Source organism: Balaenoptera acutorostrata, chromosome 6 (genome assembly GCF_949987535.1).
Source record: "Balaenoptera acutorostrata chromosome 6, mBalAcu1.1, whole genome shotgun sequence".
NCBI classification, from domain to species: Eukaryota; Metazoa; Chordata; class Mammalia; order Artiodactyla; family Balaenopteridae; genus Balaenoptera; species Balaenoptera acutorostrata.
The window spans coordinates 28440874-28512962 of record NC_080069.1 but is presented as its reverse complement, the minus strand read 5'-3'; the positions used below and the strand labels follow the sequence as shown (position 1 = coordinate 28512962).

Genomic DNA, 72089 nt, shown 5'->3' with positions numbered 1-72089 from the left:
TCCTCAGTGTTTTATGGTTACAAAATAATCCTAATTAATGGACGTATACGTTGTCCACAAATTTGCTGTTACAAACAAAATTGTGATAAGTAGCACCATATTAATATCTTTAAGATAAATTTCCAGGAGCAGGAATATTGGAAAGGGTGTTTATTTATAATTTTGATAAGTATAAACAATTGCCCTTCATAGGGATTGTACAAATGTACATTCCCTCCACCAATGTAAAAGATTTCTCATTTCCTTTCAGGGTTGCTAACAGAGGGTAATTTTATTTTATTTTTATTTATTTTATTATATTTCATTTTTGGCTGCACTGGGTCTTCGTTGCTGCTTGCGGGCTTTCTCTAGTTGCCGCGAGTGGGGGCTACTCTACGTTGTGGTGTGCGGGCTTCTCATTGCGGTGGCTTTAATGGAGGGTAATTTTGTTTCTTATTTATTTATTTTTTAAGATTTATTTGTTTATTTTATTTATTTTTGGCTGCGTCAGGTCGTAGTTGCGGCACGCAGGATCTTCATTGAGGCACGCGGTATCTTTTGTTGTGGTGCACGGGCTCTTCATTGTGGTGCACGGCTTCTCTCCAGTTGTGGTGTGCGGGTTTTCTCTTCTCTAGTTGTGGCGCACAGGCTCAAGGGCACATGGGCTCTGTAGTTGTGGCACACGGGTTTCAGAGCGCATGGGCTCTGTAGTTTGCAGCATGCGGGCTCTAGTTGAGGTGTGTGAGCTCAGTAGCTGTGGCACACAGGCTCAGTTGCCCTGCCGCATGTGGGATCTTAGTTCCCTGACCAGGGATTGAACCCACATCCCCTGCATTGTAAGGCAGATTCTTTACCACTGGACCACCAGGGAAGTCCCAACAGAGGGTAATTTTAAACTTTAGGATTTTCCCAGTCTAAATTGGTAAAAAGTGGCTTTTCAGTAAATTTATAAATTGCATCTCTTCTTATGAGTGACAGTAACTATCTTCTATTTAAGGGCCTTTTTATATTAACTTTTCCCATCTTTTGCCCTTTTTTTTTTAACTGTGTGTGTGTGTGTGTGTGTGTGTGTGTGTGTATGATTTTCTTATTGATTTTTAGGAAATTGTTTATTATGTATCAATGTTTTTTAGCCAATTTATTATCTTTTGACTTTGCTTTTGGTATGTGTGTAAAGGCTATATTTTAGCTTAAGTGAGTCACATTATTTCCATTATTTTTTTCTGATGAGCCTTTAGAAATGGGCCTTATGAGAAAATCTGGGAAACACTGTAATTTTATCAATTCTTTTGACAAATCATCTTGTGGAAAGATGTCCACAGTAGTATATCTTACAATAATAGTGTGCTGATTCCTGCTAATTTTTTTTTCACAGAAAGTACTCAATATAACTTGTTTCTTCTTTCATTGGTGTGGATAGAAGGTACAATCCTCACTCACTCACATCATACCTTTAGTATTAGAGGAGCAGTAAAGGTGAAGAAACAGAGTGACACTATTTGATGCATATGGAGTTATGATGTCCCCTTGGACTCATGGTCCCCTTGAAATGATTAGTGGCTTGGTTTCAAATAGAATGTTCCATACTTCTGAGGGTATACTCATCATTGGTATCTTAGCCCAAATCACATGTGGTAGTAGGAGAGTCCCAGGGCCTCATTTTACAACCCAGACTCTCCAACTTGGGGATTTCTGAGAGCCTAATATTTTAGCCCTTACTTGGATATCGAAGTGCTGAGTTCACAGTGATAAACTCAACCAACACTTTATTTAACTTGTACTGTCATTGCCTTCAATGTATGACACTATCTCATATGATGCTGGCACATACAATGGAAACAAAAGTTATTTTTTCTTTTAAAATTAATATTAAAGATATAGTGTTATGACATGAATATCTTCCTTCTTTCTAACTTCCCTTTTCTATTGCTTTTTTTAACCTCAACTCATCAACTTTTTCCTTAGCTTTTTTTGGATCAGTGTCTCAGTTCCTTTTTTCTTCTTCTCTAGGAAAATCTCATCCTAGAGCTAATTATGTTCATGTTTGTTACACTATTGAGAAATTTATTTTAATACATCAAAAAATATATTTTTAGAACATCCTAGGAAGAATGAGTATACTGGTCAATTTCAATTACACCCGCTGCTTGAGGAAATCTACAGAGGTGGAGATATGGACAGTGAAGTGAAGAATTTTATTCATTTATGCTTTTTGTCAAAGTTTTAAAAGTACTTAATCATGATAGTCATCATTCATTTATTGATGTTTCTATTTAACAAAGAATTGTTAAAATAAATGCATGCAAAATTATTTTCATACTCTGAGTTTTTGAAAAAGTAGATGGTTGATATAATCATTATCATCAAAGAAAACTGGTGTACATCTGAGAAGGCAAGACAAACAATAAAATGTAAATCAATTTCTGGAAAAATAGAATGGTGGAGGCAATACAGAGCCAAAGCACAATGTACCATAGCAGTATTTTTCCAGCTCCCTACTTCATATTTAGGTACTTACAGCATCTTTAAACCTTTTCTAACTAATTTTAGTGAGGAGCAGGGCAGTAAGTAAAGTCAGTGTTTGCATGTATAGTGTCTTTGCATGAATTACCCAAAGATGCCCACTTTGGTAAATAAATTACAAAAAGGCATTCACTTCTGAGTACGTAAAACATATAAAGATCCATGTCATGCATAGATTTTCCTATCTACTCCCATATGCCTGCTCAAACGGGCCATAAGTACCTTGACCCTAGCATATTACAAAATGCCTGCATGTAGTAGACGCCTAATAAAACTTGTTGATTTGAATTGACCCTATACTTTTCTTCCTCTGTCCCTCCAGCTGTTAATAATATTACTTGTCACAACCCACTGCCAATGCATTAAGTGCCAGAGATGTCAAGGTTTTCTGACTGACTGAGTCCCCAGTGAAGCCAGAGCAGCTTACAAAAACCACAAGAGACCCAATGCATTAATACAGTGCTGGGAGAATGTTGGATCAAAGCTGCCAACAGACCCCAGGCCATGGATGTTAAATCTAGCCATCCACAGATTGGTCCCTTCTCCCTAAGTCTCAGGCATTTCTCCATAGAAGCTGTGACAATAAGAAAAACAGGCACAGGGCAGAACTCAAAATTGTCTCTCTTCTCCATCCTGGCCCCTTGTACGTGGATTGTTCTTTTGTACTTAGAAGAAGATTTAGAAGAATATTTTCCTGCCAACAAATTTCTGGTGATCCATCCACAAGTGCTCCTGATATGTTCAAACAGGCTTAAAACTTAGAGGAAAAACAACAACTTTGAAGTTAGAGATGGGTTTGAATGCCCACTCTTCTACTTACTAGCTATGAGTCTTTAATTTCCAAGCTACTTAATTTCTCTGCACCTCAATTCGTTCATCAATAAAGAGAAGATAAAAATACCTTTCTTAGTGGGCTGTGGGGAGAATATAGCAAATGTAAATATAAACAAATGCCTAACACAGTGCCTGGCACAGAGTTGGTGCAGAGAAAATGACAGCTATTATTTATTAAAGCAACATCTGAGCAAATACATACTACTATTGTGCTGATGTATCCTACTGGTCATACAACAATGAAAGAAGAGGGGTTGAGGAAGGGAGTTCAGAACAGTGAATATAGTCATTAAAGGTATAGAGAAGATAGGGTGGTTATTCTAGCCAGGGAAGACCACATGAGCAAAAACGTAGAGGTCAGAGTAAAAATCTTTATTTGGGGAAAGAGTAGAGGCCATGCTGTCTGGGGCAGAGCTTCCATTTTAGATGAATGAAGAATAAATTGTTGAATTGGAGAAGTATAGGGAGTATGATGATTTATTGTTGCTCTACTTATCCCACTCCCATTGACTTGCAATTTGGATCACTAGATGACCATTAATGGGCTTAAAGGACTCTCAGTTTTGATTTAGCTCAGTCTGACACAGGAGATGGTCTTGGGATTGCATCTCCAGGCAGCCACATTCTGGTGATATGAGTCTGGACTTTGCACATAACTTTTGTTTATCTATAATGAAGTAATGATGCCAAACTCATAGAATTACTACAAGGATTAGAAAAGACGATGCATGTGAGAGCCTGGAACCACAGCCTCAATCTCAGGTGTCAACCCTCAGTGACTCATCCATGACGTAATCTCTGCTGCATAGTCGTCCCTTCTGGGAACACAAAGACTGTAAGGAAAGTTTCACCATCTTTGGCTTATGTGGCCAAATTTTGCAGATCTTATTATTGATCTTTCCCCTTTAGAAATTTCTCCTGTTGTGTCCTAAGAGTGAGTTTCATTTGGATTGTGAAATCTTTGTGTTTCACCTTTGGATAAAGAGGAATTGTCTCAGCTTAGCAATTGAGAGACTTCTAAGACTGAAAAACACTCTAGACATGTTGGGACCCTGTCAGAGGAATGAGGGAGTCAGAGCAGTAACTTAGTCTAAGTATTTCCTTAATCTCGTTTCTCAAGTAGATTTCCATTTAGGTCTGGAAGCCTGGATGAGAAGGTAAAGGATTTGAGCCAGGATAAAATAGGGAGTTCCCCTTACTAGAACTTCAGAGCAGGCTTTCTGAGTCTGTTCAGAGCCCAAATTTGCTGAAAAATCAATCATTATGAGTAACTGATCTATGAGGATCAGAGAATAGAGTTGCCAATGTGATTCAATGGAAAAACGATAGTTTTTTTGTGTGTGTGTGTGGCCGTGCCGCCGGTCATTGCGGGATAGATCCCTGACCAGGGACCCGTGCCCCCTGCAGTGGATGTGCAGAGTCTTAACCAATGGACCACCAGGGAAGTCCCAGAAAAGGGATAGTCTTTATAACAAATAGTGCTGGAACAATTTGACTATGGTAAAAAGAAGTAAACAATTATTATCACCACAACCACCACCACCATATCAACAAGAAAAAAACAGCTCTATCCCTAGCTTGCACTATATATAAAAATTAACTAGAAATGCACTAAATGCAAGACAGAGTGGATGACAACAGTGTGCATACACGTTCATATACACATCTGCACATGCACGCATATACCCCCACACACAAGCTTACATATGAAAATAGTAACTTACAGTTTTGTTGTTAGCCAGAGAGATTAAGAGAGATTAAGTTTTGAGTAGAGGAATGGGATGTTATGTTGTATTTTAGAAATTTTACCTGGCTGTTATATTATTAATAGACTAATGGGTAAAAAGGGAAATAGAGAGAGGAAGGGAAGATTATTGTAATAATCCATGTAAGACCTGATGGTGGTAGCATCAAAGAGAGTAAAAAAGTGGTCAGATTCTGCATATATTTTGAAGCAGAGCTTTTAGGATTTCTTGATTGATTGACTATGCTTGGTGGAAGAAAGAAAGGATTGAAAGATAAATTCCAGAGAAAATGGAAAAAGTTGACATCAACTGGGTGGAGAAAATTGGGGAATTAGTAGGTTTTAAGATCAATAGTTGTTTTTTACATGTTAGATTCTAAATGCCTATTAGAAAGCCAAGTGGAGATATTTATTTATTTTTTAACTTTATTGAGAAATAATTGACAAATATAATTGTATGTATTTAAAGTGTACAATATGATGATTTGATATACATATACATTGTAGAATGATTACCAAGATCAAGATAATTAACACATCCATCACCACACACAGGCAACATAGTTAACTAGTGTGTGTGTGTGCATGTGTGTGCATGTTTTGAGACTGCCTAAGATCTACTCTCAGCAACTTTCAAGTGTAAAATACCATGTTATTAAGTATGGTCAACATGTTGTATATTAGATCTTTAGAACGTTTTTTTTGTGGGAGGGCACACCAGGCGGCTTGCGGGATCTAGTTCCCTGATAAGGGATTGAGCACGGGCCCCAGAGGTGAAAGAGCCGAGTCTTAACCACTGGACCACCAGGGAATTCCCTAGAGCTTCTTTTTTTTAAACATCTCTATTGGAGTATAATTGCTTAACAATGGTGTGTTAGTTTCTGCTTTATAACAAAGTGAATCAGCTATACATAGACAAATATCCCCATATCTCTTCCCTATTGCATCTCCCTCCCATTCTCCCTATCCCACCCCTCTAGGTGGTCACAAAGCACCGAGCTGAACTCCTTCTGCTATTCAGCTGCTTCCCACTAGTTACCTATTTTACAATTGGTAGTGTATATATGTCCATGCCACTCTCTCACTTCGTCCCAGCTTACCCTTCCCACTCCCCGTGTCCTCAAGTCCATTCTCTAGGTCTGCGTCGTTATTCCTGTCCTGCCCCTAGGTTCTTCAGAACCATTTTTCTCTTTTGTTTTTAGATTCCATATATATGTGTTAACATACGGTATTTGTTTTTCTCTTTCTGACTTACTTCACTCTATATGACAGACTCTAGGTCCATCCACCTCACTAAAAATAACTCAATTTCATTTCTTTTTATGACTGAGTAATATTCCATTGTATATATGTGCCACATCTTCTTTATCCATTCAACTATCAATGGACACTTAGGTTGCTTCCATATCCTGGCTATTGTAAACAGAGCTGCAATGAACATTGTGGTACATGACTGTTTTTGATTTATGGTTTTCTCAATGTATATGTCCAGTAGTGGGATTGCTGGGTCGTATGGTAGTTCTATTTTTAGTTTTTTAAGGAACCTCCATACTGTTCTCCATAGTGGCTGTATCAATTTACATTCCCACCAGCAGTAGAAGAGGGTTCCCTTTTCTCCACACCCTCCCCAGCATTTATTGTTTGTAGATTTTTTGATGATGGCCATTCTGAATGGTGTGAGGTGATACCTCATTGTAGTTTTGGTTTGCATTTCTCTAATGATTAGTGTTGTTGAGCATCCTTTCATGTGTTTGTTGGCCATCTGTATATCTTCTTTGGAGAAATGTCTATTTAGTTCTTCGGACCATTTTTGGATTGGGTTGTGTGTTTTTTTGTTTTTGAGTTGCCTGAGCTGCTTGTAAATTTTTTAGATTAATCCTTTGTCAGTTGCTTCATTTGCAAATATTTTTTCCCATTCTGAGGGTTGTCTTTTTGTCTTGTTTACGGTTTCCTTTGCTGTGAAAAAGCTTTTAAGTTTCATTAGGTCCCATTTGTTAAATTTTGCTTTTGTTTCCATTTCTCTAGGAGGTGGGTCAAAAAGGATCTTGCTGTGAGTTATGTCATACAGTGTTCTGCCTATGTTTTCCTCTAAGAGTTTTATAGTGTCTGCCCTTGCATTTAGGTCTTTAATCCATTTTGAGTTTATTTTTGTGTATGGTGTTAAGGAGTGTCCTAATTTCATCTTTTACATGTAGCTGTCCAGTTTTCCCAGCACCATTTATTGAAGAGGCTGTCTTTTCTCCATTGTATATTCTTGCCTCCTTTATCCAAAATAAGGTGACCATAGGTGCGTGGGTTTATCTCTGGGCTTTCTATCCTGTTCCATTGATCTATATTTCTGTTTTTGTGCCAGTACCATACTATCTTGATTACTGTAGCTTTGTAGTATAGTGTGAAGTCTGGGAGCCTGATTCCTCCAGCTCCGTTTTTCTCTCTCAGGATTGCTTTGGGTATTCAGGGCCTTTTGTGTTTCCATACAAATTATGAAATTTTTTGTTCTAGTTCTGTGAAAAATGCAAGTGCTAGTTTGATAGGGATTGCATTGACTCTGTAGATTGCTTTGGGTAGTATAGTCATTTTCACAATGTTGATTCTTCCAATGCAAGAACATGGTATATCTCTCCATCTGTTTGTATCATGTTTAATTTCTTTCATCAGTGTCTTATAGTTTTCTGCAGACAGGTCTTTTGTCTCCTTAGGTAGGTATATTCCTAGGTATTTCATTCTTTTTGTTGGTAAATGGGACTGTTTCCTTAATTTCTCTTTCAGATTTTTCATCATTAGTGTATAGAAATGCAAGAGATTTCTGTGCATTAATTCTGTATCCTGCTACTTTACCAAATTCATTCATTAGCTCTAGTAGTTTTCTGGTAGCATCTTTCTATTCTCTATGTATACTATCATGTCATGTGCAAACAGTGACAGTTTCACGTCTTCTTTTCTGATTTAGATTCCTTTTATTTCTTTTTCTTCTCTGATTGCTGTGGCTAAAACTTCCAATACTAGGTTGAATAATAGTAGTGAAAGTGGGCAACCTTGTCTTATTCCTGATCTTAGAGGAAATGGTTTCAGTTTTTCACCATTGAGAACGATGTTGGCTATGGGTTTGTCATATATCGCCTTTATTATGTTGAGCTAAGTTCCCTCTATGCCTACTTTCTGGAGGATTTTTATCATAAATGGATGTTGAATTTTGTTGAAAGCTTTTTCTGCATCTATTGACATGGTCATATGGTTTTTCTCCTTCAATTTGTTAATATGGTGTATCACATTGATTGGTTTGCATATATTGAAGAATCCTTGCATTCCTGGGATTAAACCCCACTTGATCATGGTGTATGATCCTTTTAATGTGCTGTTGGATTCTGTTTGCCAGTATTTTGTTGAGGATTTTTACATCAACGTTGATCAGTGATATTAGCCTGTAGTTTTCTTTCTTTGTCACATCTTTGTGTGGTTTTGGTATCAGGGTGATGGTGGCCTCGTAGAATGATTTTGGGAACGTTCCTCCCTCTGTAATACTTTGTAAGAGTTTGAGAAGGATAGGTGTTAGCTCTTGTCTAAATGTTTGATAGAATTCACCTGTGAAGCCATCTGCTCCTGGGATTTTCTTTGTTGGAAGATTTTTAATCACAGTCTCAATTTCAGTGCTTGTGATTGGTCTGTTTATGTTTTCTATTTCTTCCTGGTTCAGCCTTGGAACGTTGTGCTTTTCTAAGAATTTGTCCATTTCTTCCAGGTTGTCCATTTTATTGGCATATAGTTGCTTGTAGTAATCTCTCATGATCCTTTGTATTTCTGCAGTGTCAGTTGTTACTTCTCCTATTTCAATTCTAATTCTATGAATTTGAGTTTTCTCCCTTTTTTACTCGAGGAGTCTGGTTAATGGTTTATCAATTTTGTTTATCTTCTCAAAGAACCTGCTTTAAGTTTTATTGATCTTTGCTATTGTTTCTTTCATTTCTTTTCCATTTATTTCTGATCGATCTTTATGCTTTCTTTCCTTCTGCTAACTTTGGGGGTTTTTTGTTCTTCTTTCTCTAATTGCTTTAGGTGTAAGTTTAGGTTATTTATTTGAGATGTTTCTTGTTTCTTGAGGTAGGATTGTATTGCTATAAACTTCCCTCTTAGAACTGCTTTTGCTGCATCCCATGGGTTTTGGGTTGTTGTGTTTTCATTGTCATTTGTTTCTAGGTATTTTTTGATTCCCTCCTTGATTTCAGTGACCTCTTGGTTATTAAGTTGTGTATTGTTTGGCCTCCATGTATTTGTATTTTTTACAGATTTTTTCCTGTAATTGATATCTAGTCTCATAGCACTGTGGTCGGAAAATATAGTTGATACGATTTCAATTTTCTTAAATTTACCAAGGCTTGATTTGTAACCCAGGATGTGATCTATCCTGGAGAATGTTTTATGAGCACTTGAGAAGAAATTGTATTCTGTTTTTTTCTGAATGGAATGTCCTATAAATATCAGTTAAGTCCATCTTGTTTAATGTATCATTTAAAGCTTGTGTTTCCTCATTTATTTTCATTTTGGATGATCTGTCCATTGATAAAAGTGGGGTGCTAAAGTCCTCTACTATGATTCTGTTACTGTTGATTTCCCCTTTATGGTTGTTAGCATTTGCCTTATATATTGAGGTGCTCCTATGTTGGGTGCATAAATATTTTCAATTGTTGTATCTTCTTCTTGGATTGATCCCTTGATCATTATGTAGTGTCCTTCTTTGTCTCTGTAATAGTCTTTATTTTAAAGTCTATTTTGTCTGATATGAAAATTGCTATTCCAGCTTTCTTTTGATTTCCATTTGCATGGAATATCTTTTTCCATCCTCTCACTTTCAGTCTGTATGTGTCCCTAGGTCTGAAGTGGGTGTCTTGTAGATAGCATATATACAGGTCTTGTTTTTGCATGCATTCCGCCAGTCTATGTCTTTTGGTTGGAGCATTTAATCCATTTACATTTAAGGTAGTTATTGATATGTATGTTCCTATTACCATTTTCTTAATTGTTTTGTGTTTGTTATTGTAGGTCTTTTCCTTCTCTTGTGTTTCCTGCCTGGAGAAGTTCCTTTAGCATTTGTGGTAAAGCTGGTTTGGTGGTGCTGAATTCTCTTAGCTTTTGCTTGTTTGTAAAGGTTTTAATTTCTCCATCAAATCTGAATGAGATCCTTGCTGGGTAGAGTAATCTTGGTTGTAGGATTTTCCCTTTCATCACTTTAAATATGTCCTGTCACTCCCTTCTGGCTTGCAGAGTTTCTGCTGAAAGATCAGCTCTTAACCTTTTGGGGATTCCCTTGTGTGTTATTTGTTGCTTTTCCCTTGCTGCTTTTGATATTTTTTCTTTGTATTTAATTTTTGATAGTTCAATTAACATGTGTCTTGACATATTTCTCCTTGGTTTTATCCTGTATGGGACTCTCTTTGTTTCCTGGACTTGATTGACTATTTCCTTTCCCATATTAGGGAAGTTTTCAACTATATTCTCTTCAAATATTTTCTCAGTCCCTTCTTTTTCTCTTCTTCTCTGGGACCCCTGTAATTCAAATGTTGGTGTGTTTAATGTTGTCCCAGAGGTCTCTGAGACTGTCCTCAATTCTTTTCATTCTTTTTTCTTTATTCTGCTCTGCAGTAGCTATTTCCACTATTTTATCTTCCGGGTCACTTATCCCTTCTTCTGCCTCTCTTTTTTTTTTTTTTTTTTAATTTTTAATTAATTAATTAATTTATTTATGGCTGTGTTGGGTCTTCGTTTCTGTGCGAGGGCTTTCTCTAGTTGCGGCAAGCGGGGGCCACTCTTCATCGCGGTGCGCGGGCCTCTCACTATCGCGGCCTCTCTTGTTGCAGAGCACAGGCTCCAGATGCGCAGGCTCAGTAATTGTGGCTCACAGGCCTAGTTGCTCCGCGGTATGTGGGATCCTCCCAGACCAGGGCCCGAACCCATGTCCCCTGCATTGGCAGGCAGATTCTCAACCACTGCGCCACCAGGGAAGCTCATTCTTCTGCCTCTCTTATTCAGCTATTGATTCCTTCTAGATAATTTTTAATTTCATTTATTCTGTTGTTCATCATTGTTTGTTTGCTCTTTAGTTTTTCTACGTCCTTATTAAACGTTTCTTGTATTTTCTCCATTTATTTCCAAAATTTTGGATCATCTTTATTATCATCACTCTGAATTCTTTTTCAGGTCGGCTGCCTATTTCCTCTTCATTTGTTTGGCCTGGTGGGATTTTGCCTTGCTCCTTCATCTGCTGTGTGTTTCTCTCTCTTCTCATTTTGCTTAACTTACTGTGTTTGGGGCCTCCTTTTCGCAGGCTGCAGGTTCATAGTTCCCATTGTTTTTGGTGTCTGCCCACAGTGGCTAAGGTTGGTTCAGTGGCTTGTGTAGGCTTCCTGGTGGAGGGCACTGGTGCCTGTGTTCTGGTGGATGAGGCTGGATCTTGTCTCTCTGGTGGGCAGGACCATGTCTGGTGGTGTGTTTTGGGGTGTCTGTGACCTTATTATGATTTTAGGCAGCCTCTCTGCTAATGGGTGAGGTTGTGTTCCTGTCTTGCTAGTTGTTTGGCATAGGGTGTCCAGCACTGTAGCTTGCTGGTCGTTGAGTGGAGCTGGGTCTTAGGGTTGAGATGGAGATCTCTGGGAGAGCTTTTGCTGTTTGATATTACATGGAACAGGGAGGACTCTGGTGGACCAATGTCCTGAACTTGTCTCTCCCCCTTCAGAGGTAAAGACCTGACACCCGGTTGGAGCACAAAGACACTGTCCGCCACACAGCTCAGAAGAAAAGGGAGAAAAAAAGAAAGAAAGAAAGAAAGAAACAAAGAAAGAAAGAAAGAAAGAGAGAGAGAGAGAGAAATAAAGAGAAAGAAAGAAAGAAAAAAAGAAATGAAAGTTATTAAAATAAAAAATAAAAGAATTATTAAAAATTTAAAAGTAATTAAGAAAAACTAAAGAAGGAAAGAAGAGAGCAGCCAAACCAAAAACTAAATCCACTAATGACAACAAGCACTAAAAACTATACTAAAAAAAAATCAAAAAACAAACAAAAAAACGGACAGACAGAGCCCTAGGACAAATGGTAAAAGCAAAGCTATACAGACAAAATCACACAAAGAAGCATACACATACAAACTTACAAAAAGAGAAAAAGGAAAAAATATATATATATCTATATATTTTAAAAAAGGAAGAGAGCCACCAAATCAATAAACAAATCTACCAATTATTATAAACTCTAAATACTAAACTAAGATAAACATAAAACCAGAAACAAATTAGATGCAGAAAGCAAACCCCAAGTGTACAGTTGTTCCCAATTTGGGGATGATTCATTGTCTATTCAGGTATTCCAGAGATGCAGGGTACTTCAAGTTGATTGTGGGGATTTAATCTGCTTCTCCTGAGGCTGCTGGAAGAAATTTCCCTTTCTCTTCTTTGTTCGCACAGCTCCTGGGGTTCAGCTTTGGATTCAGCCCCGCCTCTGGGTGTAGGTCACCTGAGGGTGTCTTTTCTTCGCTCAGACAGGATGGGGTTAAAGTAACAGCTGATTAGGGGGCTCTGGCGCACTCAGGCCAGGGGTAGGGAGGGGTACAGACTGTGGGACGATCCTGTGGTGGCAGAGGCTGGCGTGACGTTGCAACAGCCTGAGGCACAATGTGTGTTCTCCTGGGGAAGCTGTCCCTGGATCCCGGGACCCTGGCAGTGGCGGGCTACACAGGTTCCCAGGAGGGGATGTGTGGATAGTCACCTGTGCTTGCACACAGGCTTCTTAGCGGCTGCAGCAGCAGCCTTAGCGTCTCACGCCCTTCTCTGGGGTCTGTGCTAATAGCCATGGCTCACGCCCATCTCTGGAGCTTGTTTAGGTGGTGCTCTGAATCTCCTCTCCTCACACACCCTGAAACAATTGTCCCTTGCCTCTTAGGCAGTTGCAGACTTTTTCCCTGTCTCCCTCCCTAGTGCTGTGGCGCACTAGCCCCCTTCAGGCTGTGTTCATGTAGCCAACCCCAGTCCTTTCCCTGGGATCTGACCTCCAAAGCCTGAGCTTCAGCTCCCAGCCCCCACCTGCCCCAGCGGGTGAGCAGACAAGCCTCTCAGGCTGGTGAGAGCTGGTTGGCACCGATCCGCTGTGTGGGAATCTGTCCGCTTTGCCCTCTGCACCCCTATTGCTGTGCTCTCCTCCGTGGCTCTGAAGCTTCCTCCTCCACACCCCATCCCCACCAGTGAAGGGGCTTCCTAGTGTGTGGAAACTTTTCCTCCTTCACAGCTCCCTCACAGAGGTGCAGGTCCTGTCCCTATTCTTTTGTCTCTGTTTTTTCTTTTTTCTTTTGCCCTACCCAGGTACGTGGGGGAGATTCTTGCCTTTTAGGAAGTCTGAGGTCTTCTGCCAGCATTCAGTAGGTGTTCTGTAGGAGTTGTTCCACATGTAGATGTATTTCTGATGTATTTGTGGGGAGGAAGGTGATCTCCATGTCTTACTCCTCTGCCATCTTGAAGGTCTCTAGAACTTCTTTTTATAACTGAAAATTTCTGCATGAAGTTGTTTAATAGGCAATTAGATATATACAAGTCTGGAATTTAGAAGAGAGGTTCAGACTGAAGATGTAAATTTTTGATTGATTATCCGGTAAATGGGGTTTAAAGCCATGGAACTAAATAGAATCACCTTGAAGACAGGGTCAAAGACTAAGCACTGAGGCAATTAAACTTTTACAGGTCAAGAAGATGAATAGGAACTAACAAAGGAAATTGAGAAGGAATAGCTAATCAGAGGGAAGGACAGCAAATGATGGAGTTTTGGAGATCAATGAAAGTGTTATGAAGAAAGAGCAACCAGCTGGATCAAATTATGCCAGGAAGTCAAGTAAGAGGAGAAAGGAGAATTGACTATTGGGTTTAGCATCATGGTCGTTGCTAATAACCTTAACAAAAGTAAGTTTGGTAGAGTGAAAGTGACAGCTTCATTAGACTTTGAGATTGGAGAGTGAAAGTAGAAACAGTGAGTAGAGACACATAAGGCAATTTTGCTGTAAAGAACATATAAATGGAATGGTAGTTGGAAATGAATGTGGGATCAAGGGGCTTTTGCTTTGTTTTTAAGTAGAAACTATTACAGCATGCTTGCATCCTGATAGAGTGATTCAGTAGGGAAGTGTTGGGGAGTGGGAAATTTCCCCCTCTACCTCTCCTGAATTCTTGTGGCAGGACTAATTATAAAATTGACACAAGACAGATTAGCAGGAGAAAAAGAACCAAATATTAATTCATCCACATGGAGGTCTCATAGAAATAGGACCTAAGAAGTGGCCAGAGCAGACAGCTTTTATACTTTTTAGACAAAGAAACAATAAACTGGTGAAAAATTGACAGGACAAAGAAACTTACGTTTGGAGTACTCAGTTAGTGAAGTATCTAAACAGAATTTAGGCTTAGGGTAGTAAATTTAAGAAGTAAAAAGTTTATACAGGCTTCTTGGCCTGAATTTCCTACCTCTGGTGAGAAGGGTGTCCTAATACCTCCAGATGCAAGGAGAATGCCTTTTGCATGAGTGACTTATTTCCTACTTTTGAGGAGACAGAAAGGAGTGTCAGAGTGTCACTCTTCCATTGGCCATTTCTTAAGTAACTTAATTCAAAATAATCAGTATGCTACTGAGGCACATTTTGGGGTGGCCTACCCTGGCCCACAACAGAAGTAAAAATTGAGAGGCAGGAGGGAACAGAGACAACTTTAGAACAATGTCTGAGTAGGAAAGAAAGAATTTCTTCTCCTGTACAATCAATCTGTGCAGGAATTGGCCTTAGATAGGAACAGGAAAAACATTTTTTTATCTGAAGGGAAAGCATAATATATGGAGCAGGGAAATTGGTACCATTAGGAGTGGAGCACATAGACATTCTCTTTATGATTGCCTCTACATTCTCAGTAAAATCAGAAGCTAAGCCATCCTCTGAGACTGAGGAGTGATAAGGAGGTATCGGAAGTTGTAGGTGAAATAATCATCTGGGAGAGTAAAAGATGTTTATAAATGTAGGAGGATTGCTGGGCAGTTCTAAGGTACCATCTGAATGAGGTACTGACAGATTTAAAGTGAGACAGTCAGCAGGATGTGTGTGTGCATGTGTACGCATTGGTGTGTTTCCAGTCACATTCTGTTGTTCAGATGCAGTCATTGAGAAAGTGATGATTTGGATTTGTTCAAGGTTTGTGTTTTGCCCTGGAAAGTTCAATTCAGGGAGAGAGGAGCAAGGGCCTTGGGAGTTTTGGCAGTAGAGTAATAATGACCTTGGGCTTTGAAATCTAAGCTGAGTAAGGATCAAAGTGAGGATATGTAAGGAAGCAAGAGATGGATAAATCAATGAATTGGAGGTTCTAGGGCATTTGAGGAATTGTTGGATTAAATTAATTAACAGGTAGTAGTGGTAGTAGCAGTGGTCAAAGAGGAGAGAAATTGAAATGAAGTTCCTGAGTTATTTGTAATGACATAATGTAGTATATAACTCAGGAAGTCTATGTAAAAGTAGATTGAAAGACAAGATTATGGGGGGAGAGGACGTAAAGAAATTATGAGGCCATAATATTGGAAGCATCATCTGTATATGCCCCAGCTATCTATTTTTGTATAACACATCCCCTCAAAACTTAGATAAAACAATGTATTATTATTATTATTTTTTATTTTGGCTGTGCTAGGTCTTCATTGCTGAGCATGGGCTTTCTCTAGTTGCAGCGAGTGGGGGCTACTCTTTGCTGCAGTGAGCGGACTTCTCATCTGCGGTGGCTTTTATTGTGGAGCAGGGGCTCTAGGCACGCCAGCTTCAGTAGTTGCGGCATGCGGGCTCAGTAGTTGTGGCGCACGGGCTAGTAGCTCCTCAGCATGTGGGATCTTCCCGGACCAGGGCTCGAACCCCGGTCCCCTGCATTGGCAGGCAGATTCTTAACCACTGTGCCAGCAGGGAAGTCCCAACAATGTATTATTATCTCTCACAGTACTGTGGTTAGTTCTAGGTAATAGCTGGGATTACAGTCTTCTAAACACTCAACTGGGTGGCAATCCAAGATGGCTCATTCACATGGCTGACAGTTGATGCTGGCTGCTTGCCAGGAGCTCAGCTAGGCTGTTGACCAGAGTGCCAACATATGGTCTCTCCATGTAACTTGGACTTCTTACATCACATGTGTTGTGTTCCAAAGGCAAGTGTCCCAAGAGTGAGTGTTCCAAGAGGCAGGAAGCAGAAACTACAAAGCCAGTGAAGGGTTACACCCAAACTGGCACAGTGTTATTTCTACCATATTGTGTTAGTAGACACAATCTCAGGGCCCACACAGATTCAAGGGGGTGTGGGGAATAGATTCTAACTCTTGAAAGGGGTGGCAAGGTAACATTGCAGAAGAACATGTGGAATGGAAGATATTGCTGTGGCCATCTTTGGAAAATAAAATTTGCCATAGCGTGGATACTGAAATCAATAATAATAATAATAGGACTAGTGTTGGAGGGAGAGAGAGTGAGCCAGGTGTTAAAATGCTGATTAGGAAGAACAAAGAGCTATTTTGTTGTCGATATCTGCAACAAGGAGAAATAGAAGATAATGAGTTTGTTGGTATGAGCTTTAGCAAACTTGGGGTTTGAGGAAAAAGGAAGGGATAATGGTATAAAAATGGCAAGGAGGAACAAGAAGGATATCTACCTCACTCTCAGGTCAAGTGATAAAAGAGGAAAGGACTATCTACCCTTAGAGAAGGCTACAGAAAAGAGGTATTCTCAAGGGACAGCCAATCTCAGAGAAAGAAGGTAAAGATTATGTTCAGACAAGAAGCTGCATATACAATGGATTTTGCTGATGACGAATTAAGAATTCCAGAAGATGAGGAATTCCCTGGAGGTCCAGTGATTAGGATTCCATGCTTCCACTGCACAGGTTCGATCCTTGGTCAGGGAACTGGAAATTGTGGAAGGGTGTGTGGGGTTGGAGAAGGGTGGGAGACAGAGTTAGGTTAGGGAGTATACAGAGTCACAAGGGAATGAGAGTCAGGAGATGATAAATAACCTAGAAATCTTGAGATTCATTGGTGAGCAAGGAAAACAAAGTTACTGAGCATGATGGAATTAAGGCATGATGGTCTCTCTAAGACAAGTTGTTACATTAAAGTTGCAAGAATTGGGGATGGTATCCTTGGAACAAAGAGAGCATTGTGAGACCCTTTTTCAGTTAAAGACCACTTTGGCCCCAGGAGTATGGGGATCTCTATAAGAAATAAAATGACTTTTAATATGTCCATGGGTAAATATTATATAGCTTCTTTTCTCTTTTGTTTTGTTTTTGACAGAGTATTGAAGTATAATTGATGTTAATAAACTACAGTTCTAAAGTGTACAATTTAATAAGGGTTGTGGTAGTGTGACCATCACCAAAGTCAAGATAATGAACATATCCACAACCCCAAATATTTACTCAGGTCCCTTTATAATCTCTCTCTCCGGTCCTCCCTCCCTTCATTCTTCAGGCAATCACTAATCTGCTTTCTGCCATTATAGATTAATTTTAAATTACAAGAATTTTATGTAAATGAAATAATACAGTATGCACTCTTATTTTGTGTGTCCTTTCACACAGCATAATTATTTTGAGATTCATCCGTGTTGTTACGTGTATCAGTAGTCCACAATTCGTTTATATATTCACACGTTGATAGTTATGTGGGTGGTTTCCAGATTATAGTGATTACGAATATATCTGCTATGAACATTCATGTACAAGTCTGTATGGACATATGCTCTCATTTATTTTTGGTCAATACCTAGGAATGTATAGGCTGAATCATATGGTAGATGTTTGTTTAACATTTTAAGAATCTGCCAAACTGTTTTCCAAGTGAGTATACTATTTACATTCCCACTAGTAAAGTATGAGTGTTCTAGTTGCTCAGTATTGTTACTATTCTCTCTGATGATGTCTGCTTTTTACTGGGGGATGTGTTTATGACATTTACAGTTAATGTTATTATTGACATAGTTAGTTTTAAGTGTATTCTCTTGCTAATTGTTTTCTCTTTGTCCCATATGTTATTTGTATCCCTTTTCTTCTTTTTCATTAAGTTTATTACAACATTTTATCTCCCTTTTCTGATTTATTAGCTGTTTTGTAACTTTATTCCTTGCTTTACTCTTCATGGTGTAAACCTTTAATTTATGACAGTTTTTGTTCTAATGATGTTATATGATACAACTTCACTTATAGCATTATAGCCTTACAATTGAATATTTTCATTTCTCCCCTCCCAGCCTCTGGACTATTGTCATCTATTTATTTCTACATATGTGATAAACCCACAATTCTTTATTGTTACTTTTGATTTAACCAGATGATTGTATAAATAAATTTAAATAACAGGAAAAAAAATCTTATTTATTTACCCAGTTACAATTTCTAGTGGTCTTCATTATGTTGTGTAGATCCTTATTTCCATTTGGCACTATTTTCTTTCCATCTAAGGAATATTTAACATTTCTTTAACATTTCTTGTAGTGTGCACCTGCTGTTAATGAATTATTTTAACTTTCGTATGTCTGAAAAACTCTTTTTTCTCCACTTTTGTTTTTGAAAGACATTTTTACTGGGTATAGAATTCTAAGTAACAGGTTTTTTTCTTTGAGTACTTAAAGATGTTGTTCACTTGTATTCTCATGCATTTTTTTCAACAAGAAATATTCTTCCATCTTTATGTTTCTCCCTCTGTGCATATATAATCTTCTTTCTCTAGCTGCTTTAAAATTTTTCTTTCTCACTTGTTTCGAGAAACTTAACTACAATGTACTTTGGTGTAGTTTTCTTGTTTCTGGGTTTCATTAAATTTCTTGGATCTATGGATCTATAGTTTTCATCAGATTTGAAAATGCTCTACCATTTTTTCATTTTGTATTTTTTCTGTTCCTTAAGAACCCCTGCTTTCATTTAAAGTCACCAATTACATATATAATAGGACACTTCAAGTTATCCCACAACTCACTGATGCTTTGTTTAATTTTTGGTACTTTTTACTCTCTTTTTCATTTTGTACAGTGTCTTCCCATCCCTTAATCTTTTCTTCTGCAATGCTTAGGCTGTCATTAATTCCATCCAGTTTATTTTTCATCTCAAACATTATAGTTTTCATCCCTAGATGTTTGATTATTTAAAAAAAGCTTCCATGTTTCTATACTTAACATACTCAATCTTACCTGTAGCTCTTTGAACACATAAAATGTAGTCATTATAACTGTTTTAATGTCCTAAACTACTGATTCTATCATCTGGGTTGGTTTTGATTAGTTGATTTTTTTTTTTCTTTTTAGTTACGGGTCATGTTTTTCTGCCTTTTGCATTCTTGATCATTTGTGATCAGGTACATTTGCGAATTTTGCCTTGGTGGATGCTTAAAATTCTTATAAATATTCTTTAGCCTTGTTCTGGGATGCACATTCTTAGAAACAATTTTAGCCTTTGGGTCTTGCTTTTAAGCATGTTGACAGGACCAGTGAAGTGTTTATTTTAGAGCTATTTTTGTTGAACTACCAAGGCAAAGCCCTTTTGTGTATTCTACTTGATAACTCACTAATTATGAGGTTTTTCTAGTCTGCAAATTGGAGACAGGCACTATCTTATTTCTGTGTGAGCTATATAGGTACTATTTTCTCTATTCCTTTTGGATGGTTCTTTCCTGAACCTTTGGTAGTTCATTATCTCCACCCCCCCCACACACATATATATACAGTGATCAGTACTCAGCCAAAGACTCAAGGGGGACCATCAGCTGAACTCGAGTTCATTATGAAATTATTACTATGATAAGTCTAGTAATCATCTGTTCTCATACAAAGTTACTACAATATTATTGATTGTATTCCTTAATCATTTGACACTTAAAGAGTGGAAATGAGAACAATCAGGTACAGATACTGCATTTCTGAAGTTAAGTGGGCACAGTTTGAATGCTAATAAGGTAGGTTAGAGGCTTGGGTTATCCCAGAAGTAGCTGATAAGCATACCTTATTGGATGGTGTCATTCAGATATAATAATTCTGTATTCCAAAAGACTTTCCCTAATGAACAAAACAGGGGCTGTGTCTAGAACATTAGTAACTAACTAACTGTCTAAATTTCTTAAGAGGTCATTACAGATTTTATAAAACCATACTTATCTTAGTTTAAGTTAACTAGAAAAACAAAATGTATAATCCATAACACTTTAAATAAAGAACGTGTGGGCCAAGAAGTCAAACTAATCGCAAGCTATTCTGAGTCCCAGAAGGGCAATCCCTGCTCTAGAAATTGATGCAGGAGTACTAAGAAGTACTGATTGTTCTAAGAACCAATCCTTACTTAGTTACATGGATGGGCTGTACGTTGTTCTTTTTTCTTAAAATTAATTAATTTATTTATTTATTTATTTTTGGCTGTGTTGGGTCTTCATTGCTGCACACGGTCCTTCTCTAGTTGCAGCGAGAGGGGGCTACTCTTTTTTGCAGTGCGTGGGCTTCTCACTGTGGTGGCTTCTCTTGTTGAGGAGCAAGGGCTCTAGACACACGGGCTCAGTAGTTGTGGCTTGTGGGCTCTAAAGCACAGGCTCAGTAGTTGTGGTGCATGGGCTTAGTTGCTGCGCGGCATGTGGGATCTTCCCAGACCAGGGTTCGAACCAATGTCCCCTGCATTGGCAGGCAGATTCTTAAGCACTGAGCTACCAGGGAAGTCCCTTTTTTTTTAAGTCTTTACTGAATTTTGTTACAATATTGCTTCTGTTTTATGTTTTGGTTTTTTGGCCGTGAGGCATGTGGGATCTTAGCTCCCTGACCAGGGATCAAACCCGCATTCCCTGCATTGGAAGGTGAAGTCTTAACCACTGGACTACCAGGGAAGACCCTGTATGTTGTTCTTTCTCATTATCAAGACAAAGAAAAGGTCTAAAAATGCACCCTCTCATCCCAAATAATTCATTTTATTGCACGCATGCCACTGACTTTGTAGCTAATGATCAGACCTCAGAAATAGAAACACTATTCCAGAAAATGGTGAAAGATATTTTTATATTAATCTAACGTTTTACTTGTGAAAAAGTATCTGGCAGGCAAGGAAAGTCCTGTGTATTTTTTAGGAAAAATTCTGTATCATTTTTCTCTATAATTTAAAGGATATCTAAGGGTTTGTACACATGTTAATATAAAAAATATATAATATGCACTGTAATTTTTAGAAGCTATATTTTTTACTAAACATAGGATTACTCAGTAAAAATTTGCTCAATGAATCTGCCCTAAGAATAAATTTCTTTTTGGAGGGGTTTAAATGATACAAAATAATGACTTAGTATTGTAATAAAATTTCATCAATTTTATTAAAAGCAGATTCCATTTCTTCACATAGTTAAGTAAGTTTTGTGTTTTTTTAAAGCCCATTTTATTGTATTACTTCATAAGAGTAAGTTGGCTCAGTGAGACTGTCACTGATAAAGACATGTACAAAGTTAGCACCAAACAGCTATAAATGCAGATAGCCACAATGACCTTTCCAATATGTACAAACTCCCTTTACACATACACACACATATTTACAGCTAATAAATAACATTTAAAGCCAAAGCATTGCTGATATATATAGTGAAGTCTGTAGAAGCCAGAGTTCCCAGGGCCATACACTGATTTGATTCATATTTTCTTAAGTTGATGCACCCTTGCGCAAAACCCAAATCCAGAGAATTAATGAATTAACAATAAAGGGGGATGCCAACAACTTGTCGCACAACATTTTATTTTTAGAGAGAATTCATTCCAAGCTGGCTGATGTCAATCACAACATTCGTCCTATTTTGTACAGGCAAAACCATATTTCTCAGATGAAGGGCTTAAGTTCTGGCACCACTGGAACAATTTCTACTCCAATATGTTCCAATACATCTCTTGATCATTTACCTTCCAAGCCACGCTGAGGAATAATCATACATGTGGGGCTTCATACGTGAATATGTGTTCAGACACCCACACACATTCACAGTTTGGATTCCCAGCAATAACCTCTGAGATATTTGACTTCTTTATCATTTTATAATAATATATAGAAAAGCATTCTGAAAATATGAGATCTAGTTTATAAATAATTGTTCACTCACTCTTGACTAGTTGTTAAAAACAACAACAACTCTCATGATATTCCATGTGATTATAACAATGGAGGATCCTTTTAACTGCCCACGATGGTTTTAAGCACTGCCTATGAATATATCCTGTAACTCTTCTATTTCTTTACTTAGTAAAAACAATCTTTGTCTAAAATTTGTAAGAGTTTGCATGATGCAAAATTTGACCTTGAACACATATTTTCTTATCAAAATTAGGGAAGAAAGAGACATGCTCAAAGTCTGACTGAAGCATGGCTGAAATAAGCCTAAAATTAAATACTAACCATCGTATATTAAAGGACTTCAAATCAATGAATATAATTTTGAAAATCTGATAATAAAATTATGGTTTCATTTTCTTTCTCTGTAGTTAAAATTATGTGTCAGCTGATGATAACAGGCTCATTTTAAACGCCTATCCAGGGGAATTTGTTAAAATATAATCTTGAGACAAAGCAAGAAAAGGAAGGGGAAAGACTAAGCAATAAACAGTAAAGCCTATTAAGATTTAATTGATCTCAATATTATATGTCCTTTAATTTGTAACTTATTTATGATGCAACCAACCGCAGGGAGTATTTAAAGCATTAGTGCTTTATCAACTCTATTCTCCATTCCTCTCTCCAAGTCACTAGTTCCTGGTTAACTCCTGGGCTACATCCCAATGGCAAGAGGAGAATCATTCCAAGAAAGTAGGTATTTTGACTGATAAGTAAATGGGTCCAACTCATGCCACAAAAAATCACTTTCTATATTTAGACTTGGAGAAAACTTTGAAAAGGTTGTCAGTCTAGAAAATGCAGAATTCCAATTAAAATGTGAGGTTCTAATCAATTTTAGGCTATGGCTAAACTTATTACATGAGGAGGTCTGATTATTTTACCATGAGCCCAAACAATTATTTCTTTCTCAAAGGACAGAAGGCAGTGCTTTTCATATCTGCTATTTTTTAATGTTGAAAGATGTGCTATTTGGCCACTCTACTCCTCAAATTGAATTAGCCACTTTTCAGTATTTGAGACTGTTTCCTAAAATAACTAACAAGGCTATAGAGCTGGGATTAATACTCAGGAAAATCCATCTTTAACCACCCAAAGCACCGGGTGTCTTTTGTAAAAGTTACTTCATTCTTCATAGAATTCATAGGCTGTTCTTTCTTCTGTAGATTTGCCCAGTTTCTGAGAGAAAACAGAGGAAGAACGGAAATTTATTACCTGCTTAGTGTTTTATAACCCTCCCCCCCTCCCCCCACTACTTTCACGGTGAAAAAGTAGTCACCTGGAAGTTCAGAACAAAGGTTGTGAGAATAAACTGAATCAGAGGAAGTGGCAGGCTCATAGGAATAAAAGACACTCTAATATTTACTTAGCCATGTCCTGATAAGGAGTAACATTTTCAGAAGACTGAACCAAATGATTTCAAAATTTAGGAAGATTTCTTACTTCTAAAACTTGTTAAATAAAATACCTATTTTTTTCTTTTCTTGAGACTTCTAAAGAGTTATATCAGAAAGTGAGAGAAAGAGAAGTTTTTATTTGATTGATTAATTTAGTCACAGAGGCAACAAACTGCAGAGGGTTATTAGTCTGATTCATAATTACCTCCTAGATAAAGATCAGATGTAAAAAAAAAAAAAGCTCTCTAAATGTCTGTTGTTCCAGTAGTCTTATAATCAGATGAGGAATGTATCGTAACTATCTCAGATAAAGTCTTATAACTTATATAAATAATATGACCAATATGACCAGAAATACTTTATAAACAGCTGGAGTTATTTCCTAATTTTTCGAGTTTTGTTTTTAAATTCACATTATATATTTAGAGTTGTGGTTGATTTGGAGAGAATGTATGCAGAGGTGTGTTTGTGTATGTTTATATGTAACGTAAAAGCAATGTATAAAACTTCATATAGGAGTCCCTTTCAAAGAGTTAAAGCAAGTGTGAAATTGCCTCAGATTTGTGATGAGGAAAAACAAGGCAATGAATCTCTTGGTAGAAGTCTCCACTTAGATAAAAATTCAGTTATTCTCCCTGGCTCAATACCAGTAGCTATTCTCCATTTCAAGTTTATCTTGAGTGCTCTTACATTAATGTTTTCAATCCAGATGGCTTCACCTTGTCACTCAAAGCACATATGTCATAATGCCATTATGTAAAAAAATAAAAGAATATAAATATTACATGTGCATAGAGAAAATCTGAAAGGATATAAATTAAAATGTTAGTTGGGGGTTGTCCCTGGGTGATAGTTACAATGATTTTATTATCTTTTTGCCTATTTTTTCTAATCTATTCAAAATCCATAATTATCCGTGGATAAACTATCTTATAAAATGGAAATTAAAAATAATGGAGATATTCCACATAGGGTCTTTAATATGCTTTTTTTGATTAGAAAATTCTTATTCTGTACTTTGGTCTATAAATGTAACTGGGAGAGGACAAACCGAAAGCAATTGGCTTTTCTATTTCCAGATGATGTTGTGACCAAACTTTCCCATTGTTTCTTGTGTCACTGGCTTCTATGATATGATCTAAGCTTTCCCCCTTTATACCTATAAACCATCAGCACTTGGCTTCTGGCAGGGGAATGAGTGGAGGAATGAAAGTGGCATACTTTGGGAATTCAGGAGGGGATGGGGAAGGTCACATGTTCAGTCTCTACTTAGTACTGACACTCTGGAATGATTCAGCTGACAGCTGCCATGTGGATTAGCCTTAAAGGTCAGGTAGAAAAGAGCCAGGCAGTTGTTTTCAGATGGAAAAGAGAACCATCTCCTAAACTCTAAGTCCACTAGCTTTCCGTCTCTGGGGGTTTTGAGATGGATGCTTGGTGGCTGTCCCTTTGGCTCTCAGTCCTGGAATCTGCTGCCACTTGGAGAATCAAGAAGGACTCGGGCTGCAGCTGATGTTTTGCTCCCCTGGGAACGTCCTGGGAGGAGCTGCACCCACAGCCGCAATCACGGCTACTAACTTGTGTTGTATCCCCTGCACACAGGGTCTGTAAAGGGGGCAGTACAGGAAAAAGCAGAAGTGAAGATTTTGTGGTAGTTCAAGATGTAAAATAAAATCTAAAAAGTGCACCTGGGGTGAAGGTCAGAGCTGGCAGAAAGAACAGAAAGAAAAAGAAAATAGAGGAAGTACTGCCAAAAGCAAATGCACTGGTCTAATGTGTATGCAGGAGGCCTGAGAAAGGCCACCCGAAGGCTCTGATCACAAGACTCAATCCAAGCCTTTAGTTCAGGGGTGAAGGACAATGCATGAAGCAACATCCCTCAGAGAGCAAGTTCAAGATACCCAGAGAGCCTTAGCCCATGATGCTCACCAGCCAGACTTTCTATTCAGAGACTTGTCATGGCATTTCACAAATATCACAGGTGACTTTCCTTTCTGCAGATGAGACATTTTCTCCCTGGAACAGAAGATCACCCTGTGGAAGAAAATGGACGTGAACACACCATATTGGAACAATACCTGTTTATACTCAGCCCATTCAGGTCAGCAACACTTCCAAATCAGAGGGTTATCTGAGGGCTTAACCCACTGTCCGGCGGTAAAGCTAGTTCATCAGTACAGACAGGCACACAGACAGCCTGGAGCAGGCTTAAAATCACAAGATTTTCACCAAAAAATGATAAAAGATCAACTTTACCACTTCTTAGTGTCTGCATTAGGGAATTCACAAACTAGCCTTCAACTGGCCCTGCTGGAGAAACAAATACTCTGTATAGCCTCTCCATTCACAACCTCTTTTTCTCTCCCTTTGGTTATAAAAGAAAATGACAAAAGAGAAATACATTATCAACCCTTATTTATTTATTCATTCATTCATTCATTGGTCACGCCTCATGGCTTAGGGGATCTTAGCTCCCCAGCCAGAGATTGAACCCAGGCCCTCCACAGTGAAAGCACTGAGTCCTAACCACTGGGCAACCAGGGAATTCCTTATCAATCCTAATTTAAAGAGTCATTTTATTTACAATAATAGTATACTACAGTTTGCAAAATCCCTGTACATTTAGTATAAAACTTTAAAATCTTATGGGGCTGTCTATGCAGTTCATTTTATCTATGTGGAGTGGGGTTGGGAAGAGAGGATGAGAGATTATCTTGGAATCTTGTCCTTCTTGAGGAGGTTAGTTTTAATCTTTGAATGTCCAAGTGGCATCTCTGAGGTTCTCTGCATAACTGTTTTGTGCTTGCAAGAATCAGTGCTAAATGAGAAGCTGAGATTCTTGACTTCTAATCTCAACTCTCACTCAATGACTGCGGCAATTCAGAGTTTAGGTTTTCTTCCCATGAAATGCAGAAATACCATTACTTCCCTAGTATGACAATAAAATAACACTCCTAAAAAATGATTGATAGGTGTAATTATCTAGGTAATGTAGTTTTAAAGACAAAGCTTACTAAAGTTTCACCTGAACACTGGAGGCTCCATAAATACTATTTCTAGGTAATAACATTAGAGTGAATGAAAATGAATGGAGAGGGGCGGAGTCGAGAGGGGCAGAGTCAAGATGGCATACTAGGAGGACACGGAATTCACGTCTCCTCACAACTAGGGCACCTACCAGGCACCGGTGGGGGACCATGGACATGTGAGGGGACGGGAGGAACCCCCAGTGACCAGGTAGGACACAGAGAATGGGGGGAGTGAAGCGGGATGAGAAGTGGAGGCAGGATGGGACTGGCGCCCCTGAGGGGCGGCTGGGGGAGGGGAAGGGATCCCATGCCGGAAGGGGGAAATTGGGGAACCACTGGGGGGCAGATGATCAAAAGGGAGCATGGCCAGGTTTCCCCTGCCCACTTGGACCCCCAGGAACCTGCTGAGATCCCGGGCCTGATCCTCTACCCACTGAGGCCCCCTCCAGCCATGCTGGTCCTGAGGGAGTGGCAGGGTGAGAAGGGGGAGCAAAAGCAAAGGCCGGACCTCCGGCACTCCTGAGGGATGGCTGGGGGAGGGGAGGAGTTCCTACACCAGCGGACCCACCCACGGTTAGGGGTCCAGCAGGGAAAGGGGGAGACCCTGGGGGAGACGGTGGTTGTGGAACATGAAGGAATGGAAGGGAACGCGGCCAGTGCTTTCCCTGTCCACTTAGGCACTGGGAAGCCTGTTGGGTTCAGGGGCCTAATCCTCTGCCCTTGGAGCCTCCCTCCTGCCGGGCAGAACCCAAGCCCCACCCCTACACCCCCAACCAGGGCCCCACCTCTACACTCCGCAGAGGTAGAGGTGTTCTCTACCTCTGAAGTTCTCTACACTTCAGCAGAGGCCCTCCTTCCAACGTGCTGCCTCTCCCCTTCTGCGCACGTCCTAGGCAGAGGCCCTGCCCCACGCTTGAACGTCACCCCGCCTAGGTCCTGCCCCACGCTCAAGCGTCACTCCCCCACCCGCCTAGGTACCGCCCTACCCAAAACCTTGTCCCTGCCTAAGTTCCACCTCCTGCCTAAATTCCACCCCCATAGCCAAGGCTTTTTTTTTTTCTGTGTGGTTTTATTTTACCTTGTTGCAGTTGTTTCAATTATAGTTTTATTTTTCCTAATATAGTTTTTATCTTTCTAATTTTATTTTGTTTTTATCCTTTGATATGGTACTGCTACTTTTTTTCTTTCTGATTTCTTTTTTTTTTTTTTAACCACACCACAAAGCTTGTAAGATCTTGGTTCCCAGGCTGGAGGTCAGGCCCGAGCTCCTGTGGTGGGAGCTCCAAGTCCAAACCGCTGGACTAACAGAGAACCTCAGACCCCAGGGAATATTGATTGGAGTGAGGCCTCCCAGAGGTCCTCATCTCAGCAACAAGACCCAGCTCTATCCAACTGCCTGCAAACTCCAGTGCTGGACGTCTCAGGCCAAACAACCAGTAAGACAGGAATACAGCACCACCCATCAAAAAGAGAGAGAGAGAAAAAAAAGAAATGACAAAAAAATATGTTACAGACGAAGGAGCAAGGTAAAAACCTATAAGAACAAATAAATGAAGATGAAATAGGCAATCTGCCTGAAAAAGAATTCAGAGTAATGATAGTAAAGATGATCCAAAATCTTGGAAACTGAATGGAGAAAATACAAGAAACATTTAACAAGGATCTAGAAGACCTAAAGAGCAAAGAGTGATGAACAACACAATTACTGAAATTAAAAATACTCTAGAAGGAATCAATAGCAGAATAACTGAGGCAGAAGAACGGATAAGTGAGCTGGAAGATAAAATGGTGGAAATAACTGCCAGAGAGCAGAAAAAAGAAAAAAGAATGAAAAGAATTGAGGACAGTCTCAGAGACCTCTGGGACAACATTAAATGCACGAACATTTGAATTATAGGGGTCCCAGAAGAAGAAGAGGAAAAGAAAGGGGCTGAGAAAATATTTGAAGAGATTATACTTGAAAACTTCCCTAACATGGGAAAGGAAATAGTCAATCAAGTCCAGGAAGCAGAGAGTACCATACAGAATAAACCAAAAGAGAAACACACCGAGACACATATTAATGAAACCATCAAAAATTAAATACAAAGAAAAAATATTAAAAGCAGCAAGGGTTGGGTTTCCCTGGTGGTGCAGTGGTTGAGAATCTGCCTGCCAATGCAGGGGACACGGGTTTGAGCTCTGGTCTGGGAAGATCCCACATGCCACGGAGCAACTGGGCCCGTAAGCCACAACTACTGAGCCTGCGCATCTGGAGCCTGTGCTCCGCAACAAGAGAGGCTGTGATAGTGAGAGGCCAGCACACTGCAATGAAGAGTGGCCCCCGCTCACCGCAACTAGAGAAAGCGCTCGCACAGAAACGAAGACCCAACACAGCTAAAAATAAATATATAAATAAATAAATTTATTTTTAAAAAAGTCTGAAAATTAATGAAACATTCATTTTTTCCTAGTTTAAAAAAAAAAATGCAGCAAGGGTTAGTGTTAACATACAAGGCAATCCCCATAAGGTTAACAGCTGATTTTTCAGCAGAAACTCTGCAAGCCAGAAGGGAGTAGCAGGACATATTTAAAGTGATGAAAGGGAAAAACCTACAACCAAGATTATTCTACCCAGCAAGGATCTCATCCAGATTCGACAGAGAAATTAAAACCTTTACAGACAAGCACAAGTTAAGAGAATTCAGCACCACCAAACCAGCTTTACGACAAATGCTAAAGGAACTTCTGTAGGCAGGAAACAGAAGAGAAGGAAAAGACCTACAAAAACAAACCCAAAACAATTAAGAAAATGGTAATCAGAACATACATATCGATAATTACCTTAAATGTAAATGGATTAAATGCTCCAACCAAAAGACAAAGATTGGCTGAATGGATACAAAAACAAAACCCGTATACATGCTGTCTAAAAGACACCTACTTCAGATGTAGGGACACATACAGACTGATGGTGAGAGGATGGAAAAAGATATTCCATGCAAAAGAAAATCAAAAGAAAGCTGGAGTAGCAGTTCTCATATCAGACAAAATAGACTTTATAACAAAGACTATTACAAGAGACAAAGAATGATGAAGGGATCAATCCAAGAAGAAGATATAACAATTATAAATATTTATGCACCCAACATAGGAGCACCTTAATACATAAGGCAAATGCTAAAAACCATGAAAGGAAAAATCGATAGTAACACAATAATAGTAGGGGATTTTAACACCCCACTTTCACCAATGGACAGATCATCCAAAATGAAAATAAATAAGGAAACACAAGATTTAAATGACACATTAAGCAAGATGGACTTAATTGATATTTAGAGGACATTCCATCCAAAAACAACAGAATATACTTTCTTCTCAAGTGCTCATGGAACATTCTCTAGGCTAGACCATATTTTGGGTCAAAAATCAAGCCTTGGTAAATTTAAGAAAATTGAAATCGTATCAAGTATCTTTTCCGACCACAATGCTATGAGACTAGATATCAATTACAGGAAAAAGACTGTAAAAAATACAAACACATGGAGGCTAAACAATACGCTACTAAATAACCAAGAGATCACTGAAGAAATCAAAGAGGAAATCAAAAAATACCTAGAAACAAATGACAATGAAAACACAACAACCCAAAACCCATGGGATGCAGCAAAAGCAGTTCTAAGAGGGAAGTTTATAGCAATACAATCCTACCTCAAGAAACAAGAAACATCTCAAATAAACAACCTAACCTTACACCTAAAGCAATTAGAGAAAGAAGAACAAAAAAAACCCCAAAGTTAGCAGAAGGAAAGAAATCATAAAAATCAGATCAGAGATAAATGAAAAAGAAATGAAGGAAACAGTAACAAAGATCAATAAAACTAAAAGCTGGTTCTTTGAGAAGATAAACAAAATTGATAAACCATTAGCCAGACTCCTCAAGAAAAAAAGGGAGAAGACTCAAATCCATAGAATTAGAAATGAAAAAGGAGAAGTAACAACTGACACTGCAGAAATACAAAAGATCATGAGACATTACTACAAGCAACTCTATGTCAATAAAATGTACAACCTGGAAGAAATGGACAAATTCTTAGAAAAGCACAACCTTCTGAGACTGAACCAGGAAGAAATAGAAAATATAAACAGACCAATCACAAGCACTGAAATTGAAACTGTGATTAAAAATCTGCCAACAAACAAAAGCCCAGGACCAGATGGTTTCACAGGCAAATTCTATCAAACATTTAGAGAAGAGCTAACACCTATCCTTCTCAAATTCTTCCAAAATATAGCAGAGGGAGGAACACTCCCAAACTCATTCTGTGAGCCCACCATCGCCCTGATACCACAAACAAAGATGTCACAAAAAAGAAAACTACAAGCCAGTATCTCTGATCAACATAGATGCAAAAATCCTCAACAAAATACTAGCAAACAAAATCCAATAGCACATTAAAAGGATCATACAGGGCTTCCCTGGTGGTGCAGTGATTGAGAATCCGCCTGCCAATGCAGGGGACACGGGTTCGAGCCCTGGTCTGGGAAGATCCCACATGCCGCAGAGCAACTGGGCCTGTGAGCCACAATTGCTGAGCCTACGCATCTGGAGCCTGTGCTCTGCAACAAGAGAGGCCGTGATAGTGAGAGGCCCGCGCACCGCGATGAAGAGTGGCCCCCGCTCGCTGCAACTAGAGAAAGCCCTAGCACAGAAATGAAGACCCAACACAGCCAAAAATAAATAAATTAATTAATTAAAAAAAAAAAAAAGGATCATACAACATGATCAACTGGGGTTTTTCCCAGGAATGCAAGGATTCTTCAATATACGCATATCAATCAATGTGATACACCATATTAACAAATTGAAGAATAAAAACCATATGAACATCTCAATAGATGTAGAAAAAGCTTTTGACAAAATTCAACACTCATTTATGATAAAAACCCTCCAGAAAGTAGGGATAGAGGGAACTTACCTCAACATAATAAAGGCCATATATGACAAACCCACAGCCAACATCATTCTCAATGGTGAAAAACTGAAACCATTTCCTCTAAGATCAGGAACAAGACAAGGTTGCCCACTCTCACCACTATTATTCAACATAGTTTTGGAAGTTTTAGCCACAGCAATCAGAGAAGAAAAAGAAATAAAAGGAATCTAAATCAGAAAAGAAGACGTGAAACTGTCACTGGTTGCAGATGACATGATACTATACATAGAGAATTCTAAAGAGCTACCAGAGGACTACTAGAGCTAATCAATGAATTTGGTAGAGTAGCAGGATACAAAATTTATGCACAGGAATCTCTTGCATTCCTATACACTAATGATGAAAAATCTGAAAGAGAAATTAAGGAAACACTCCCATTTACCATTGCAACAAAAAGAATAAAATACCTAGGAATAAACCTACCTAAGGAGTCAAAAGACCTGTCTGCAGAAAACTGTAAGACACTGATGGAAGAAATTAAAGATGATACAAACAGATGGAGAGATATACCATGTTCTTGAATTGGAAGAATCAAAATTGTGAAAATGACTATACTACCCAAAGCAATCTACAGATTCAGCGCAATGCCTATCAAACTGCCAATGGCATTTTTCACAGAACTAGAACAAGAAATTTTACAATTTGCATGGAAACACAAAAGACCCCGAATAGCCAAAGCAATCTTGAGAAAGAAAAACAGAGCTGGAGGACTCAGGCTCCCAGACTTCTGACTGTACTACAAAGCTATAGTAATCAAGACAGTATGGTACTGGCACCAAAACAGAAATATAGATCAATGGAACAGGAACAGAAAGCCCAGAGATACACCCATGCACAAATGGTCACCTTATCTTTGATAAATGAGGCAAGAGTATACAATGGAGGAAAGACTACCTCTTCAATAAGTGGTGCTGGGAAAACTGGACAGCTACATGTAAAAGAATGAAATTAGAACACTCCCTAACAGCGTACACAAAAATAAACTCAAAATGGATTAGAGATCTAAATGTAAGGCCAGACACTATAAAACTCTTAGAGGAAAACATAGGCAGAACACTCCATGACATAAATCACAGCAAGATCCTTTTTGACCCACCTCCTAGAGAAATGGAAATAAAAACAAAAATAAACAATTGAGACCTAATGAAACTTAAAAGCTTTTGCACAGCAAAGGAAACCATAAACAAGACCAAAAGACAACCCTCAAAATGGGAGATATTTGCAAATGAAGCAACTGACAAAGGATTAATCTCCCAAATGTACAAGCAGCTCATGCAGCTCAATATCAAAAAAACAAACAACCCAATCCAAAAGTGGGCAGCAGACCTAAATAGACATTTCTCCAAAGAAGATATACAGATGGCCAACAAACACATGAAAAGATGCTCAATATCACTAATCATTAGAGAAATGCAAATGAAAACTACAATGAGGTTCACCTCACACGGGTCAGAATGGCCATCATCAAAAAATCTACAAACAGTAAATGCTGGAGAGGGTGTGGAGAAAAGGAAACCCTCTTGCACTGTTGGTGGGAATGTAAAATGATACAGCCACTACGGAGAACAGTATGGAGGTTCCTTCAAAAACTAAAACTAGAAGTACTATATGACCTGGCAGTCCCACTACTGGGCATATACCCTGAGGAAACCATAATTCAAAAACAGTCATGTACCACAATGTTCATTGAAGCACTATTTACAATAGCCAGGACATGGAAGCAACCTAAGTGTCCATTGACAGATGAATGGAGAAAGATGTGGTACATATATACAATGGAATATTACTCAGCCATAAAAAGAAACGAAATTGAGTTATTTGTAATGAGGTGGATGGACCTAGAGTCTGTCATACAGAGTGAAGTAAGTCAGAAAGAGGAAAACAAATACCGTATGCTAGCACATATATATGGAATCTAAAAAAAAAAAAAAGAAAAAAAAAATGGTTCTGAAGAACCTAGGGGCAGGACAGGAATAAAGACACAGACGTAGAGAATAGATTTGAGGACATGGGGAGGGGGAAGGGTAAGTTGGAAGGAAGTGAGAGAGTAACATTAACATATATACACTACCAAATGTTAAATAGTTAGCTAGTGGGAAGCAGCTGCATAGCACAGGGAGATCAGCTCCGCACTTTGCGATCACCTAGAGGGGTAGGATAAGGAGGGTGGGAGGGAGACACAAGAGGGAGGGGATATGGGGATATATGTATGCATATAGCTGATTCGCTTAGTTATACAGAAGAAACTAACACAACATTGTAAAGTAATTATACTCCAATAAAGATGTTAAAGGAAAAAAGAAAAAAAAACATGTGAGCTACCTTTGTAGGCTAGAGATGAAAGCAAAATGACCATTTAAAAAAAAAAAAAAGAATGGAGAAAAATAAATTTAATTACTTTTTTTGAGTCTCTCCTGCCTTTACTCTGATCTTCTCAATAGCAAAGCCGGGGCTGCTCCACCAGTTGGACCAGCTGAAGTATGAATCGCTGATCCATTTGAGTTTCAACATTAGCAATTCTCCAATATCCACCTCAGTGTAAATTAGAAAGGAGTATGTTTTATTTGTGGAAACTTCAGGCCTGAATAAAAAATCAACATATTTGGTTAGTTCTGGAAAGCAGGGTTTGTTTTTTTTTTTCCTTTTTCTTCCTCCTAAGATATAAATAGCTTTACTGTTCGGGAAATATTTTTCAAATGGAAAAAATGTCCAACAAAATACGCAAGATGCATGTCAATGGCATTTAGTGTATTTTAAACGATATCTACACTAATGTGGACCTTTAATGTATTCCAACTTTTATCCTAACAATATGAACTATGTAATATAATTCTTAAGAGAAAAAAGTTCATAAGTCCACCATTTAGAGATATTATTTTCATTTTCATATATTCCCTTTCAATTTGTATTGATATGTGAACGTGTCCTTTGTTACAGTCATAGTGTACATAATACAATTCTCTATTCTTTCTTTGTTCACTTCATGTTTTATCTTTCACTTTTTGCCATGTTTTACCTAGTTTTCTATAATTACAGTTCTTAGAGGCTAGATTGATTTTATTGATTTGTTAAACCACAATTCACTTAGCTATTGCCTCAGTTTTGGACACTTGCTTTGCTTCTAATTTATGCTACTATATGTACCACTGCAATGAACATCTTTTGCCATATAGCTGTTTTAAAAATTTTCTGTTAAATATGTGTTTTTCTAGGTGTCCTATGCCTCTTCTGTTCCTCAGACCAATGGTTAGAGCAGGTAGCAGTGCCATGATAAACCCACGTGCTGGAGGTCATGTTCCGTAGCTACTCACAGGGTGAAGGGGATGTTCTCACTCTCGGCCACAGTGCCGTACAGAGAGATCTCGAAGGCCTGGTTGGTGTGTGTATTACTCTCAGTCCCAGAAAAATGTATCTTTACTTGGTAATGGAAGACTGTGGAGAGAAAAGCAGAACAACCTCTGATCAGTCTTTATGGAAACACTACAGCCCAAATAAGCAGGCAATTCTGAACGACAGACAGTATCTTACTAATGATCAACAGCAAGTGCTCATACATGACTATAATTATGTGTGGCTTGGAAAGATTTCTTCATGTCTGTACAGTGCTCACTACTAGAAAATTCAGAATTTGAATTCTACTCCCTTGCATTAAAGTGTGGTTGCAGTGGATAGGAAGAATCCAGGTGTATCTGACTTGCTAAAGCCGACCCAGAAAGTAGTCAACTTTGATGGGGTACTAGGAAGATCAAACCAAGAGGCCAAAATTCCCATGAAGCTTTCTCTATGAACTCCACCTTTCCTTGGCTGTTTTGTCCCTTAGCATCTGGAACAAGCATATTTGGTATTTTTTACTGTCACTGTATGTGACCGTGTTTCTTCATGTTTCTTGGGTATGTCTGATCTCCCTACCCTGCATGTAGGCTCCTTCAGTTCAGAGGGTCACATGTACCTATTATTCCACTGTCTAGCACACAGTCAGTAAATAATAGGCTCACAATAACATTATTTCATTAAATCACTAGTGAGGCTGTAAAGACAGCCAGTTCCTAAAGTGTTCCGTATTAGGGAGAGCCTCCAGAAGCAGGTACTTAAACTTCCACACCTCCTCCTACTCTCCCCATCTCTACTAAAAACCCTGAGTAGATGGGACGTGGGAGAGGTTAAGGGATAGGAAAGGCAGCAGGCTTGCAACACAGCTGTAAAGGATGAAGAGAAACAGTTTGGGTTAAATGGAGCCCTTCCTTGCAGGCATCGACACAGACCAGAGCAAGGGAAGTCTGACTGCTGAAGTGTCCCCGGAGAACACTGAGGCAGGATGCTGGGGGTGAGTGAGCCCTGCCCAGTTCTTCAGAAGATTATGGTCTCCTCTATACCTGACACACACTTCCCCATTCTGAAAAGTCAAGGAAACTAAGGATTCCCTCATTGCTTAAAAGGTTTCCTTGAATTATAGATGCTCCAAACCTCTGGACCACCAAATGCACCTCTAGATTCTAACAAACCACCTTAAAAATGGGTGCCTCTATCAGATATATTTTACCCTGGGAAACTGTTCTTCAATGCCATCTCTTCCCTCATACTTCCACCTGGACTCCACATAAACTAGCCTTTCTGATATCAGTCCCTCTCGCTAGATTTATCTGATTATCTCCTCTTCCTGTCTCCCTTCAATTCCTGCAGGTCTTGCTCTGAACAAGCTGCCAAGTTTGAAATTCAACTGTTAACAAATTCATGGCAAAATGGGAATATCTTAGAAAGTTTGGTATAGACTTCCCTTCCAGGAATAGTTATATTTTCAAATACAGGTGGTTCTCGCCTTCACTGAAAGCAGACTTTAGGAGTTTGCAAACTCTTTCTACAAAGGGCCAGATAGTAAATATTTTAGGCTTTGTGGGACCAAATAGTCTCTGTCCCAACTACTCAGCTCTGCTGTGGAGGCATGAAAACAGCCTTAGTCAGTACGGAAATGAATTAGTGTGGCTATATTCTAATAAAACTTTATTTACAAAAGCAGGTGGTGGGCTGGATTTGGCCCATGAGCCATAGTTTGCTGACCCTGGATGAATGGTTTCAGGTTAACTTGGAGCCTGGTGCTAATGCAGTGGCCCATGCTAATGGTCACAAGTACAAAGAATGGTGGCAAGCAGGGCTGCTGCACAGGGCAGTGCAGTTGTGCCCTGGGCCTTACTGGCCATGGGAATTAGGAGCTTCAGTAAAATGGATTAGTACAACTCCTTCTCTACCAACAGAAACACAAGTGAGGGATCGGAGTTTAGCAACATCATTTTATCATCTCTGTTGCAATGGACAGAATCAGTACATGTGATGCAACAAGCATGATAAGAAAAGTAGGATCAAAATCAATTTTCCTATTTACAACAGTCTCCAGCCTACCTTTGTAGGGCATCTGAGAACGAGTCTTCAGGTACATTTTGCTGCTTCTTTTGGCTCTGACTTTATTGACCTCATAGCCCAAGTTGTTGCAACGGTTCTTTCTGCAACTCAGGCAGAGCCCTTTTTCAAATGCTTCCCTGGAATTGCACCGGTAGGCCTTACTTGGACTTTCTTCGTTCAACAGAGAGTCAATGAAGAGATGAATGGAACGCTCGTGGGAGCACTTCACTAGCTGGTCCACATCTGGGGAAAAAGAGACACAAAGAACATTTCAACTCTGTGACAGTCCACAATGAGTGTTTCATCTTGCATGTCTAAAATAGTTGAGGTGTGGTGTTAGAATAAAATGACCCCCTTGATTGTAGGTCCTATTTAAGGAGGTACTCTTGGCAGCAGCTTCTCACCTACCCCCAAGAGTGCCAAAGTTGCAAATTTATAGGGAACTTTTGATGTTTTTGCTGTCTCCATTTGTGAATATATTTATGAAGCTATAATAAGAGACATCCAAGATAGAAGTTGATTTCCCCCAGTTTATCACAACTTTCTCTTATAGTGAAAGCATATAATACTTCTAAATGCTTCTAGAAACCACATCATAAAGGGCAGGCATAATCGTTAAATTAATAGTATTTTATCATAGATATTGATACTATGTATAATTGAGGGGTGTGTCACTGCTAATGATTTTTACATTAAATGAATTATAGAAATAATCAGCAATGTCATAAATGTGCAGCTATTACCATAAGCTTTATAACAATTGAAATTAGTAACATTATGTTGTAAATTCTATAATGTATGCCCAAAACTACATACTGAGCATACTGACTACAGGTAGGCCCCATTGTCCACAAAGTATGCAAAGGTCCCTTAAAACAAATCATAAAATTAACACAGCTAACATGATTATTAAAGTAAATATTAAAAACTAATATTAAATTGTATTTTCTTCTTAAAAATTTGGAATATTTATTCTTAGGGAATGGTGATTTGTTTCTGATTTGTACATCTCTTTAAAAGGCTGACAAAAGAAATTTGGACTAATTAACATGTCCTTTACTTTTAGTAAAATTCAAAATAACTCTACTTGTTTTGCAACTGTATTCAAAGTTTAACATGTGGCCAGATAACACTTTCAAAGGCAGTGCAGTTCTCTTGTCTAAATCTCACCATTTTTTTTTTTTCCTTTTATTACTGCAAGTGCAGTAGTTTACAATATAAGTGTAGTTTACAATATAATATAAGATGGAATGTCTGTCTGACCACAGGAAGCACTGAGGCTCTGAGGTGGTCATGCTGAATGTGACAGACTTCTTCAAAATCATATCTTTGCTAAATGTGTGTATTCAAACTACGTACTTGTGGAGAATGGGTAGGACACTTGGTCAGTAACAGTTAAGGCAAAAACTTACATTTAATTAACTTCTAAATTATATTTACCTCCAAGGCCTCTCTCTGCAATCACACGGATAGCTTCAGCAATGTTACATCCTGGTTGGAAAGTGCCTCCATTAGGATAAATGTCAACATGTCCTACTGGTTTCTGGATTCCAATACTTCGGCCAGGTGACCCTCTGGTGAATGTATGTAAGACATCTACAAAATCTGCATCATCCGGAGAAAGGCGACCTGGGGCTTCTGCATACTCAAAGTTAGGTCCAGCTGGATCTAGGCCTTAGTGGGAAAACAAAAAGTCCTCAGAGATTTTTAAATTCCCATTAGTTTTAGTCTCCTCCAGTATCACCTTATCATTGCATTGCTCATCATTTGAATGTAAATGGCAGCCACATAGATTCTTATTAGCACCTCCTATTCTATAGTGATTGGATTTTAAAATTACTGAGATTCATAAAAGCAGCTTATCTCCTTCTCAAATAAAATTTGAGTTTCTCAAACTAGCCATTAAATAACAATTTTCACTAAGGATGACTTGATTCCCTTTTGTATTAATAAATTATTTCTGAGTCTGGTTAGAAGGCCTTTAAATAGTGCTGGGCTCTTTCTTCCTCTCTACACAGGCCAAACAACCAATTGCTATTGGCCCAGATGACAAGACTCCTTTTTCCAAATGGCCTCTGGTGTTGGTCCTTTTTCATTTTTCCCAGTATTGATGTGAGAGGCGACATATGTGTGTGCAATAAACTATCAAAGCACAGAGCAGAGGGAGGAGGGAAATGGGTTTCTCAGAGACACCACGGGGCTCTCTGTGCTTAACTCTGCACCATTTCTCTTCTACTGCCATTAGACGGTAAGCTCATGAGAGCAAGCGTCTGTATTTTATCTTACTCCAGAAAAAGAGCCCTCCCATGAGATAACCACATGGCCAGGCGTACCCAGAAGACTACCACTCACATATGGTTGTTTGACAAACAGTCTGATTCTCTTTCAGAAAACGACAGGCATCTCAAGTCTTTTGTTATAAGAAAAATGGCACTGCTTTCTTACCGGTAATTCTGTTGACCTTCTTATTGGTCAGACTTCCTGCAATGCCAGCAACATGGGCTCCAAGGCTGTATCCCAAGAGATGCACATTGTCCAGAGGATAATTAAATTCATCCTTTGGAAGAGGAAAAGAAAAAGGTGTTTGATATTTTACAGTTCTTGGCAAAATATCAATGCTAAAAGAAATAAAATAAAAGTTTAACAGTATTCCCGCCAAATAAATAAAATATATTGTTTTGAAAATATAGGCAATACTGAAAATTAATTCTACTTATTTTAATTTCCTGTTACAGATGAGAGGAACATATACTATAGTGTTGAGATTTTCTCTTTCCTTAATAACATATTTAAATTAGAAAGTTTTCCCATACATCTGAAATAGAAATGTATGGAAACATGAATTTCCATACATCTGAAAATATATGTATATGTGTATATTTATATATAGATATTTGTATATATATTGAAGAGATACATACATATACAAATATATATTTAACTCATTATTCTCTACTCTAAATACCCTGCATCACTTTATTCTTTCAGGTTAGCCAAGCAATGACTTAAAATCAGAAAATATTACAGGGGAAGGGACCACAGACACAGAGAGTCCAGCCTCCTCATTCAACAGATGAGAAGTCTGAGGTCCAGGAAGGTGATCTGATTTGTCCAAATTCACTCTCCTGGTTAGCAAAAGAGTCAAGAAAAGAACTTTTATCTTTTAATGAGCAGACAATAAACAGCTTATTTTTTACCTCCAAGCATCTGACTTAAATAATTTGGTCCTGTGAGAATATTAGCTTCCTTTCTACCCCGAGATACTTTCCAAAGGTAATTTTCAGAGAATGGCCTCAGAGAGTCAGAGGGAGTAAAACTCCTCACTCTCAGCACCTCATATCCTACAGACTTTTCCTGCCATTTTTCCCTAGCTCATCTCCATCACTACCCTAACCCTCAACAAAAATCTGGATCCTTAATCCACACTAAGGAATAAGTACTATTAATATTTTTCTCAAAGAGACTGGTATTCTAACAGGTCAAACCCTGGATAAAATTTCCATGTGCCAGCCAACTGGTAGGGAAGGATTTGGCTGAACATGACATCTTCCCTCTGCCCTGAAATAACAAGCTTTTGTCCGTTCTGCCCATTTAGTTCTTGGTCTCAGCAAATCCATTCACCATGAAAATATCAAAGGACAGGGCAGGGCAGGGCAGGGCAGGACTACGCCTTATGGGCTTTATAGCATTATCATTCTTATCATAGTGATGCTTTTAGCCGGAAAATAATGTCCAGGCTTATTCTGAAGATATGAGTTGACCCAGAAAATATCTATATCTAAGTGAAAAAGAGCAACGACCAGTCGTTAATTCAGCTGTAGCCAGGAGATCTGTTCTGGACACACAAGGCTCCTTCCCCCAGTCTTACCGCCATCCAGTTGATAAACGTGGCCACGTCCTGTCCCACCAGCTTGGTGTACCCCGCAGACACAGGATAATGCTGCTGGGCCCGTGACAGCCAGTCTACCACGATTACGTTGGAGTCCGGTTCCCTCTTGTACAAGGCAGCCACGAGTTTTGGCACCCAACTCTCATACATTCCTGTCACCTGAAGAGGATGATACCAGCATTCTTAAAATACCCACCTACAACTTGTTATAGATATGTCAGCCCAATACACCTACATTAAATGGTAGAAAGAAACAAACCCACAGGAAGCCCATTGGCTCAGACACAAAAATCAAACCACAAGAGTATTCAGAGTCTTCTGCCTGACCCTTCTGAGGCAAATTTGTGTACCCCAAAGAAGGACTGTGTTGAGCTCAGGAATGGCAGACTGAGGTTTACCAAAGCTTTCAATTTTAAAAGCATATTTTAGAAATTCAGTAAAACTTCAATAATTTATAGTATTAAAAGGAAAGATCAATCTGAATAAGTTAAAAATTTGCAGCAGAATTACAGACGATTTTAAAAGAAATTTAGTTTAAATACTTTCAATTAGGCTAATAAATTAATTTGGGAGATGTGAATGTCCTTTATTCTTATAAAGGGTCATTTACGTTCAACATTTGATGTGATAATGAAAACAATAGTTTTAAACATACTAATCTATTCCAACAGAAGGTAACTTTGTTTAGCAATCTCTTAATACATAAGAAAATGATTAGTTTCAGTTCAGACTTTTTCACAATTCTCTCAAATTCTTGATTATCACAGTGCAAATTAATGTGGCTTAATAATTGCATTCCCCAAATTATTAGATTGGTCCTGTTTTGGAGATAAGCAGACTGCCAACTGTAATTCTTTGCTTCTTGTTGATAAAGGCCCCCAAATTCAAAATCAAAAGACTTATGCTATTAAAGAAGAGACATTGGACATCTTTGCAAAGATGCCTACTTTAAAATAATCGAAATATATTAAAAAACTGCAGATGATAAAATTCCATGCCACCCTGCCAAGAGCCTGTACACAGCAACTATCTACTTTAAATCCGCAAATCTATCCACTCCTAATATTACCTGAGAGCAGATCATACTGTAGCCATAGTAAAGGTTACTCAACTATGTACTCAACAGAGAAAGATTCTGAAATCCATGTTTAAGGCAGCTTTTAAGGGGAAGCTTGTAAAACCTATATTCTTCTTAGAGTAATGCCAATGGACAAAAATAAGACTCTTGAATTCCCAAACCAAGGGACTTCATTTAAAACTTTGATCTTAGATGGTGTGTTCTTTTAAATCTATGCTTCCATTTTGTTTAGTCTATTTTCTAGGCTAAAACATTAAAACATGAGCTCTCTCTTCACTCCTGACACTAACTGCACGATTTTTCACCAAATTGTTGTGCTCTGTGCAAGGAAAAAGCAAGCCTGGGACTCAGGAGATCTTGGTTCCAATCCCAGCTCTTCCACTGATTACTTCTATGAACACAGGCACTGTATTAACCTTACTAGGCTACCTATAAAACAAAGGGGTCAGAATCAGATGATCCGGAAGTTACTCTCCACCTCCAAAATTTCTTCTTGTGACCATTTTGGTTCCCAATCTACTTGCAGTGATAAAATGCCAGCTCTATAATCTATTTCCAGCATGAGGAGAAAACAAAAAAGAAAAGGCACATAGGTGATGTGAGCCCATTAGGAACATATTTAAGTCTTCTTTGAACATGTTTCAGTGAGGCTGCTTCAAGCCTGGGTCTTTGGAGGAACCAGCTAGAATGCCCACCCAGCAAAAATCCCTAAGGAATTGGTCCTGCCTCCCTTTCTCCTCTCTTAGAGGTTGCAGGCTGGCCACCCTTTGCAGCTGCCTTTTGAGACAGGATGATGTCATTTCTTCAGAATGCAATGTTAATCACTCCTTTCAGCCAGGAGTGAGGATCTCCAACACCACAATGAGAACCCTGGACTTAAACACAAGCAGGTGGCCAAGCTCCAGGACAGCTGTGTCTGACTGCCTTCTGGGATGTGTCCTGTGCACACTGCATGCTAAGCATTCTTTCAGGTTCGTCAAAGCTGCAGAACAAACCTCCTCACTTCCCCTAGTCCTACGCCCTTGAGTCGCTGAGCTGCTTACCTCAGATAGGCAGGAAAATCTCATTTGCTCTCAGCACCTATTTTAAGTTTTTCTGTACTATCAGTGTTTCTAAATTAGGTAATCTGTCAAAGGGCAAGGAACCCAACTTACTCCTACAGTGACTGATACTTTTAGTAACTGCCTAACAACCAATCTAATTCTTTCTTTTTTTAATTTAACATAAGACACTGCTATAAGTAACCCCAACAAAGGGGTGGAAAACAAGGACCCACCGTCCTCAATTCTGAAAAGGTATTATTTCCTAATTTTTTATTCTGTGCTTCCTTAAATCAGTACCAATTTTTAAAAGCTTTGATTCTCAGGCATACAGCTGAACTTGAAGCTCTCCTTGCCACCTGCGCCAGGTGATCCCACTGAACCAGCCAGGGAGTTGACTGAAATGGCTGAGATTGGTTATCCAGCACGGCTGGATGAGTTATTGCACAGACCGACCAGCTCTGTACGATGAAACTCAGTCTCACAGCCAGTGGCCCAGACTCTGAGCCCAGGCACTCAAAAAAGTCAGGACATATGATGTGAAGAATATAAGTGGGCTTATTGGGCAGTAGGGCTAATGATAGAAATTGGTGCTATCTACTGATACTAGGTGAGTCATGTCACCTTAATGTGAGAAGGAAATGTTTTTCAAAAATTCTTAAATTATAAAATTCTCTCAGAGATAAGATTGAGATGCCTGAGATATTCAATTTATTTCTGTCATATAAATGTTTATTAAGCTTAAACATTTTTGAAAAGTATTAACAGCCAAGACTACGTACAACTAAAATGTCTCTAAAATCACCAAAGATTATGTTTTCCTATTTAAACCTCTTAAAATATAAAAAGATCTATGTTAGGAATTTGAATATGTAATTTTATCATAAGATATGTAATTTAGTGTGTTAACTCTAGTAAATAGATGTATTTTATTAAAATAAACATCCCTGTGAATTCTGTTACTAGTTGCCTTCATCTCTGTAAAAGTTATAGCAATTGTCCTACACTGTCAATAACAAAGGCACTTAAGTTATGTAGGAAAAGAAATCAGGACTGGAAGTATCAATCATTAGCTAATTCATCTCATTAGAATTTAGTGTCTATTACCTCATTCACAAGCTCTGACATAATGGAAAGATAATATCTCTTTAACCATCAATTTTATATAAGTCCTTTTTAATAAACAGTAAAATCTGCTCACTAAGGATTGAAAATATTGAAAACAAGCTAAAGTAGTTAAGTAAGAACTATGCCATATAAAGTGACTAATTAGCATATTTATTCATATTCTTATCATGTCACTGACAGTTCCCTGGCTAGCCTTCTTTCCTCTCAAGTAAAGCTCCCAAAAGTTTACAATTGGAGAATGTTGAAAGTGGAGGGACGTCTAGTCTAATCGCATTGTTTTACAGATCAGTAAACTGAGGCTCAGGGATGAGACGTATCTGGATCCACATCACAGAGCTGGAGAATGGTACAGCAGAACCAGAAACAGCACCTTCTCCCTCCACTCCAGCCCTCTCCCCCCTCTTACAGGTTATCTTCCTTAGGAAAGGAGTTTGGCGATGTGCTGGATGAATCAGGATCATGCCAGTTCTCCATTGTCTCCTCTAAATGGTAACCTATATTCTTCTCTGTACTTGAACAAAGGCCCAGGAGAATGGCTGGTTCGAGGTCACAGCTAGGTACCGTGGTAAAATGAAGGCTGGCACTGTCCAGAGGAAGTACCCAGGAACCTTTGGCTTTAGATTCCTCAATCCCCACCCCGAGCCAGAATTGTCTTTATTCAAGTTTAAAGCAAAGCCATCACTGGGTTCCCATCACTGGGCTCCCAACAACTGGGGCAAGCCAATCAGAATGCTTGGTTCATGCTACTCAGCTCCTTCCTAAGGAGCCTTTCTTACCGTCCAGCCGTGGAGCACCATAAAGGTTTTGCTGCTGTGGTTAAAGTGACAGTTAGCCACAGATTCTGTCACTCCAGGAATGAGGTGGCAAGTGTCCTCAGCGGTGTCTTCGGGGGTCCTGAGAGCAAATTTACTTTCGATGTCTATAAAATCTTTTCCTCCTGTAATTCCTGAAAAGGAAAAATTGGATAAGAGGTTAATTAGAGGGTTGTTTTACTTGCTGGACTGATACGTTTTAGATTCACAAGCAAACACCACCAATGTTATTTTTGTTTCTAAAGTTTAAAAAAAAAACAAAAAACTGAATGTATCCTCCAGTGGTGCTCAAAGTTGACAGAGACAGACGTAAAATAACTGAGTTAAGTAATATTGACCTCTTCTGTGTCTTCTATCCTTTTCTTCAGCTCTTTTTCAGTCAAGGGATGTGTGTGTGTGTGTGTGTGTGTGTGTGTGTGTGTGTGTGTGTGTGTGTGGTGTATACAGTTTCAAGTAAGAGAACTGCTATTTGGGAATTCCTTAATTAATCTTCTCTCAAAATATGAATTTAAGTGAGTTAGCCGAGGTTATGCTGCCAATAGTGGGAGAGAGAGTAGGGACCAGAACCCAGGTCTCTTGGTTGTAGTTCTTCTAGAGAACACTGGCTCAGGGCACTTGTGTTATATAGTTCCATTTACTTCATATATGATTTCACCCTCTTTAAATCTCTGATTACATCAAGAGATTGTCTTCCTGCAAAATATGATACAATAAGGCTTATTTGAAGGAAGGTTGTTTCCTTTTAACTAGCATTATTGTTTTAAATTTTAGCAAGAAGAAAAGTTGGAAGCATGGGGAAGTTTTTGTATGGAATGATTCCCACCAGCATGGCAAGATACATCACTTTAAAATGTTTTTAAAAATCCCTTAGCGGGTTGTTCAGAAATATCTGTGCTATGTGTGAGTTATGGTTAATTCTCCCCACCAGTATTTCTTTTCTCAATTTTGTCTTTACAGTCTTCCACACAAAGTCCATGCTTAAAGTACTATAGCAAAGATGGTTTTGGAAAGAATCCACTTTGGTTCTTCATAGTTAATCCCAAAGTGAGTCAGGAGAGAAAGAGAACTTTGGCCTATTTTTTGACTCTCTGGACAATACTTCTAAATGTTGATAAATCTTTGCAGGGTATTTGTAGGTAGTACATATAATATCACAGTGAACACTTTAAGTAAATTGTATTGCAAATAAAATCAAACTCTTTTATAAAGCAAGCACACCAAAGGGAAGTTATATTAGGAAGTTATCTAATTTCTGGTCAAGTAAGAAAGAAGTCAAAAAACCTATCCATTCACTACAAGAAGGTACTAACTTATAGATTTTAGATTTGGCTATTTAAAACTTTCAAAAGATAAATAACTGGGGCTTCCCTGGCGGCATAGTGGTTGAGAATCTGCCTGCCAATGCAGGGGACACGGGTTCGAGCCCTGGTCTGGGAAGATCCCACATGCCGCGGAGCAACTGGGCCCGTGAGCCACAACTACTGAGCCTGCGCGTCTGGAGCTTGTGCTCCGCAACAAGAGAGGCCGCGACAGTGAGAGGCCCGCGCACCGCGATGAAGAGTGGCCCCCGCTCGCCGCAGCTGGAGAAAGCCCTCGCACAGAAACGAAGACCCAACACAACCATAAAATAAAATAAATTAAAACAAAACAACAACAAAAACTATTTACTCTTTAAAAAAAAAAAAGATAAATAAGGTTGCTTAGAAATACTTCTAATTTCTTAATCTAAACCTTCTTTCTTTTCACAAAAGTTGAAAATCCATAATTTCAAATAATATTGCAAAATTCAGACCAAAAATTAAAATAAGAATGATATAGTACAGTGAAAGTACAGGCATTTGAATCAAGGTTATCATATAATTTTCTGGGGACTGACCAGCATTCTCCTTTTTAATTATTTCCCAAAATTCCTTAAACAATATTGTGGTTGCTTGCAAGTGATTCATTACATGCAACAAGTTGATCCCTCGCTCTCTCTCTCTCTCTCTCACACACACACACACACACACACACACACATACCCCTAGCACCTAAACATTCTAAGAAGATTTATTCAAATAAAAGACTGTGATAGACTATTGATATTTAAAGCTTTTTTTTCATTTCCATATAGTAAAATTTCACTTGAAATCCATTCATCAATCAAGAATATTCTCTGCCTCTCAACTCATTTGAAGATGTGGGTCTTCCTTTTCCTTCCTAACCAGAAAGCACTCTGGTGGCCTAATTATTTATCTGATGGTCAAAAAAAATTACAGATTTTTAATCTGATTCCACTTTCAGATTCTGCCCAAGAAGTTCTTTTACTGTTAGAAAGTGTTAGAAAATTGAAAACTAAATTAACTTTACCCTCTATATATTTGCTCTATATCAAATAACTCATGTTTCCTCTCATAACAGTCTTATTTTAACATGTTCGATTAGCAAGCTTTTTAAAGCAGAAATACTCTGAACAATCTGGCAGACAGATGTTGCCCACCACCTATTTGCCAAACTGATATTTAAGATTATTGCCTTGCATAACTCCAGAGGATACCAGTCACTTTTATTCTATTTTTTCCTAGAATTGTGCAACATGGTGGCTCTCGTGTTGCTGGTGGTTTTGAAATGACTAATAATATTCTTTGAAATTATTAAGGCAGGATTTGTATATTTCTATAAAAAAGAAAAGTCTATTCAATCTATAGATCTTGTATCAGTTTATCTGTACGGCTCATTGAGAGTTCCAGTTTCCCACAACCAACCTTTTCTGTTGGGTACATCGCTTGTAAAGAAAAATGATGGGAAATTCATACATTCTCAAGCAAATTTGTATTTGGAAACTTTTGTTTCACTTTTCATGGAATTTTTTTTTTTCATTTTAAGTTACAGAAAACATAATGAAGCCTTTGACAATAATACCACTCTATATGCCACGTGATGTTTTCAATTCTATGTTTGTTCTTTATCTGAAATCATAAATGTTACTGGTGTTTAGTCAGTCTTTCCCTCTCTTTGGAGTCCTGACAGGTATTTCCACACTACTGGTGTTTCCAACCCCTCAAGGATGTCTTGGCATTCTAAAAATGAGTGTGCTTTCCAAACTTAGGCCAGGAAGAGTTAGGGAGAAGGATGGACCCTGATTTATGGGTCATCAATTCATTATGGGTCATTATGAGTATGTTTAGTTGACCTAATATATACACTAGGATTGCTTCTGGCTGGCAGATGAACTGATTTGACTCAACTGTTGCTAAAAAAATTATTGTTTTTCATACATGGAAATGATATTAGTGACTCTGCCCTTAGCCCTTTAAGGGGAGAAGGACCTTTCACCAGATCCCCTTAGAAATTAAAGCCGCCTTAGAACAGTGTGTGTCAGGGGGGAGGTGCATAAAGTTTAATCCTTTATAAGGGCCCCTATTCTGAATTTGGCTTATCATATCAGTAACATCACACCATCAGACCTGTTCTTATCAAACACTAAGGGGAGAGAATTTGGGGCACCAGGAAAGTTACAAGTTAATGCATTTCTTGACTATATAATCTTTATCCCTAAATTCCTAAATAAATGGCTAAAAATCTATGTGTATAAACAAAGACAAGGAGTTATCTTAATATGGATAATAACTCACAGGAATGAAGTTAGGCTGAGAAGTCAAAGCACTTTAAAGGCACATTTATAGAGGGTACATTATAGGAGGAACACTGAGCATCCCAGGAAAGAGACTCTAAAGGCAGTTCACAGTTATCAGATAAATAAGATTAACATTTATATGAAGACATGAGATACAAGGGCTCAATTATAATGCAATTCCCTTAGAAGTTTCTACTTCCTTTCTCTCTTTTTCTTTCCTCTCTCTCTCTCACACACAAACACACACCCCTAAAGAACTTCATCAGTAATTCACCTCCTCTCTGAGGCTGATGGTCACAGTTATTGGCTCAGCTTCTGTAGAATGCCAAAAAACAAGTGAAAAAAAAAACAATAGGCAGGGCGTGGGCAGGGGGAAATCAGTGCTGTTATCTGACTGAATTAATTGAGGTTTTCAGATATTCCAATGTAAACAATATGCTTGACTTACCTAACAAGCCGATTTACTTTTCATTTTTATAGAAAAAAAGTGTTTGCTAAAATAGTGGCCGTAAAATGCGCAGCCCAATTTCTCTTCCCAGAATAAAGCAAAAAAGGAGGACTGAGCTAAAAATACACTGCCTGAAAGAAAGTGAAAATTTCCCATTGTCAGTGTTCCCCAGTGCCTGACTCCCACCTTTCTATACAGCTATTAATCAATCACTCTCTTGCTGAGCTCTGCTCCCTTTGCAGGTGGTACCTGCTACTTTGCTGTCATCACCCAACATGTTTAACTCAGATGTTAGCCTAGAAATTCACTATGGCCGGTCAAATAGAACTGCAGCTACTGAGCTCTTCAATTTCCTAATGGGGCCACGCAGAGACTGTGGTGCCTCCAAGAGCAAAGAGCTGAGGGCAGTGCCTGTATCCTCATATTTTTCCTAGAAATCGAGAATGAATAAGTAAAGTCAGAGCCCAGAGAGGGTGCTGCTTGCCATTCCCTCACACTGGTACCTTTCTACTCTGAATTTCTTACATTCCTACCTAAATTCATTTGGAGGATAAAGGGGGCAGAAATTTGCTGTGTTGGGAGAGGCACAATATAAAGGGGGGGGGGAGTGGGGCAGTAGAGTGAGAGTGGGAGGGAAGGATGAGAAGGATTAATTTCAAGTCCACTTCAAAATGATTCCTCCCTTACAAAGCATTTACAGCCATGAAAAGCATGTGTTGATTAAAATCCAATTTAATTCATTAATCACTTGTATCCATTTACATCAAAGAGTAAAGAATTAGAGGGGTCTAAGAGAACTTTTTTAAAATTTTTTCTTTGAGTATAATTGCTTTACACTGTTGTGTTAGTCTCTGCTGTACAGCAAAGACAATCAGTTATATGTATACATATATCCCCCTTTTTTAGATTTCTCTTCCATCTAGGTCACCACAGAGCTTTGAGCAGACTTCCTTGTGCTATACAGTAGGTTCTCATCGGTTATCTATTTTATACATAGTAGTGTATATATGTCAATTCCAATCTCCCAATTCATCCCATCCCCCCTTCCCCCCTTGGTATCCATAAGTTTGTTCTCTACATCTGGAGGGGTCTAAGAGAATTTTGAGTCTGGTCCAAACTCCTCATTTTAGAGTTGAGGAAGCAAAACCCAGAGAGATGACCACTGACTAGCCCAGGAATTTAGGGTCCTGAATCTCTCAGGGAGTCTAGAAAAAACTCAATTTGTGGATGACACTTATTTGTGTGTGTTTTCTAGTCTAAGTAACATTACTCTGTGGTGTACTTTCTGAAATAAGAATTTGGAGTTTGTTCCAACCATTTTCTTGGACCGTGTAAAACACTATCCAGCGGCACATGCTACTTCATGTTTAAGACTTTCTAATTGAACCTCCATTGTTCCCAAACTGATCTGACATTAAAGATACTTTTCTTATCAGCTTTGATGGAATCTACTTTCTTTTTTTAATCTATCAAAAATGTTATTTCACAACTTAGTGCTGAGATAAAACAAGCCTTTAGCAGCAACCAAAGTCAGAGACAAACTAGACTATTACTTGAACCACTGCAGACTGCGCCCCCTGAAAGCACAACCAAAGGACACCGCCCTAACTGCAAGTCCACCAAGGAAGAGAAAAGAAAATGTTGCCTCCTTTCATGACTTGCTTCAGTTGCCTTTTCAGTTGCTGCTGTGTGTTAACTGAACCAAGGTTCAAGTTACACAGGCTGCCTCTACTGTGGCAGGTCTCGGGCTGGGAACTCATCTTCCCTGCAATAAAGAAATGCACATCCGGCCTCGATGCCTCAACCCTGGTGAGAGGTAACTGGGGTTCAGCCAGTGGCCTCCCGGCGGCGCCCAAGAAACCCCAAGTGCTCGCCACCGCACCGCGGGGCAGGGCGCCCGGAGCCGAGCTCAGCTCGCAGGACAGTGAGGGTAGCCAAGTGCAAACCTGGCAACCCCCAAGTCAGCAGCCACAGACTGCTGGTCGCTCTGCCACGTTTTTTCAGGAGGGTCAACTCTTCGCTAGGTTTGCTGGCCGCTAAAAAAAGCCGAGCGTACAAGAGTCGAAGCTAAACAGCTTCCCCGGAGCCCCAACCCTTGCAGGACGCTGCGTCCCCAGGACTCCGCGTCCCGCGTCCTCTTCTCCCACCTCCACGTGCAGAGCAAGAATGTCCTGTACTCCTAAGTGACGGTCAACCCCCCCGCCCCACCCCCGGCCACGGGCCAGCTTCTCCAGAAGGGGCCACTTTCTAACCGCGCTCTCAATGACGGGGACTGAGCCGCGGCCAAGGCCAAGCCAGGGTCACCCTGGCTCCCTTGCCTTTCATTCCAGGGCCCCGCCGAGCGAAAAGGTTGCTGCGGGTCACCGCCATCTGAGCCCTTCCTCCCGCCCCCCTGGTCCCGCCCCTCACACTCTCCCCCCGCTCCCTTCCCTGCTGAGCCCAGGCGGCCGGGAACTCAGCCTCAGCCAGAGTGGAGGGGACAGCGCGGGAACGCGGGAAAGAGAGAAAGGAGAAGTGGGAGCCGCCCCAGAGAGACCGGAGGAAAAATTCCCTCCGTGGCCCTTCCAGATCCCACCCCGGCGACCCTTTTTGGGGCAAGCGCTCGGGCTAGGAGAGTCCCCGGCACGCATCGCAACCCCTTCCTACTTCCTCCTTCCCATCTTCACAACGTGCGCAAGTGGCCGCTGAGCAGATTCTGCAAGTGGAGGGGAGTCTGCGCGCAAAACTTACTGTCGGCGGTGGCCACCCCTCCGCGGGAGACGGTCAGACTCTGAAGCCACACGCTCAGAGCCACCAGAAGCAGGGTTTTGCTCTCCATCTCGGGGCGCGCCCCTCTGTGCGAGTTACAGGGCACCCGGCTGGAGCGGGGACAGACGGATGGACCGGCTGAGCCTGAGGCGGGAGCAGGCTGGAGCAGCGGTCTGGCGCAGGGCAAGTCACCCTTTAAAGAGGAGGCAGGGCAGCTAGAAGTGGCAGGTTTCCTCGGAGGAGGAGGAGGAGGAGGAGAAATTGAGTCTGACACTGTTTCCACTCCACGGCTGCTTATGTGATTGGAAATATGCAAATAAACCTCATCACCTATTGGCTATAAAATTATAAGCTGGGGGGAGGGTCCTAAATTCATTTCCAAATATTTGAGCAAGTTGTAATGAGGATCAACCCTGCCAGCAAGAAGAGGGGGAAAGGGCAGAAAGGAAATTTTACTTTCTCTATGAGGCCTATTTGCTTTTCCTAAGGGGTCTGGCTCTTCTGGGTCCCCGGCACAAGCACCAAACACAGGTTTATGTGAAATACTCTGGAATCACCAGTTTTCCAAGGAAAGGAAGTTAAGTTGTTAAACTACGTTTGGTCAATACTGAAACCCACTCCTCTTTTGATGGATCCCGTTTGTAACTTGCAGTGGTTTTTTGTTTGTTTGTTTGTTTGTTTTGTTTTTTGTTTATTCCCCCCCCCCCAAATTCTCCTGGACAATGTCAATGTAAGGACCCATGAACACACGTTGTTCCGCAGCTTGAACTTGCACAATCTGGTATTTTAACATTGGCAAAATGGCAAGTGGTTGTGGAAAGTCCTCTTGCTCTAACTAGTTTCTAATTTTTGCCTCATGAAAATTATACCCAGTCCTCAAACTCATCAAGGAATGCAAAGATTACATTTTATCCTCAGAGGCAGAATATTGAGGCCAAATAGTCTAAAACTGTATTGTTATGCTAAGTGAAAGAAGCCAGTCACAAAAGACACATATCCTATGATTCCGTTCATTTAAAATATCCACAAGTAGGCAAATCTTAAAGTAGATTAGTGGTTGCCTAGTGCTGGGGAATAAGGGAGGGAGGAAAATGGAGATTTTTTGGGGGGGATAGTGATGAAAATGTTCTAAAATTACATTATGGTGATGGTTGTACAACTGGGTAGATAAATGAAAAAAATTGACTTGTACACTTTAAATGGGCAAACTTTATGGTATGTAAATTATATCTTAATAAAGCTATTAAAAAGATGTATTGAGGTATGCAAGTAAAATAATAAGAATAATAAAATCACTTTGGATATTGCATTTTTTGTCCAAAATGCTGAGAATACTTTCAAATATCTTTTTAAATGTAAAGAATTTGAATTAGCCAGGAGGGATAATTAACTCTATACTCTCCACTTTACATCTGAGTAATGGGCTCATAAACCAAAACCTCCAATTCACTGTCTATATTGGATTATTTCTCTGAATACCTTCAATGCTTCCTTCTACTCATCCTTCCTTCCTTCCCTCTCTCTCTGCCTCTCCTCTCTCACAGACACACACACAATCTACATTTGTATGTTAGAAAGATGAAAGGCCATACAATTTAAACTAGGCTCATATTTTCAGTTTTTCTCAAAAACAAAATACCTGATATTGCCCAAATAATTCAGTTTGTTATTCTACAGAATAGAGTTCTATCTTTAAGCTACTGTGTTAAATGTCACAGCACAATTTGTCTTGTATTGCAATTATTAAACAATACATCGTGCACATGCAGTCTATACTACAATGCATGTAAAGGAATGTTGAAATGTTCCAAGAATTAAACCCTCAGAAGAGCTTCAGAAGTAGCAGAACAGACCAAGCAGCAGATGAATAATTATGATGTGGCAGTCCTCCAAAAATTCTATAGTAAATTCTAATTTTAAAACATGACACTAGATGAGTACATTTGCATTGCCTGTGCTCAAGGTATAAATAACATATAAACAAAAGTGCAAAAATGTCTACTACCTTATATAGAATACACAAGCAGTCTATTTTCATACATAAATATCATTTGTTAAGACAACCAAACCAATCTGCACTGCTATGCCTTTCAGAGAACTGCAAGAAGATTTTACGTAATTGCTAAAGGGAAGTGTGATGCTTATAATATATGTTTAAAATGATTTTCCGGGTTAACAGACACAAAATCAGAGCAGTCAAGAGTTACAGTAATTTTTTTTTTTTAATATGAAACAGATTTTGGAGTGGTCTGTACTGTTACACTGCATATCCATCAGAGTTGCAGAGATTTCCAGGAAGAATTCACTCATAGCAGCTCAGCGTGGTAGAAAAGCAGACAGATTGGCTCCAATCCCGGGGACAAGCAGTGGGCAGCTGGGAGTGGCTGCAAGGCACTCTCTTGATTGGCTGCTCTCAGAGCATCAGGTGCCTGCGTTCTTTTGCAGAGGCTCACATGATCTCCAAGTACAGACTTGCATGTGCGTTAGAGAAGTTCCTTGGCCAAACTTCAGCAAGGTTATTTATCACGGATAGTGTGAGCCTTGACTTTTTCCATGATTGACATTTCCCTTGTAACAGACTTAAAAAGCTTCAGGTTAAAAGATACTAAGCTTTGTATAAACGTTTAACAAACAAGTACTCTTATTTGCTCCTGTTATAAGCTTAAAACTGTAAGTAAAAAGTTAAATGGGCATACCTGAAGAAACGACCAGAAACTCCAGAACTCCACATGTCAGAAAGTTTCTTTCTTCCTTCCTTTCTTTCTTGTCTATCTTCTGTCATTTAAATTGAGGGCCTGCTATTTGCACATGCTGGGCGCTTTTCATCCCTTTTTGCATTTAATCATTTCAAAACTTAATGATATTCCCACTGTACAGATGAGGGAATATGAAACTCAAGGAAGATTAAACAACGGTAACCACAAATCATGAAGTATGGTTTGTTTTTTTTTTTTTGGAGATCCAAAGGAAGAATAAAAAATGTATTTGATGTGTGATATTTTAATGTTGCTGTAATTGCAAACCAGAAAAGGCTGGGAAGCAGATATTTTTTCTACATGCATAGTTAAGTGCAGATTTTATTTTGTGGCTGGTTTGCTCAATAAGTCTGATGAAATGTCTAAGTGGGCTCTAAAAGAGCATCAGTACTGAAGTGAATATGGTCTCTATCGCAAAAATTATATTTAATGTAGAAAAAAGCATGGCTAATACAAATAAAATTTATAAATACAAAATCATAATTATAAAAAATTTAAATCTATTGACCTTAATAAAAGCAAAACCAAAATGTTTACTAAATATTGCCATAAAAGTCTTTTCTGCTGCTACCCACCTATATCCCAGCATTAAAAGGGAGGGAGGAGCCCAATCTGTATCTGAACAGAGATGATATGACAGTGAGGGTGAGGATGAGGCTGAGGTTGTAGCTCTGGAATCTGGGAACTGAGGCAGTTGATAAGTGGAGATGTTGGTCCTGCAGACCTCTTCTTTTACTCATTACCCAGCAAAGCTATGTTGAAGAAATTCCAAGTAGCAGTTCAAGGGAAGATTAAACTCAGACAGAATATAGTTCTCCACTGGTAAAGTTGGGTGTTATGTTCTAAAAAAGTTAAAGTACAAATAAATATTATATTTTGCCAATTCGCTACTGTCTCCTTCCTCCACCAGGTTTAAGTAAAGGGAGCAGGTTACCTTCTTTGCTTTGGCGGCAAAGAAATTGTGGGGTGTGGGGAGAACTGCTTCAGATGACAAAAGTATGGTGTTAAATAAGCCAGATACATTTTAAGGATTTTAGTTTTCTTGAGTTGGAGGTATTCATCTCCTCCCCTCTTCCAAACACACAAGAAAACAAACAAAAAAAATGAAGAGAAAGAAAAAAATCATGTGGTAATATCAACATTAAAAGATTTGTCTAGGGACTTCCCTGGTGGCACAGTGGTTAAGAATCTGCCTGCCAATGCAGGAGACACAGGTTCGAGCCCTGGTCCAGGAAGATACCACATGCTGCAGAGCAACTAAGCCTGTGCACCACAACTACTGAGCCTGTGCTCTAGATCCCATGAGTCACAACTAGTGAGCCCATGTGCTACAACTACTGAAGCTCGATTGCCTAGAGCCCATGCTCCACAGCAAAAGAAGCCACTGCAATGAGAAGCCTACGCACCACAACGAACAGTAGCCCCTGCTCGCTGCAACTAGAGAAAGCCCATGCGCAGCAATGCAGACCCAATGCAGCCAAAAATAAATAAATAAATATAAATTTATTTTAAAATAAATAAATAAATATAAATTTATTTTAAAATAAATAAAATAAGTTTTGTCTAAATAAAGTTAAGAAGAGAAATAAAAGATACATAAGATAAATAAAAGATTAAATAAGAAAGAAAATAAAGATTACGTAGATTGTACGTAAGGTGAAGGAAGGTATTGCTCTTTTCACCTCTGTGGTCCTTCCAACAGCGTCAATTTTTTTAAAAAGAGAGACTAAATGAAAAAGAAAAAGATAATGCATTGCAATGGCATGTCCTAGAATAAGGCTTTACAGTGAGGGGGGCATATCAGAACACACCAGAGAGACAGATTCTGTCACAGAGGAACTACAACAGGTCGAGGTGGGGGCAGAGAAGGATATAGGCCTTCCCTAGAAGACAACTCATGAAAACTAAAAAGAATGTCACATACATAACCCACAGATTTATAATCCATATTTGTTTATAAGTAGTTTTTATTTTCCCTTTTCCGAAAAAACAAAAACAAAAACCCAAACTTAAAAACTTAAGTCCGTGTAGGAAATCAAAGGAGACTTTCTATGAGATTTGAATATGGAAGACCACAAATGTTTTATGCAGAGGGCTTCACATTGACCTTCAGACAAAGCATCAAATCCCTAGATGGAAATGAGCTGAGCTTGACTTAGCGCAGACATGTTTGAAGTGCCCCCTGCTGACTTCCTGGTGATACTGTAACGTTTCAAAAAAGCCATTTTAAGAGGTTTGACTTGGAATTGACTTAACTTTAAGCTCTTGTATTGTTATTCGGGGTTTTCTTGTTTCTTTTGTTAAATTATATGTAAGGTGCAGGAAGCTATTGCTCTTTTCACCTCTGTGGTACTTCCCACAGCGTCAAACTGTGCAGGGAAGTTAGGAAGCTCTTAGTCAATAGTTGTTGGGTGAATTAATAACACTGAGTAAAAGATTATCTAGTGCTAAATAGGGGAGAAAGCAGGATATTTTTTTATTTCAAATTTTCACTAGATTTAGTAATTAGGAAACTTGACGGCACACGTGCACACACACACACGCACACCCACACACATCCTCCTTGCTATAATCTAGTTAGGCCAAATCTATCTGGGTTAGAGAAATGGAGGATAACTTCATTTGACTGGAACTTTTTGCTGGCCTCATGTATTTCTCTTCTTCCTTTTAATTAGCTCTTTAGTTAAAAATGTAATATACTCTTGATCAAAATACAACCACAAAAGACAAAATTTCAAGCACTATGAAAGTGTGTGCAGTCAAACAAAAGTCTTTCTCTGACCTCAAACTTCCAAGCCTCTACTCTCTCTCCAGCAGCAACTAGTTTCTTTTTATGTGTATCTTTCTAGAAAAGGCTATGCATTTGCCTGCATAAATGTGTTTGTAAATGCGTGTACATGTATGTGTGTATTCATCCACACATGCACAACTTGCTTTTTTGCAGTAATGTCAACACACTGTAAGCACTTTTCTACAATTTATTCTTTCACCTAATGATGTGACTTAGAGATGAAGGCCCCCCCTTTTTTTCTTTCTTTTTATGGCCGTGTAAGTTGTACCATCATTTATTAAACCAGACATCTATTAATAGTTATTTAGGTCTTTTGGTAATATAAACCAGGTTGTAATGAACAAAGACAAATTCTTTGAAAATATTGAGTCAAAAAGTATGGCTATTTATTATCTTAATAAGTAAAGATATTTGTTCTCTAATGAAATTGCACAAATTTACATTCCTACCTACAGTGTAGGAGAGTTGGGTGATTGTGGATATTCTGGTCATTGCTGTGTATTATTGAACTATTTAATCTCTAGCAACCACAAAGTGGAAAATGGTGTCTTGTTTTAATTGTCATTTAAAATAATAATCGGGAATTCCCTGGCAGTCCAGTGATTAAGATTGCACTTCCACTGCAAGGGGCATGGGTTCCATCCCAGATCCCACAAGCCATGCTGCACGCCCCAAAATAAAAAATAATAATATCAGCTAACTCTCATATAGCACTTGCTGTGTGTAATAGTTAATATTGTATATTACAAACATAATATATTACAGTAGCTTTATTAAGATATGTCACATATCATACAATACATCCATTTAAGCTGTACAATTACATTGTGTTTTAGTATGTTCAGAGTTGTGTAAACATAATCAATTTTAGAACATTTTAATCATGCTCAAAGAAGCTCTGTACCCATTAACTGTCACTACCCTCCCCACCCTCACCCAGAGCCAGCCCTAGATTACTTTCTGTCTCCATAGATTTACCTATTCTACACATGTCATGTATATGGAATCATATAATATGTGGTTTTTGTGACCAGCTTTCCTCACTTAACATAATGTTTTCAAGGTTTAGTTGTGTTGAAGCATGAGTCAATACTTCATTCCTTTTTATTGCCAAATAATATTCCATTGTATGAATGTAACCCAGTTTATTTATCCATATATCAGTTGATGTATATTTGGGCTGTTCTCACTTTTTGCTTCTATGAATATTTGTGTACAAGTTTTTGTGTGAACAATATGTTTTTAATTCTCTTAGACATACCTGGAGGTGTAGGATTGCTGGGCCATATGGTAACTAACTCTGTGTTTAAGTCTCTGAGGAACTGCCAGACTATTAAGTACCTCTTTCTTCATAGAGTTTCCATATTTCTCTCTGAGGGTTTGTTGCCACTTCCTTGTGTTGCCAAATAGTGTTCATTTCTTGATTATTACATATTATATATATTTATATATATATATAGTAGGATATTATTTACTGTCTGTCTATTGCATGAGATTGTGGTCTTGCATAGTTGGGGATGAAATCTTATTCATACCCTCCGTCTCCTTATTACCAAGGGTAGAACTGGGTACCAGAGTAGGTACTCAAACATTCATGTGAACAAATGATTGAATAGAGAAGAAAGGAAAAGTTTAAAAGGTGAAAATTGGCATATACTGCAATGTGTTTACATTTATCTCAAGACTTATTTTCTATTTTCCTTGGCAAAATAGTTAAATAAAAGAGCCAGAATTAAAAGGATCAATTGAAACCTTAAGTCTTAAAGAAGTTTATGTATGAATTGAATATGGTGGTGTGGGATATTCACAAATGAAGTAAAGGTAAATGCAGGAAATCAGAACCAAATCAAGAGGATCTAGATCTCAGCTTGCACTGTCATAAACATTTGTGATTATATGGTCATGCTTTCTTACTATTATTATATGACTTAGATATGTCATAGAAACTTATATAATTTTATAGATGATTTTTTTTCTCCTACTTAAATGGATATTTTAGTGTAAAACTAATGGCCATTTTCATGAATATTTTGTCATCAATGATAAAGTTAGAGTACTATTTTATCAAAAAATATTTGTATATTGTCCAATACCTTTCATTCAAGATATTTAAATAGGCTAATAATAGTATAAAGTGTCACATATGAACAGTCTTCACACTTGTAAAGGCTAAGGCATTATACTCAGAATTGAGAATTTGCCTGGATCTAGCCTGATTCTCAAAGAACCACCTGGGAAAACCAGCACACAAACTGATCTTCAGGACTATTTCTAAAAACTCTGCTCTCTGACTTCACACATCAATTACTATATTTCCTATCACTACACAGAAATTTGATTGAGCCTTGTGTAAATTTCTACACAGCCATCTCAAGCCTACTGCACATACCCTACCCTAGATGCATTCTTTGGACCATTTCAGGCTATAGAAATTCAACTCAGTTGACTTATTACCTAATAGTAATGTAATAAATCTGCCAAGACCTTGAGTCTACATTATTAACAGCTTTCTCTAGAGGTCTTGAAACCAATGTCTGCTTGACTGGCCAGGAAAAAACAAGCAATCTCATCAGTTCAGTCTTGCCTGAATAAGGAAGGCTTTTCCACCTCAAACTTCATCTCTGGCAGCTTCTCCAAGGAAAGTAAAACTCATTAGAATTTGATCCTAATCAAGATTAAAAGACTGAGATAGGTGGCAAGATCCACACTGTAAGGGGAGGCAACCACAAAAGTTGGAGTTCTGAGCCTATTCCTGGTTGCTAGGACCCTGGCCCCAGGGATCACATTGACATCGGCAGTTTCAGATACGTTGAGATGGAATACTCTGTTCACTTAAGCACTATAGATCCTTATCTGTAAAGTGCTAAAGCTGGCTTATATCAGCTCACTAAAGCTGATTATCTTTAGGAATCTTGCAGGTAGATTGATGACATTTGTAGCTTGAAATAAGCCACTGAGGGAGTATTTACAGCATGAAAATTGGCAAACAGTACAAACTAAGGCTTTTCCCTCAAGAGAGCTGGCTGTTACATATTTACCAGTATACCATTTATCCCTACCCTGTAACAAACTACATATAAATCAGTGGTTCTCACCCGGGATTGATTTTTGCCCACAGGTGACATTTGGCAATGTCTGGAGACATTTTTGATTGTCATAAGTGGGAGGAGGGGAGAGTTGCTACTGTCATCTAGTGGGTAGAAGCTGGCGATGCTGCTAAACATCTTAATAGAACCCTACATAACAGAGAATTATCCAGCCCCAAATGTCAATAATTTTGAGGTTGAGAAACCTTGTTGTAAACCTTGAGGAAGTAAAGCTTCCTGATAGCCAATATTCATTAAGACTAAAATGGATTTCTAGTAGCAGAACGGACCAGAATATCCCTATAAGTACTCTCTTTCCCCATTAAAATGCTCACATGATCACCTTACAACCATTGCTAACGCTCATGTATTAAAAATTAATGTTACAGGCGCTTGACACCTGAACTGTTGTTGCCTCTATCTACTCATATTGGAGTACTACCCACCTTCCAATGATTGCTCTTTCTACCTATTCCAGTGACGTTCTGCTACATTCAACCAACCCCTACCCACCTATCCAACTACCTTCTTTAAAAAAAACTGCTTTATTGAGATATTATTCACATGTCATACAGTTCGCCCATTTAAAGTGTACAATCGGCTTTTAGTATACTCATAGGGTTCTGCAACCATCACCACAATCAGTTTTAGAACATTTTCATTACCTCACAAACAAACCCTAAACCTATAACCAGTCGACCCCAATTTCCCCTAAGCTCCCCAGCCCTAGGCAGCCACTAATTTACTTTCTGTTTGTATAGATTTGCTGTTCTGAATATTTAATATAAATAGAATTATATAATATGTGGTCTTTTGTAATCATGTTGAATCATATGTCAGTATTTCATTCCTTTTAATGACAAATAATATTCCATTGTGTGCATGTGCCACATTTTATTTATCTATTTATCAGTCGACGGACATTTGGGTTGTTCTCACTTTTGGGCTATTTTGGATAATTCTGCTATGAACATTCATGGATACAGATTTTTGTGTGGATATATGTTTTTACCTAAGAGTAGAATAACTGAGTCCTATGGTCACCCTATGTCTAATCATTTGAGGAACTGCCGGGCTGTTTTCCAAGCTAGCTGCACAATTTTATATTACTATCAATAATGTATGAGGATTCCAATTTCTCCACATACTCACAAACACTTTTTATTATCTCTCTTTCTGATTATAGGCATCCTATTTGGTGCAAAGTGATATCCCATTGTACTTTTGATTTACGTTCACCTAATAGCTGATGATATTGAGCATCTTTTTTTGTGTGTGTATGGGCCATTTGTATATCTTCTTTGGAGAAATGTGTATTCAGATCTAGTGTCCATTTTTTAGTTGGGTTATTTGTCTTTTATTATTGAGTTGTAAAAGTTTTTTCTGTATTCTTTTACACATTTTCCCCCCAGTTCTATGGATTGTCTCCTCACATTCTTGATTGTGTTCTTTGATGCACAAAGCTTTTTTTTTTAATTTTGTTGAAGTCCAATTTATGTATATTTTCTTTTATAATGTGTGCTTTTGGCAGCATATCTAAGACACCATTGCCTACTTCAAGGTCATGAAGCTCTACCCCTGTATCCTTTTAAGAGTTTTATAGTTTGTGGTTTACATTTTTTTTTAAATTTTTTTCTTAACATTCTTTTTTTTTTTTTTTTTTTTCATTTTGGCTGTGCAGCATGACATGCAGGATCTTAGTTCTTAGACGAGAGATCAAACCCATGTCCCCTCAGTGGACGTGCAGAGTCTTAACCACTGGACCACCAGGGAAGTCCCAGAGCTTACATTTAGATCTGTAATCCATTTGGAATTTACTTTTAAGTATGCTGTGATACACAGGGGTCCAAGTTTATTCTTCTGCCCATGGATATCCAGTGTCCCAGCACCATTTGTTGAAAAGACTGGACTTTCCCCAACCTTGTCAAAAATCAATTGACCTTAAGTGTGAAGATTTATTTCTGGATTATTGATTCTATTCCACCAATTATATCTCTCTCCTTGTGCCCGTACCACATTGTCTTGATTACCATAATTTTGTAGTAAGTTTGAGATCAGGAAATGTGGGTTCTCTTTGTTCTTTTAACATTAGTTAAAGGAACATTCCAGTTCTTTTAACATTGGATTGGTTATTCTGTATCCATTGAATCTCCATATGTTATTGATTTCTAATTTCATTCCATTGTGGTCAGAGTACATATTTTGTATACTTTAAATCCTTTTAAATTTACTGAGGCTTGTTTTATGGTCCAGCATATGGTCTACCTTGTAGTATCGTCCATGTGCACTTAAGAAGAATGAATATTCTTATAATCATTGGGTGAAATGTTCCGTAGATGTCTGTATCATATATATTTTAAATTTTCTACATATTATGTTATTTGACATCTGAAAAAACCTTTCTGGCTGGGAAGAGACTGCCCCTCCTTGGGCTAGCCAATTCTTAGAAATAGCAATGGACACCACTGGGAGCATGCCTTTGATAATGCAGACCAACCAATCCAAATTCATACCTCCTTGATCTGGCCTGTCCACCCCAGGAGGCAATATTCCTTAATTGCTATAGATTTTTTATCTTTTTCCAGGGCCCCTGTAAGATTATTTTAGCAAAGTGTTGATTATATATTGATGACTCCATGGGGGAACAAAGACTTAGAGCTTCCTAGTCTGCCATTTTGCTGATGTCACTCCTCACCAATGAGTTTTGACCACCATAATCAAGACATAGAATATTTCCATCACACTAGAAAGTTTTCTCATTCCTCCTTCCCAGACCAGGGAATAAATGTTCACGTTTATATCACTATAGCTCAATTTTGCTTGTTGTAGAATTTTATATAAAGGAAATCAAACAGTATGCATTCTTTCATGCCTCTTTCAATCAACCTAATATTTTTGAGATTTATGCATGTTGTTTTGCATATTAGTAATGTATTCCTTGTTATTGCTGAGTAATATTTCATTGTATAAATATGAGTCAGTTTGTTTATCTAATCACCTGTTGATAGACATTTGGATTGTTTCCAGTTTTTTGATATTACACATAAAGTTTTTATGAATATTCTTGTATAAGTCATTTTGTATATGTATATTTTAATTTCTCTTGGGTAAATGCCTAGAAGTAGAAGAGCTAGATCATAGGGAAGTTGTATGTTTATAAGAAAGTGCCAAACTGCTTTTGAATATGGTTGTACCATTTTGCACTCCCAGCAGGTAGTTATGAGAATTCCAGTTCTTCTATATCCTCATCTACACTTGATATTGTCAGTCTTTTCAGTTTTAGATGGTCAAGTGTCCATGGTGATACCACATAGTTGTAGTATTTTGTACTTTTTGGTGATTTATGATTTTTTTAAAACATCTTTATTGGAGTATAATTGCTTTACAATGGTGTCTTAGTTTCTGCTATATAACAAGGTGAATCAGCTATACATATACATATATCCCCATATCTCCTCCCTCTTGCATCTCCCTCCCACCCTCCCTATCCCACCTCTCTAGGTGGACACAAAGCACCGAGCTGATCTCCCTGTGCTATGCAGCTGCTTCCCACTAGCTATCTATGTTACGTTTGGTAGTGTATATATGTCCATGCCACTCTCTCACTTCATCCCACCTTACCCTTCCCCCTCCCCGTGTCCTCAAGTCCATTCTCTACGTCTGTGTCTTTATTCCTGTCGTGCCCCTAGGCTCTTCAGAGCCATTTTTTTTTAAGATTCCATATATATGTGTTAGCATATGGTATTTGTTTTTCTCTTTCTGACTTACTTCACTCTGTATGACAGACTCCAGGTCCATCTGCCTCACTACAAGTAACTCAATTTTGTTTCATTTTATGGATGAGTAATAGTGTATTGTATATATGTGCCACATCTTCTTTATCCATTCAACTGTCGATGGGCACTTAGATTGCTTCCATGGCCTGGCTATTGTAAATAGAGCTGCAGTGAACATTGCGGTACATGACTTTTTATGAATTACAGTTTTCTCAGGGCATATGCCCAGTAGCAGGATTGCTGGGTCGTATGGAAGTTCCATTTTTAGTTTTTTAAGGAACCTCCATACTGTTCTGCATAGTGGCTGTATCAATTTACATTCCCACCAACAGTGCAAGAGGGTTCCCTTTTCTCCACACCCTCTCCAGCATTTATTGTTTCTAGATTTTTTGATGATGGCCATTCTGACCAGTGTGAGGTGATACTTCATTGTAGTTTTGATTTGCATTTCTCTAATGATTAGTGATGTTGAGCATCCTTTCATGTGTTTGTTGGCCATCTGTATATCTTCTTTGGAGAAATGTCTATTTAGGTCTTCTGCCCATTTTTGGATTGGATTGTGTGTTTTTTTGATATTGAGCTGCATGAGCTGCTTGTATATTTTGGAGATTAATCCTTTGTCAGTTGCTTCATTTGCAAATATTTTCTCCTATTCTGAGAATTGTCTTTTGGTCCTGTTTATGGTTTCCTTTGTTGTGCAAAAGCTTTGAAGTTTCATTAGGTCCTATTTAATTATTTTTGTTTTTATTTCCATTTCTCTAGGAGGTGGGTCCAAAAGGATCTTGCTGTGATTTATGTCATAGAGTGTTCTGCCTATATTTTCCTCTCAGAGTTTTATAGTGTCTGGCCTTACATTTAGGTGTTTAATCTATTTTGAGTTTATTTTTGTGTATGGTGTTAGGGAGTGTTCTAATTTCATTCTTTTCCATGTAGCTGTCCAGTTTTCCCAGCACCACTTATTGAAGAGGCTGGCTTTTCTCCATTGTATATTCTTGCCTCCTTTATCAAAGATAAGGTGACCATATGTGCATGGGTTTATCTCTGGGCTTTCTATCCTGTTCCATTAATCTATATTTCTGTTTCTGTGCCAGTACCATACTGTCTTGATTACTGTAGCTTTGTAGTATAGTCTGAAGTCAGGGAGCCTGATTCCTCCAGCTCCGTTTTTCTTTCTCAAGATTGCTTTGGCTATTCGGGGTCTTTTGTGTTTCCATACAAATTGTGAAATTTTTTGTTCTAGTTCTGTGAAAAATGCCTTTGGTAGTTTGATAGGGATTGCATTGAATCTGTAGATTACTTTGGGTAGTAGAGTCATTTTCACAATGTTGATTCTTCCAATCCAAGAACATGGTATATCTCTCCATCTGTTTGTATCATCTTTAATTTCTTTCATCAGTGTCTTATAGTTTTCTGCATACCGGTCTTTTGTCTCCTTAGTTAGGTTTATTCCTAGGTATTTTATTCTTTTTGTTGCAGTGGTAAATGGGAGTGTTTCCTTAATTTCTCTTTCAGATTTTTCATCATTAGTGTATAGGAATGTGAGAGATTTCTGTGCATTAATTTTGTATCCTGCAAATTTATGAAATTCATTGATTAGCTCTAGTAATTTTCTGGTAGCATCTTTAGGATTCTCTGGTGATTTATGATTTTGAACATGTTTTTCACATGCTTATTGATGATAGGTATACCTTTTGCTCATGTATTTTGCCTATTTTAAAATCATATTGTTGATATTATTATTGACTTCTGGGTATGTATTTTCAGATATACTTACTACAAATATTTCTTCTCATTTTGTGATGTGCCTTTTTATTTTCATAACGGTCTTTTTTGAAGAGCAGATGTTTTCATTTCACTGAAGTTCAATTTATTTTTTTTTCTTTGTAATATTTTTTTTCTTGAGGAACTCTTTTGCCAGTTGGAAGTTTACAAAGATATTCTACTATGTATTCTCCTAGAAGTTTTATAGTTTTTGCTTTTTTATTAAGGTTTATGATCTCTAAATTTTATGAGGTAAGGGTCAAGTTTTAGTGTTCCCATATGCATATTACACTGTTTAGCATCATGTATCCTGTCATTATTTAATTACCTTGGCATCTTTGTTGCAAATCAACTGACCATATATGTCTGGATTCTCCATATATTTCTTAAATGTATTTATCTAGAAAAGCCAGGACTACATTGTCTTTACTGTAACTTTACAGTAAGGCTTGAAATCATGACATTTAAGATTTGGGTTTTTTTGTTTGTTTTTTTGTTTTGTTTTGTTTTGTTTTTAGGTAATGCTTTTGACTTTTCCTGCTGAGTCTACCTCAAACCAATTGACTATAAAGGCATTGATAATAACAAAGAAAAAGATAAAGCTAACTTTTTTTAATTGAAAAAGATGTCCATTATTTTAGGAGCTGGTCAAGTTCTTGGAAGACTTGCAAATATGCACTCAGGAGCAGCCATGACTCCTTCAACTTGTGTCTCTTCTTTGTTCTTCCTGGCTCTTTATCAATCTTTTACCTACCCCCAGTTTGCGATTATCTCCAGTTAAGAAACCATGCATTTCTATATGTTACATTCCCCATTCCCAATTCTGAACTTAGAAATGACCCAAAGGGATTTCCCTGGCAGTCCAGTGGTTAAGACTCTGAGCTTCCACTGCAAGGGACATGGGTTCAATCCCTGGTCAGGGAACTGAGATCTTGCATGCCCCACGGCATGGACAAAAAAACCCAGAAATGACCCAAAAGTTTTTCTTGATCCTCTGCATATAGCCAGTGAGAAAATGTGACTCTTTAGAGATTGGAATATACACAGTACAATGAAAGAACAGTGCCAGAAAATTTAATTATATGTGCAAGTCTATGGGTGTGTCTGCATGGATCACCACACTAGCTGTGTAGTCTGTAAATGGCATCTGTGAGCATATTCTTGAAATGTTTTTCAAACATCCTCTAAATTTCAGTAAAAGAAACTTAATGAACTCCAAACACTAATTTTACATATTTTTAAAAATTCTGCTTCATTGTTTTATTTCTTTGAATTTTGGTGTTAAAGGGACCTTAAAAGACCAATATTCTCTTCCACTTTATGAATGAGGAAACCAAGCCACCAAGCAGTAGCCACAGAACTTATTCATGTCAGAGCTAAGACTCAAAGCCTCAATGCTTTGCTAATTATTTTTTAATAACAGCAAAAAGTCTTTTTTACTCTTCTTTTTTTTTTTTTTTTGAATATTACATGAGAATTTTATTTTATTTTTTTCCACACACACACCCTGTATTTTATTTTTACAAGAGATAAATAGACTGACACCAAGCATTGTACATGGATGACCACAACAAAAGCAACAATGATTGCAATTACCAAACATGAAACACACTTATACTATGTCATAATATTGACATTCAGTCCAGTAATCCTCCACTGTAACAGCTCCTTTACTTTGCAGTGAAAATTGATTTGTATATTCTTTGCCTCTGAGTCCTTGTGGGATTTTTTTTTTTTTTAATTCAGACAGAAAGTCACAAAAATTATACTCATCCTCATCAGTTCACTCAGTCCCATGTAATTAATTTCTTTTTTTTCATCTTGATCTTTTGTTAGCACTTTTATGAGTTCATCAGTTTTTCATTAGAGTTCTGAAAATGCTTATTCATTCAGTTCAGCAGTACAGTCAGTTACCAGAAACCTGTACTTGTCAGAGTCTTTTCCATGAATTTCTTGAAGATGAAACCCTTTTATAGGAACATATTTGCAAAATCATCAGAGTACACCCAGAACTGTCTGTAAATGACAAAAGACTTAAAAATGACCATGGTTAAAGATTTGATGAAAGTTCATAACAATGCAGTTGACAAGAAAATTAGTTATTTCTGAGATATACATTTCAAAGTAATAACTAGAATTATTACTTATAACATTATACCAGAACATATAAGATTTTTAGACGTTTCCTGTAATGTCTGAAACATTTATATTAACATATTTCCATACATATTTCCATACAAATACAAATATAAGATTTTTAGAAATTTCATGTAATGTCTGAAACATTTATATTAACATATTTCCATACATATTTCCATACAAATACAAATATAAGATTTTTAGAAATTTCATGTAATGTCTGAAACATTTATATTAACATATTTCCATACATATTTCCATACAAGTACAAATATAAGATTTTTAGAAATTTCATGTAATGTCTGAAACATTTATATTAACATATTTCCATACAAATAACCCAATGAAAGTTTAGTATTAGTTGTTTTGTTTGTTTTTTTATACTGCAGGTTCTTATTAGGCATCAGTTTTATACACATCAGTGTATACATGTCAATCCCAATCGCCCAATTCAGCACACCACCATCCCCACCTCATCGCAGTTTTCCCCCCTTGGTGTCCATATATCCATTCTGTACATCTGTGTCTCAACTTCTGCCCTGCAAACTGGCTCATCTGTACCATTTTTCTAGGTTCCACATACATGCATTAATATACGATATTTGTTTTTCTCTTTCTGACTTACTTCACTCTGTATGACAGTCTCTAGATCCATCCACTTCTCAACAAATGACTCAATTTCGTTCCTTTTTATGGCTGAGTAATATTCCATTGTATATATGTACCACAACTTCTTTATCCATTCGTCTGTTGATGGGCATTTAGGTTGCTTCCATGACCTGGCTATTGTAAATAGTGCTGCAATGAACATTCGGGTGCACGTGTCTTTTTGAATTACGGTTTTCTCTGGGTATATGCCCAGTAGTGGGATTGCTGGGTCATATGGTAATTCTATTTTTAGTTTTTTAAGGAACCTCCATATTGTTCTCCATAGTGGCTGTATCAATTTACATTCCCACCAACAGTGCAAGAGGGTTCCCTTTTCTCCACACCCTCTCCAGCATTTGTTGTTTGTAGATTTTCTGATGATGCTCAATCTAACCGGTGTGAGGTGATACCTCATTGTAGTTTTGATTTGCATTTCTCTAATAATTAGTGATGTTGAGCATCTTTTCATGTGCTTCGTGGCCGTCTGTATGTCTTCTTTGGAGAAATGTCTATTTAGGTCTTCTGCCCATTTTTGGATTGGGGTGTTTGTTTCTTTGATATTGAGCTGAATGAGCTGTTTATATATTTTGGAGATTAATCCTTTGTCCGTTGATTCATTTGCAAATATTTTCTCCCATTCTGAGGGTTGTCTTTTCGTCTTGTTTATGGTTTCCTTTGCTGTGCAAAAGCTTTGAAGTTTCATTAGGTCCCACTTGTTTATTTTTGTTTTTATTTCCATTACTCTAGGAGGTGGATCGAAAAAGATCTTGCTGTGATTTATGTCAAAGAGTGTTCTTCCTATGTTTTCCTCTAAGAGTTTTATAGTGGCCAGTCTTATATTTAGGTCTCTAATCCATTTTGAGTTTATTTTTGTGTATGGTGTTAGGGAGTATTCTAATTTCATTCTTTTACATGTGGCTGTCCAGTTTTCCCAACACCACTTATTGAAGAGACTGTCTTTTCTCCATTGTATATCTTTGCCTCCTTTGTCATAGATTAGTTGACCATAGGTGCGTGGGTTAATCTCTGGGCTTTCTATCTTGTTCCATTGATCTATGTTTCTGTTTTTGTGCCAGTACCATATTGTCTTGATTACTGTAGCTTTGTAGTATAGTCTGAAGTCAGGGAGTCTGATTCCTCCAGCTCCATTTTTTTGCCTCAAGACTGCTTTGGCTATTCGGGGTCTTTTGTGTCTCCATACAAATTTTAAGATGATTTGTTCTAGCTCCGTAAAAAATGCCATTGGTAATTTGATAGGGATTGCATTGAATCTGTAGATTGCTTTGGGTAGTATACTCATTTTCACAATGTTGATTCTTCCAATCCAAGAACATGGTATATCTCTCCATCTGTTGGTATCATCTTTAATTTCTTTCATCAGTGTCTTATAGTTTTCTGCATACAGGTCTTTTGTCTCCCTAGGTAGGTTTATTCCTAGGTATTTTATTCTTTTTGTTGCAATGGTAAATGGGAGTGTTTCCATAATTTCTCTTTCAGATTTTTCATCATTAGTGTATAGGAATGCAAGAGATTTCTGTGCATTAATTTTGTAACCTGCAACTTTACCATATTCATTAATTAGCTCTAGCAGTTTTCTGGTGGCAGTTTTAGGATTCTCTATGTATAGTATCATGTCATCCGCAAACAGTGACAGTTTTACTTCTTCTTTTCCAATTTGTATTCCTTTTATTTCTTTTTCTTCTCTGATTGCCGTGGCTAGGACTTCCAGAACTATGTTGAATAATAGTGGTGAGAGTGGACATCCTTGTCTCGTTCCTGATCTTAGAGGAAATGCTTTCAGTTTTTCACCATTGAGAATGATGTTTGCTGTGGGTTTGTCATATATGGCCTTTATTATGTTGAGGTAGGTTCCCTCTATGCCCACTTTCTGGAGAGTTTTTATCATAAATGGGTGTTGAATTTTGTCAAAAGCTTTTTCTGCATCTATTGAGATGATCATATGGTTTTTCTTCTTCAATTTGTTAATATGGTGTATCACATTGATTGATTTGCATATATTGAAGAATCCTTGCATCCCTGGGATAAATCCCACTTGATCGTGGTGTATGATCCTTTTAATGTGTTGTTGGATTCTGTTTGCTAGTATTTTGTTGAGGATTTTTGCATCTATATTCATCAGTGATATTGGTCTGTAATTTTCTTTTTTTGTAGTGTCTTTGTCTGGTTTTGGTATCAGGGTGATGGTGGCCTCATAGAATGAGTTTGGGAGTGTTCCTTCCTCTGCAATTTTTTGGAAGAGTTTGAGAAGGATGGGTGTTAGCTCTTCTCTAAATGTTTGATAGAATTCACCTGTGAAGCCATCTGGTCCTGGACTTTTGTTTGTTGGAAGATTTTTAATCACAGTTTCAATTTCATTACTTGTTATTGGTCTGTTGATATTTTCTGTTTCTTCCTGATTCAGTCTTGGAAGGTTATACCTTTCTAAGAATTTGTCCATTTCTTCCAGGTTGTCCATTTTATTGGCATAAAGTTGCTTGTAGTAGTCTCTTAGGATGTTTTGTATTTCTGCGGTGTCTGTTGTAACTTCTCCTTTTTCATTTCTGATTTTATTGATTTGAGTCCTCTCCCTCTTTTTCTTGATGAGTCTGGCTAATGGCTTATCAATTTTGTTTATCTTCTCAAAGAACCAACTTTTAGTTTTATTGATCTTTGCTATTGTTTTCTTTGTTTCTATTTCATTTATTTCTGCTCTGATCTTTATGATTTCTTTCCTTCTGCTAACTTTGGGTTTTGTTTGTTCTTCTTTCTCTAGTTTCTTTAGGTGTAATGTTAGATTGTTTACTTGAGATTTTTCTTGTTTCTTTAGGTAGGCTTGTATAGCTATAAACTTCCCTCTTAGAACCGCTTTTGCTGCATCCCATAGGTTTTGGGTCGTCGTGTTTTCATTGTCATTTGTCTCTAGGTATTTTTTTATTTCCTGTTTGATTTCTTCAGTGATCTCTTGGTTATTTAGTAACGTATTGTTTAGCCTCCATGTGTTTGTGTTTTTTACGTTTTTTTCCCTGTAATTCATTTCTAATCTCATAGCATTGTGGTCAGAAAAGATGCTTGATATGATTTCAATTTTCTTAAATTTACTGAGGCTTGATTTGTGACCCAAGATGTGATCTATCCTGGAGAATGTTCCGTGTGCACTTGAGAAGAACGTGTAATCTGCCGTTTTTGGATGGAATGTCCTATATATATCAATTAAATCTATCTGGTCTATTGTGTCATTTAAAGCTTCTGTTTCCTTATTTATTTTCATTTTGGATGATCTGTCCATTGGTGTAAGTGAGGTGTTAAAGTCCCCCACTATTATTGTGTTACTGTCGATTTCCTCTT

At 38.2% G+C, this 72089-nt stretch overlaps 1 protein-coding gene across 1 annotated transcript; it reads right to left on the bottom strand.

The window, feature by feature from the left end:
• Nucleotides 1-21426: 21426 nt before the first annotated feature.
• LPL (lipoprotein lipase) lies at nt 21427-52062 on the bottom strand. Its single transcript, XM_007184241.3, has 10 exons — nt 51770-52062; nt 44940-45109; nt 40897-41076; nt 39474-39585; nt 38469-38702; nt 37029-37271; nt 34946-35066; nt 34033-34215; nt 25559-25663; nt 21427-23411 (listed from the first exon to the last, which is right to left on the bottom strand). Coding segments are annotated over exons 1-10 (1437 nt in total). The 5' UTR covers nt 51858-52062; the 3' UTR covers nt 21427-23410.
• Between the last annotated feature and the right edge of the window lie 20027 nt (nt 52063-72089).

What these genes read in the sequence shown, in the direction of transcription:
- LPL (XM_007184241.3), bottom strand. Translation starts at nt 51,857, where the DNA reads ATGGAGAGCAAAACCCTGCTTCTGGTGGCTCTGAGCGTGTGGCTTCAG. An exon ending in TGGTGCTCCACGGCTGGACG is followed by an intron (nt 41,077 to 44,939) that starts GTAAGAAAGGCT and finishes CATCCTCTTCAG; the next exon opens with GTGACAGGAATGTATGAGAG. An exon ending in TGCAGAGAGAGGCCTTGGAG is followed by an intron (nt 37,272 to 38,468) that starts GTAAATATAATT and finishes CTTTTTCCCCAG; the next exon opens with ATGTGGACCAGCTAGTGAAG.